Consider the following 71,601-nt stretch of genomic DNA (forward strand, 5'->3'; position numbering starts at 1 on the left):
ACAGGAAATCCAGAGCTGAAGGTTGAAAATCTGACCTCAGCTCACCCCTGCATTGTGTCCGGCCAGGAATGAAAGAATGGGCTGCACAAAGGCCTCTAAAGAAAGTGATTAGGGCCTGGCCCCCCGTGGCGAGGCAGAGAGAGAGACACCAGCCCAGCCCCATGCCCCAGCGCAACAGGCCAGAGGGACCTGCCTGCAGCTCCCAGGATGGGAATCACCCATCCCCGCCACCCCCAAACCCTGGGAAGGGGGCACCTAGGGCTCCTCAGAAAGCCAGCCCCTGGGACTGCTTCTAACAAACCAGGCTCCTGGAGCACAAAGGACAGACCATCCCTCAAACCCAGGAGGGGCAAGGCTCCAAGAGCCAGAGGGGCTGAAGACCTGCATCTTGTCCCCAGCTCTGCCCCTGCGGCCTCTCCCCAACTCTGCAAGCCCCTTTACTGGCCTTGACCTCAGTTTCTGCACAGGCAAAGTGGGAATAACCACCTCCCTGCTCAGGGGTGATTAGGCAAATTGATTGAGCTCCTGGGTAACAATAACCCCTTCCATTCACGTGGTGTGTTATGGTTTGCATCACCCTGAGGCCCTTTATTCCAGTGAATCCTCCTTGCAACCTGTGGGGTGGGAATTAACGCTGCCTATTACAGATGAGGTCATGACTGCAGAAAAGTCAAATTCACCCACAGCTCAGAGGAGAGGGACAGGGAGCTACACGCATGCCCCTCACACACCTGCTCCAGAGGCTCTGAGCTTGATGCTCCCCGCCCTCCCCTACCCCACCCTCAACACCACCCCCCCCACCCCCCGCACTCCCATCACACTTTGCCAAGATGGCAGGTAGACCCGGCAACGCTGACACAGGTGAAGCTGGGGGATGGGAGAGGATCCCGAAGAATGGGCCAGGTTTGCTTAGGTTTATCCTGGGATCTCTTACCTAAATTGACTAGATTTGTTTTGTAATTTTGTAATTTTTTGTAACACAGGCCTTGTCACCATATTAACTCATTTACTCCTCACAGCAAACCAAAGTACTAGGTACTTTATCTGTATTTTTCCAACGTGGAAACTGAGACTTGCTGAGATGGCTAAGGGGCATAGCACTAAGAAGAGGATTTGGAATATGCACCCAGGCTTTTCATCAAGGGCCTGTGCTTTCAACCTGTGACACTAAAAAGATGTCATGTGAAGGGGACCAGGGTCATGGTCACATCCTCTGATTATAGCTATAAAGGCTATTGCACCAAGAAATCTGTCATAGAGCCACTAAGCAGAGGCAACATGGCTAAAACTTGGAAGGAACAGAATTTCATTTCAGTCCAGCAAATGACAGTCAGTATGACAGGACATGCTTCCTCAGTTCAAGGAACTCACAGTCCCTTGGGAAGAAGTGCAAACAGAATGACAAAGCTGTGTGATAACAGACATTCCCCCAGGGGGCACTGAGCGAGCCCAGTGCAGGAAGAAGGGCAGAACGGCAAGGGGGTTTGTGAGCCAAGCTTGAGGGAAGCTGATGACCAATCAGGTGGGGTATGGAGATGGAGAAGAGGCTCCACGGAGAGGTGATGACACCTCCCTACGGCCCTTGACCATTGACAGGATGACCAGCCATGCAGTGGAAGCACTAGCTGTCTGTGGGCTCCGTGTGAAAGACCAGAGAGCTGATGAAAGCTTCCTGTGTGCTTGGTCAGAACCACTTCTGCCTTGTACCACCTTTAGAGCCAGGCACCTAGCCCTCCCCTAGTCACACTCCTCCTCACAGGGCCAAGGCACATGCCCACTAGGAAAGAGCAGGAAGGAGCTGGTGCTAGGAGGACAAAAGGGTAGACCAAGGTGGGGGCCCCAATTGTGCTCTCGCTCTTGCCCCACAAATGCTAGGATGGCTTTCTTTTCCCTAACAACACTACAACATATTTGAGAAGACAGGAAGAGGCAGTTCATTTTCCTGAGGCCGTGGCCTACGTCTCTGTGAATTTCTTCTTTTATGGCTGGTAGCACTTGCCTTATAGATTGTGGTGTTCCTGTGCTAGGTGCATGTATATTTACGATTGTTATATCTTGTTCTTGGACTGATCCCTTGGTCATTATGTACCATCCTTTGTTGTCTGTTGTAAGAGTCTTTATTTCAAAGTTTATTTTTTCTGATATAGGTAGTGCTAGTCCAGCTTTCTTTTGATTCCCATTTGCATGGAATACTTTTTATACCCTGTCACTTTCAATCTGTATGTGTCTCTAGGTCTGAAGTGAGTCTTTTATAGACAGTATATATGGATCTTTTTTTGTATCCACTCAGCTAGTTTATATTTCGGTTGGAGCGTATAATTCATTTACATTTAAGGTAATTATTGATATGTATATTCTTATTGTCATTCTCTTAATTGCTTTGGATTTGTTTTTGTACCAGGTCACTAATCTAAGTGGCCATAGATAAATGGTGAGGCCTAGAAATAGGTGAATAATTGAGGAAGAGCTGGTTTGGGGACAGAGATGTTGAGTTCAGTTTGGACAAGCTGAGTGGAGACTTTGGAACATCTAGGAAGTAAATAATAAAGAGCTGAAAATATGGAACCTTTTGCTTAAATATCAAGAATAGTAAAAGTCATTGTCTCCTGTCTTAGTTACACATAGGAACCACTTGAGGAATTTGGAAAACTATTAATGCTTCAGTCCCATCCACAGAAAATCTGATTTAATTGGTCATGGTGTGGCTTGGGCATTAGAATTATTTTTCTATCATTTTGACCATATCTAAGCATACAATTTAATGGTATTAAGTACATTCACAATATTGTGCAACCATCACCAGTATTCACCACCAGAACTTTCTGTCGTCTCAAACTGAAACTCTGTACCCATTAAGCAATAAATCCCTAATATTCCCTTTCCCCCAGCCCCTGGTAAACTCTATTATACTTTGTCTATATGAATTTACCTATTCTAGGCAGCTCTATCCACCCCATATAAATGGAATCATACAGTACTTGTCTTTTGGTATCTGGCTTATTTCACTTAGCATAATGTTTTCAATGTTCATACACATTGGAACATGTGTCAGTATTTCCTTCCTTTTTCAGGCTGAAGAATATTTCATTGCATGTGTATTCTACATTTTGGCAAACATATACAATGCATATACTGCTTTCAATTCTTTGGGGTATCTACCTTAAGTGGAATTGCTGGATCGTGAGATAATTCTGTATTTCAACTTTTTCAGGGTCAGTCATACAGTTTTCAACAGCAGCTGTACCATTTTACATTCTCATCAGCAATGCATGAGGGTTCCAATTTCTCTACATCCTCACCAACACATGTTCTGTTTCTTTGCTTGTTTTTATAAGATTCATCCTATTAGGTGTGAAGTGATACCTCACTGTGATTTCAATTTGCATTTCCTTAATCTCGAGCATCTTCTGTGCTTATTGGCCATTTATAGGTCTTCTTTCAGGAAATGTTTATTCAAGACTTTTGTCTGTTTTTAATTGGGTTGTTTGGTTTGGGGGGGGCATTGCAATTTTTAAATCCCAGGTGTTTCTAATGTCCAGCAAGGTATGAGAACCTCTGTAAGATAACAAAGCCTAGGCTGCAGGGATGGGAACCACCAGCCCCTTCACTAGAGCAGAGTTTAGGACATGAATGGGGGAACGCATGCAGAGCCCTAAGGCTGAACCCATTAGGAAGTCTCAAGTAGGAGTTCCCGTCATGGAGCAGTGGTTAACGAATCTGACTAGGAACCATGAGGTTGCAGGTTTGATCCCTGCCCTAGCTCAGTGGGTTAAGGATCTGGTGTTGAGCTGTGGTGTGGGATGCAGACGTGGCTTGGATCCCACATTGCTATGGCTCTGGCGTAGGCCGGTGGCTACAGCTCCAGTTAGACCCTCCAGCCTGGGAACCTCTATATGCCACGGGAGTAGCCCTAGAAAAGGCAAAAAGACAAAAAAAAAAAGTCTTGAGGAGTTTTCAGGAGTTCACAGCAACTTTGGGGATGGCTGAGGGCAGAGTATGGGAGTCTTCCCTTTGCCCTCCTTCCTTGAATAGTTATGTGCTCCTCTCCCAAAAAATTTGTGTCTGAAAACCTTGCTACCCTCCAATCATCTAGGCCATTTAGACCCAATCAATGAGTTCTAGGCTGGACACCTTTAGGAAATACAGGCCAGCTGCTCATTTCCATTTTGAGGAATCCTACATGAAAGGAGGTCCATCATATCAACAGCAATCAACTTGTAATGGTAGTGGCTATGCGTTGTATGTATATCTTTTAAGTATGTAAGGCCAGAAACTGGTAGCAATTCTTCTCTAGGGATGTATTTTTCTTTGAATGAGTAGAAAATAGAATCGTGGAGGTGGGAAGGAAATGTGGTTTAATTTCATCTGTTTACCTTGACAGTATTTTCCTGGCTATGAAGGACAAAACTTCACACACTTTGGGAAAAAAAGGAGTGGACTCACCACTCTTCCAAGGGTACATCAAATTCAGGCTCAGTAATAATACAGACAAATGGCTCAAGTCTAGCAGGTTTTTGCAAAGACTTAACTTTCCATCAGTGCTATGAGTATGAAACACTGAACCGTGAAACAGAAGTCTGATATTCAAACCCCACTTCCACCACTTTTGAGGTGCATACATTTAAGCTTTAGTTTCTTTTCATTATGTGGAGATAATAATGCTTTCTCCATTACTGTAAAACATTGGAAACCAGGAAGAGCTACAGAAATACAAAGGGCCAAGGGAAGAAGGGATAAAATTACACCTAACACAGTGGATTTATAGAGAAGGTAGAGAGAATTTATGTACAAGATGTTTTGGGGGCTACCCTTTAAGGGTTTTCAAATTGTTTCAAATACATTCTATGAACCCCAAGCACCATATCTTTGGCATCATGTGGATATAGTGGGTTCAGAGATCAAAGAAGACTGTGTCTCTTCTCCAGGAGTTCACACATAATAAAAGAGACGTAATTGTAATGTTAGTAATACGTATTGAGGAGCCTGGGAAATCTCATCTATCATCTCTGTTTTATTTTTTGGCCATGCCTACAGCACGTTCGAGGGCCAGGGATAGAACCTGAGTCACAGCAGCGACTCGAGCCGCTGCAGTGACAAGGCCAGATCTTTAATCCACTGCACCACAGGAGAACTCCAATCATCTCTGTTTTAATGATGATGAACTTGAGACTCAGGAGGGTGCATGACTTTTAGGTAAACAAATCGCCAAACTCTCAAAGTAAACCGTGAGATGGTCAGTAGAAGAGGGTAGAGTATGGATTAAGAAAGCACACGAGAAGTTTCAATGAATTTTAACAAGATGGGTCACGGGAGGCTTTGTGGAAGGGACACCCTGTGAGCTGAGCCATAAAATATGGGTAGGAGAGAAAGGAATGGTTGGGGACAGAGCAGCTTCCAGACAGAGGGATCAGCAGGAGGAAAGGCACAGGGTGGGAGCATCTGCATCCTTCTACTGAACTGTATTGTTATGTGAACTCACAAATGCTGTGCTTTCTGGTATTTATAGCATCTTGCTTGTTTCCTTAAAGAAGGATCTGGAACGTAAATATCAACATCTAGCTGGCATTTTCAGTTCTTTGAGGTCATCTCCACCAGGGCTGCTTCTACAATGGTTCAGGTTGTGTCCTGCCCAAGAGGTGCCCTACTGGGGCCCCAGGGGGCTGATATCCAGCTGCGTCCCATTCCCCAAGCCCCGCTGGGCTGCCTCTGCCTGGAGAAGAGAGGAAGCCTTTCCTCTAATGCATGCAGAGGTGCCACAGAGGCTATTGGTAACACCGCAGATCAGAAGAACTGAGGAATCCACAGGATTCAAAACCATTTGCCTTTCTCAGATTCTAAATGTCAACTGATAACCCAAGACGGGCCCCCTTTGGGTAAGATAAAAAAAAAAAAGATAACCACCCCCATAAAACCAGGTGGTTCTTATTTCGTATGGACACAGTGTGAGTGCATGAAGTCATTGTTTGATCTCCTTTTGGTTTGGGGACATAATGCTAGCACTGAAGAAGACATAGCCAGTCACCAGGTTTGTTGGAAGACTCTTTCTTCCATCCACATCAGAGACAGAGTGACCAGAAGTCTACAACTATTGGAACCAGGAAAGATCTCAGACTTGACACAATCCAAAATTCTCATTTTACAAAGATATGGTACAGAGAAACCCATTCAATAATCCATCACTTTCTTCTTGCCTCCTCTGTGCAAAACCCATTCTAGAAGGTGTGGAACACACAAAGACAAGAGAGTCCCTTACTCCTAGCAAAAGAGATAAGACCCACGTACCCTTACTTACAGCACATAATAAAAAGTAATTAAGACCTAGCAAATGTTCAAAACAAACAGACCTCTTCATATGAATTTATGTGTATAGGGAAAAATTTAGAAAGATGTATGCCAGCATTTTAATAGTGCTTCTTTTTGAAGAGTGGGTTACTAATGATGTTTTTCTTTCTTTTTATATACTGTATGGTCTATTTTTTTCAGAGTGACCGTGGAGGGAGGAAGGCAGTTATCTTCATTTTTCAAATCCGAAAGAATATGGGGAAAGCCCTGGGTGAGGTGGTGGGGGGGGGGGGGGGAGAAAACTCCGCAGAGGAGAGTGTGAAGGTTTTGTGGTGGTCCCTAGAGATCCATGAGCTCTGGACTTGGGGAGCTGAGGGGAGGGAAGAGAAAAAGCATGGGGTCAGCAAGCCTTGAGGTGAAGAAACTCTAAGTGGTGGCCTTGCCAAGCCAAGATCCAGGTCCTCAAAGGCCCAGGTCTGGACTCTCCCCACCACGTTCAGGAGTGCTGGGGAGGCCCCCACGGGAAGCAGATACAATAGTTACCAGTTACCGAGGTTGACGAGCACCATCCAGGACAACTGTGCATGGGTTATAAATGTTCATATAAGAGCAAATTCTTCCGAAGTCACATGGAACCCAATCATGTCCCTGTCCTCAGACCCCCTGGCAGGCTCCCCATTGCCTGGAGTTGGTCCTACCCAGCCCATCCACCTCACCTGCTGCTCCAGGATGCACGTGTGCCCTGAACACACTCCGTGCCTCCATGGGCTTCCATGCAGGCTTTCCCTCAACCCGCAACGCTCCTCTTGTCTTTCCCCACCAATCACCCATCCTTTAAGGCCACCCTGTGTTTCCTCTCCTTTATGGAAAGATGTTCCTGTACTTCCCACAGCCCCTTCTCTGAAAATGATGTCTTCACATCTCACCTCCCTTCCTTAGGGGATGGTCAGAGCCCTCTGCAGTGGGGATGCTTCTCCCCACTTGCCCACCTCATTCTCCCACACACGCTCCCCACTCCCCTGGAAGGGCCGAATGGAATGGCGGCGAGTTTTACATTTTGCAGTTAAGCCCTAGTTAAGGAAGGGCAAGTGTTACACAGGAGACTGGGGATCCTGGCATTCTGTACTTCGAAGAAGTCAAAACAAAATTGCGTTTCAACTCCAGAATGCAATCGGTGATCATGCGGCATGGTATCATTTTATGGGGCAGGGGGAATGGTGCTCAGCTGTGCATCTGTCGGGGGGACCCCCAAACTGCAGCCATTTTCCATCAGGATAGCTTTCAGGGCTCACTCTCCCAGGGCCTTCCCCACATCAGATTGATAATAAGAGTACCATCTGCATATTGAAGACTCTCATTCCCAAGCTCCGGGCCCTTTGTCCCTTCTCTTAATAATATGCAGATGTCATTAACATGACAGACCCTCTCCTCTTCAGGGGGCCTGGGACCGAGGAGGGGCTTCAGCTGGGCACTTGCGCCCCTTGAATGAGGATGTTCAGACTATAGAAACTGTTGCTCCCTGGGAGTCAACTGGGGGTTACCCCCAAAAGCTAAATCTATGTAATCACCTCTCCTAAAGATCCACTTGACCTGCCCCTGTTCCTTTTGTGAAAGAACACACCTTCCAATCCTGAGAGATGTCATCCATCTGTTCCCAACAGACTTGGCCAAGATGGCTTCACAACTGCCAATAAAAGGGAAACTCCACCATGGGAGTAGGGCATCTCACAAGACGTGTTAACGGCAGTATCATCACAGGGTCCTCAGCCCAGGGAACAAAGGTCCAAGTTCAGTTCTAGATGCCTGAACTTGCAGCTTCTCTAACGGAACAGAGGCTGCCTCCCCACAGAATCTTGGGGAGGATTTGATACCCCGTGTCCCCAGCTGTCTTGGGGACCAGCTCATCCCCAGGGATCTCCAAGAATGCCATTCCTTCACACCATGGGATTGTCTGGTCATCTAAAAATTACTCCCGGAGTTCCCATCATGGCACAGTGGTTAACGAATCCGACTAGGAACCATGAGGTTGCGGGTTCGATCCCTGCCCTTGCTCAGTGGGTTGACGATCTGGCGTTGCCGTGAGCTGTGGTGTAGGTCACCGACGTGGCTCAGATCCCGCATTGCTGTGGCTCTGGCATAGGCTGGCAGCTACAGCTCCGATTCAACCCCTAGCCTGGGAACCTCCATATGCCGCGGGAGTGGCCCCCCCAAAAAATGGCAAAAAAAAAAAAATTAAAAAAAGACAAAAAATAAAAATTGCTCCCTATGAATAGATAAACAAAGTCCTGCTGGACAGCACAGGCAACCCTATTCAATGCCCTGCAATAAACCATGATGAAAAGGCATAGGAAAAAGGAGTTATATACATGTACAACTGAATCACTTTGTTGTACAGCACAAGTTAGCACAACCTTGTAAATCAACCACACTTTAGTAAAATAATTTTATTTAAAAAATTGCTTCTTTTGGCTCCTTGCAAGGACATGAGGAATGAAGGAGACTCAAGAAGGCCAAAGACCAAAGCCAGCATCATGGTCACGCCTACAAAGCACTATCATTATTCCCGTTTCTACTGCCATTATTATGATCCTCCTTATTTAGAAGGAACCCCAGAGCGTGAGAGAGTAGAGCGGGCAGGCCAGTGGAATGTTGGTCCCTGGCCTTTGTATGGGCCCCACCACTTCACACTCACAGGCAACAGCATCCCAAAGGGAAAACAGATTTCTCAGGATACAGCCCCAAGATGACTTGCTCCTGGTCATTTAGCAGTGGTTCCAGAGCTCACATCCATGTGCCTTGACTCCAAGACAATGCTCTTTCCAGATTCTCCTTGCCTGCCAGGCCCTTTAAGTCTGCAGGGCTGGCGGAGCCCTTGGGGGTATGCTGTGGGGATCCCAGCCTCCACCTCCAGGCCTATACAGGTAGCCTTGGCAACTGGTCTGGTCACTTTCCAGTGAGAAAAAGCAAGCACTGAAGGGAGGGGTGCATAGGGGGACCCTCCACCCCAATTTGCCAGAGACCGAGTGTTTACCAGGCTGCGGGACTTTCAGTTTTAAATGTGGAACAGGCCAACTGGGTTGAGTCAGTCAGCCCAGGTAAAGAGGGAAAAAGAAACCACGTCCTCACAAAAGAACGTCTCCCCGTCAAGTGAAAATACTGTGAAGGGCAGTGAATATCCCCATAAGCATTTTCTGGTGGTTCCTACTCCAATTACCCAGCCTTCAGCACCCATGCCTCCGATGAAGCTGGGGCTTAATTTGTACCTGAGTTAAATGCTGTTTCTCGGCTCCAACGTCTTCATGTTGTGGTTCATCACAGGGGCAAGAAGAAAGTCCTTGTGAGGTTACCCGGCCAGTAGAACTCGCAGCCACGCATGACCCAGCAGCCTCCACACAGTCAGCCAAACGTAATGGAGGCTGGGACCGCAGTGACACACGGACACGTGCACATATATCACCCAGAGGGATTTCCAAGTAAGTCACACACCAGGAGCAACCACCTCCTAGAGGTGTCACGTGAGATGCATTCACCACCCTCCCAGAAGTCTACCTTACAGACATCCCAGCAAACCTCCAACTTCATTATTTTAATGAGATGTGTGGGGAACAGGGTGTCCAAGAGAAAGATGGATTTTCCTTAAGACAGGCTATAAAATATGAGTTTAGGGATTTCAGACAAAGGACCGACGTGGGATGAAAAGGATTTACTTGCACACCCAAATGCACAGAGATCATTTACAACAGTGAACTCTGGTCTCAGCTCTGCCCTCTTCCTCAACAAAAATGCATCCAACTCTAGCTTGAGCATCTTCAAATCTCTAGCCTCAGCATCCCTTCCCTGTTTTTCTTGGCTGTGTCCCAAAGTGGCTACACCAGCCCAAGCGAAAATTCAATGAGTCCGTTGTCTGTTATCATTGTCTGTTTTCATTTGAGTAGCCCATTTCAATATCAGATTGCTCATCATTTTCTCTAGTTCCAAATGAGACCAGCCTGTGTAGACCCTCTAGCTGTCTTTGAACAATGAGTCCAGGCTTTTCATTGGTAATAATGATATAACGAACCTTTTGAGGCAGCCACCCATTCAAGGTACCGTGGATCAATCATGCGTACCATCTTTAAAGGCATTTTCCTACCTGGGAGAAACCTACTTAGAGATGAATCCAGAAAGCCAACAGTGAGGTGGGAGGCGCCCGCCAGTCAAGAGCTGACTGCGGCAGTCAGAGCTCACAGAAGCTTCTCGAACTTCCATCCCTTGAATACTCTATGACCTTCCTTCCTTATAAGAAACTTATGGGGTAGTGATTACTGTTGTTGTTTGAGAGCTGAAGAAAAGGAGGTTCAAAGGGAGGGGACCTGCCCTCAGCCACAGCGCTAAGGAAGGGCAGAGCCAGGATGTGCCACGCACCAGAGCTTCCTGGGGACTGGAGAATGTTCCCAAGCACTGCCAATATTTGTAAGGATTCACGGCTCCAACCATCCCTAAGGACCATGACTCTCCATCCTCAGAACTGAAAGGAGGCCTTGGCGATCACCAGCTCCTGTCCATCCTGCTTCCAGGTGAGACAAATCAGCAGCAGGTGCTTTCCTCCTGCGCCAAGGCTGCAGACACTGAAGAACTAAGCTAAGATCCAAGCCCAGGACTTCTGCCTCCAAACCAAGTAGTTTGATTCCCCAGGGCTGCCTCCCCGTCAACTAGGAGCATCATTTCATAGGGTGAAGGGGCTCCTCTTATGCTCCCCTCCAGGAAAGCGGTGGACAGGGGTCTGAGACACAAAATTCAACTGAGGCTTTGTGAAGGAAGATTCATCTCCTCCACGCCACCTCCCAGAAGCCTGCAAAAATTCTTGGGGCTGCCCGAAGGCAGAAGAAAGGCGATTTTTGCCTTGCCTCCTCAGACCACCTCTCACAGCAGCTCACCTGTGTTTATCCCAGGAGTACGTGCTGTGTGTGTTCTAACCGGCACCCACCAGGTGATAGATCTGTCTGCTTCAACCATAAAAAGGCTCTGTTACTTCTCCTGGTCAAAGGTTTCAGGATGAATGTCTCGTAGCATGATCCGCCAATATCAAAAGACATCAGGTAACCCTGGTCAGTGGCCTATGAAGAGATTTCCTTTACAAGTAAGGAAAACTAATAAACCATTGTGGAAGGCGTCGAGGTTCTGTGGCACTCGCATTCCTAGGCTCCGTCTGAAAATAGGCTTCAAAGCTCACATTCATTTGTTTCCAAGGTACCCGTTTTCAGGTTAAGCAGAGGCTTGTGAATTTGTTCTACCAGTAAATGTTTTTGAAAAATTCTTTGCCCTAGTAACACACTGAGGAGATGGAGAAAAGAAGGAGTCTGTCAACTAGAAATCAGATCATTTGACTGACTTAAATCGTACCCGCTATGCACCAGGCCAGGCGCTCTTCCTCATGCTGTAGGTTCGTTAGTTTCTGAAATTCCCCCACAAGCCCCCCGCCACCCCCACCCCCCGACGTGAATGGTGCCAGCATCCCCACTGCACGCGTGGAGAAACTGAACAACCCAGAGCTTGTGAGTGGGGGGATCGGCAGATTCAAACCAGGCTGTCTAACTTTAGAGCTGCACTCTTTTTTGTTGTTGTTGGTTTTTTTGGTTTTTTTTAGGGCCACACCCAAGGTGTATGGAGGTTCCCAGGCTAGCGGTCACATCAGAACTACAGCTGCCAGCCTGCACCACAGCCACAGCAACGTCAGATCCAAGCCACATCTGCGACCTACACCACAGCTCACAGAGACGCTGGATTCTTAACCCACTGAGTGAGGCCAGGCATCGAACCCGCGTCCTCATGGATGCTCTTTGGGTTCGTTACCCCTGAGCCATGACGGGAACTCCCAGATCTGCACTCTTAACTATTACATCCCCTGGCCGCCCTTCAAGAGAGTAAATAAGGAGGTGGTGGGGGACATTCGCCAATGTCCAGAGGGAGGTGAAGGAGGAAGAGCCTTAAATTGGGAAGACTCAGTGCCCAGGGCTCTTTCCACAGGCCCCGCCCCTACCAGCTCCCGGCAACCTTCCAGGCCATTCTACTCAAAATTGCAACCCTCTTCCCTCCTACTGGACCTCCCTGGATTCCTCCATCCTGTTCTACTTAACCTTCATAGCATTCACCACCTTAGTCAAGGCTCGTTAATTTCGTCGCTTATTATGTTTCCTTTTATTGTTGTCACTCTTTCCTAACCAATAAACTCCCTAAAGCACAGCTTTGGGGGAGTCTCATCTCTCTCTTTTTTTTTTTTTTTTTGGTCTTTTTGCCTTTTCTAGGGCCGCACCCACGGCATATGGTGGTTCCCAGGCTAGGGGTCTAATCGGAGCTGTAGACACCCGCCTACACCAGAGCCACAGCAACGTAGGATCTGAGCTTTGTCTGCCACCTAAACCACAGCCCACGGCAACGCCGGATCCTTAACCACCAGCCTACGCCAGAGCCATAGCAACGCGGGATCCGAGCCGCGTCTGCAACCTACACCACAGCTCACGGCAATGCCAGACCCCTAACCCACTGAGCAAGGCCAGGGATCGAACCCGCAACCTCATGGTTCCTAGTTGGATTTGTTAACCACTGCGCCATGATGGGAACTCCCGAGTCTCTTGTCTCTTGTTCACTGATGTCTCCCAAGCACCTGGAACTGAGCTTGGCACATGGTAGATGGAAAGAAAATATTGGTTGTGAGAGAGAAAAGGAGAGGAAGGGAGGGAGGAAGCGAGAGAGGGAAAGGAAGGAAGAAAAACGTAGTTGAGCATCAGGCTGCTGTGCCTCTCCTACCTGGTGCTCCACCTCTGAAATGGAACACGGCGCTCCATGGCTTCTAAGCCTCTTCCCAATCTCAGAACCTCTGATGCTAAAAACCACCCAAATGTGAGAGTTCCCTGGTGGCCTAGTGGTTAGGAGTCAGCACTTTCAACTGCTGCGGTCCAGGTCTGAGAATTAAGATCCCAGATTAAGCCACTGCACACCACAGGCAAAAAAAAAAAAAAAAAAAAAAAATCCAAATTAGGATTTTCCAAAGCTAGCCACCATGGGGGTGATGAATGAAAGTCAAACCCAGAAGACCCATCTCCCAAAATGGGCAAAGGATGAACTGGCCGGCACTCCTGGAGGATTGGGTGACTCAGGTGTAAGAACTGGGGAGACCTTGCCAGGGCCACAGAGAGGCGAAAGGATTGTAACCACTGTCACTACAGGGCAGGTGACCTGTGGCCTCAGCCAAGTGGACAAGCCTCCTTAGCCCTGCAGTAGACCAGCAAACCACCCTCCTCCAGCAGCTAGCTCCAAACTGGAGCCTGGAGGAACCTGACTCAGCCCGGGGACCCCGACACCTGTCTCCCCTCCTTCTACACAGCTCCCCCACTGCCCCCGACAAACTTAACTCCCAGGCATTTTATCTTCACGTCCAGCCACCAGTTCCAGATGCTCACTGCTGCCTAGTGCATGTTGTTTCCCCGGCTTGTATTAGCCTGAGGCCTCAGAAAGCGGGTTGGTCGGAGGCCCCCATGTCACCATGCTCACCACGTTCCTTCCTCTGCTGCCTGCTCAGCCCCCAGCCATTCTGCCAGCCTCTGCCAAGTCCCTGTCCTCTGTCCACCACCAGACTTGGGCTTAGAATCAGAGGTGAACGGGAAGCTGTACCTGCTTGAGGGGCCCTCACGGTCAAGGTCAAGGAGGTCCAGGAGGGTGAATAGGATAGTTCTTCTCTTTCCAGAGGCTGGAAAGGGGTCCCCCAGGATAGGACAAAAGCGTATGAGAAGGAGATGACATTGGGTTTGCCATTCCAGGTTGAAAAGGATTTCAATAAACAGAAACTGTGTGACTCAGGAGGAGGGGCTAAGGCAGGACAAGTCAGAGGTGACGTCCCTGTGTCCGGTGTGGCTGGATGGAGGCCTGGGGTTGGCAGAGGGTGACGGAGCTGGTAAGCCAGGGCGGAGACAGCCTCGCAGGCTGGACCAAGGGATTTGGACTTTATCCCATAAGTGGTGGGGAACTGTTGAAAGTTTTCCTGCAGGGAGGCTATTTAGAAGGATTAATATGGAAGCACGCTGTAGACAGATGGATGAGCAGGGGAAAAGTCAACACCACGGAAAGAGCAACGGGCTGATCATCAGCAAACTCCAGGCCCAGGTCTGGCCGTATTGAATCCCACGACCCCATTCAAGAAAGTGAAGCCATTCAGTGAGATGATCTCTAAGCTCCATCCAAGTCCTATGATTTATTGGTCTAATACAGAGCAGTTTCTCCGTCTAAAACTGTTCTTGGAACGCAGAGGAGATCTCTCATGTTATTGAAAGGAGTGGCTCGATTCTTCTTTGACTTCAGCAATGACTTTATAGATAATGGCAGAGCTAAACTGGGTGACACATGCCCTTGAACCAGGGAAGGCAAATAAGAGGTATTTTACTTTAGTTTTAATATTTTAATGCATATTAATGATCCACCTAAGCAAAAGCTTCTCTTTCATGTAAGGTAAAGAACATAAAAAGGTCATTTAACTAGCAGTGAAAAACAAAAGATCATACATACTCAGAGAATAGGCACCAAGTGTGTGGAATGAGAGCATGCACATAAGCTCTGAGCTTCCCAGCAGCCAGAGCAAAAATGGAGCCTGGTCGAAAGTGAGTTTAGGTCCTCATTCATTTCAAGTTTAACCTCCTCCATGACTAGAGTTCCATCTCTTTGAAACACCTAGGTAGGCCCTTTATGGGGACCACAATAAAAGAACCGGGACGTTGAGGTGGGTTTCAATAATCTCAATTACTTTGAGGCCCCTTAATTTTCTTTTGGCTCCCAAATACACAAGGTGCAGAGGCTACTCGGGGATTGGGGGCTTGTAAAATGCAAATGGACAGGAAGTCTTTTTGAATGACAATTCCAAAAGGACTTTCAAAGAGGTTTATCTTCTAGTGTGGGGATGGGGTCAAGTAGGGAGATCAAGGGGCAAAGAGAATTTTACCTGAATTTCAGCAGGCTGATCATGGGTACTGTCCATGGCGATGGCAGCAACCTCACAGCTCAGGAATTGTGGCTGTCAACCGGAGGACCTCAAACTCTAAACCCCACTGGCCTTGGTAAAATGGTCAAAGCAGTCAGGGACCCACAAGGCTGAGACAGGCAAAGCCCTTTGTCATCACCCCTGGTCCCTGTTTTCTTCTGAGCAAAGCAAAAGGGCTTTTCAGTTCAAAGCGACCCTCGGAGATGAATGACACCTCAGAGAAAGGGCCGGGAATACCACTTTGCACCTGAGAGAAGTACTTATACACTCTCAGTTCTGAGAAGCTGAATGCCTCCCAGACAAGGGTTCCCCCCTCCCAACAGGGAAACTCTGAAATGTCCTAATGCTATCTCGGCCCCCTTTCCCCACCCCCTTCCCCTCTCCCCTCCCCCCAATCTGCTGACCTGGCTGTCCTCCAGAACCAGCAAAGGTTAATCCTGCTTCCACCGGGCAGCCCAAGCAACCACAATAACCAGAGAGCCAAGTGCACGGAGCCACAGGAACACGCCAGGGCCTCTTCTAAAGGGCCGAGGAACTGGATCTGGGCCACACAGCTGTCACTCCCCGAGTTACTTCTGAGAATCAGATGGTGAGCTTTTTGAGAAGGGACCAAGCCTCCTCTTTATTTTGCCACCCTTGCACAGGTCCTAGTAAGTTTTAAGAACAACTGTCTTCTGGGAGATGAACTACACTCGATGCCAAAACATAAAGCCATCTGCTGATGGGACAAAGATTACCAACACCGAACATAGCCAATTTGCAGAGTTCCGTGTCTCCCTTTTACTTGTAAAGGATCTGATGGCCCAGCTTAGTTTGGTTAAATGGCCAACATATAGGCAAGTGTTTTGGCGAAGCATCACGTGCCATGGCCTCCACGTGCAATCACTAATCACCTTTGTGTGTAATCTGAGAAAATGCCAGTCTTCCTAAGCAGCTCTCTCCACTCCAGGGGACAATGACCCCTCCCCAACCAGGACTGTACAAATGACTGAAAACCAAGTTCCCAGAGTTCCTATTGTGGTGCAGAAGAAATGAATCTGACTAGCGTCCATGAGGATGCAGGTTTGATCCCTGGCCTTGCTCTGCGGGTTGAGCATCTGGTGTTGCTGAGAGCTGTGATGTAGGTTGCAGATGTGGCATGGATCTGGCGTTGCTGTGGCTGTTGTGTAGGCCAGCAGCTACAGCTCTGATTCTACCCCTAACCTGGCAACCTCCTTATGCCACGGGGGCGGCCCTAAAAAGACCAAAAAAAAAAAAGGAAAGAAAAAAGAAAAAAAAAACAAATTCCCCTCTCCAGGTCCTGCGCTATTTACAACTGCTTCTTAAGGGATAGCTGTTTAACGACTGCTCTCGAGGAAAAGAAAAGTTGCATCATTTAATTGCTATTTATTTTCATAAACATGAGGTATTTCAAAGTGCTATAAGATGCAGCACTAAATATATACATTTTGAAGAAATTAAACACAGAACTTTGCATTTACCCAGTTCTATGCACCAAACATGAACAAATACATTAACCGGAAGAAACAGGCTAGGAAAAAGGCATATATATATAGTAAATTTCTTTACAAAAGTTTCTTAGTTCAAAAAGTGATAAAGTAATATCTACTCAAAACTTTCACAACTCATTTTCATACGAAAATATAAGTATCAAATTTAGTTATGTATCAGCATCATACTAAAGTATACAGGCAGTGTAAGAATTAGTACAGTACATAACAGAGATTAACAATATATTTGTATACAAAACATGCTCCTCAAACATTGAGGTATTACAGTACTTAGGTATGAACTTCCAGTCTAATACTGGCCGCAAAAGCCACCTCTCAATACCCAGGACGTATACAAAAGGCAAGTGTGTCAATGGTATTTACAGAAATGTTCCCCAGGGGTTTCAGTGGCAAACCCCAACGTGGCCTCTGCTGGAAATTAAGCACCATTTTAAAAAGAAGGAATGATTTTCTCTCGTCGGGAAACTTGGAACAAACAAGGTGACTTCCACAGCCCCAGAAGGCTCCCAACTGTCGCAAACTTGGGACCGCCGTCTCGGAGGTGTGACGGAGGAACACACTGCCAGGGCCACCCAGCACCCCTTCCCGCAGGCCCTCTCCGAGGTCCTGGAAGAAGAACCCCAAGTGTCCTGCTCCCCACTCAGATCCAAACTCGACGGGGGGGGACCGATTTGAAAGTAAACCAACATTCTTAATGTCAACACAATGTTTGTTTAAAAAAAAAAAAAATGTGCAAAGCGGCAGTGACTGTCCAGTTCTGAGAAACGTTTAGCAAGTCCGAGCGTGTTCAATTTTCTTGAGCAACTGCTGCTGCCTCGCCTGCAGCTTCTCTTTCTCCAGCAAAAGCTGATGCTCCTCGGCCTGGAGAGAGTGGACGTACTCGGTGGCCTTTTTCAAAATGACCACCTTGGCGGCCTTCTCGTTTTTCACCAGCTCTGGCACGTGGTCCCTGAGGGTGAGGAAGCTGGACCGCAGGTCGTTGCGGCGCTGGCGCTCCAGGATGTTGTGGTTCCGGCGCCGCTCACTGTCCTCCGAGTCAGAGTTGCGGGGGCTCAAGCTCTTGGCCTTGGGGGGGACGACGCTCTTGAGGGGACGTGGGGAGGTTTCACTCTTCATCTTCTTCTGAGGCGGTGCGTCCTCGCTCTCCACGTAGGGAGATGGGGCGGCGTAGTTGTGCTGCTGGTGGATGGGGACACAGCGCTTGAGGATCAGCTCCCCCGCCGGGGCCCGCCCAGGGCCCAGGGCTGCGCTCTTGGGACGCACAGTGATGGTGAAGGTGGTGACAGCTTTGCTGTTGGAGGAGGACCGCCGCTTCTCCACAGTCACCACGTCAATTTCCTCCTCCTCGTCCTCCTCCTCGTCATCTTCGTCATCTTGGAGAACAAGAGGCAGCGTTAGTCTCATGGCGGGACACAACTGAACTCACAGACACACAGGCAACCTGGTTTGCTCATACCGTGACCCCATCAGCACAGGTCTGCAGCGGCACCCGCTTTTTCCTTCCCCCGACTCCTAGCCGTCCAAGCCGTCCATTCAAGCTTGAGCAGGTGGCAGAAGCAGAAAGAGCCTGGGCTTTGGGGCCAGGCAGAATCCTGGCTCCATCACACTAGCTGCCTGACCCTGAGCAAGTTGCTTCATCTTTCTAAGCCTCAGTTTCTCCAGCTATTTACATGGGGGAGAACACCAGAGGTGGACTTGAACAGATTATCTGTAGACAGAGGTTCGGTCGACAGGAAGCTTTCATCCTTGCTAGTCTGCCCCAGACCCGCTTATTTATCTCCATCTCCACACTTGAGAATGGATGCTCCTCATTTTAGGAGCCTCATTTAGCAATTTACACATGGTTGAGGTTGATTTTAAGTCAAACAAACTTAAAGAACAACTTAATTAACTAAGGAAGAAAAATAACCTCGTCTTCCAGGAACCTGAGTTCTATATAGTAAGCGATTTTCACCTAACAAAGATCAAACCTTAACTACAAAGTCCTAATCCACTGGAATCTAAACCCCCAAATCGGGGGTGGGGGGGCACCTCTTCTCAAAGTCACCACCAGCAGCAGCAGCAACAAAGACGTGTAGCTTCATGTGTGCATGTTCGCCTCTCTCCTCATTTATTACCAGGCTCGGATCGAAAATTATTGTTTAAAATGCAAGCATGAAAATCAAAACACTTCTTCTGCTTGATCTGAAGGGGACCGGAAAGCTGAACAATTGTGGGATTTGTTCTAAAGCCGAAATGTGAGGCTGTTCCAGTCTGTGGGTCCCTTTAAGCCAATGTTTTGGTTTTCTGCCAAGAAGACAGCTGTTGGAAGGAAGTGCTTCCTCACCGAAAGCTGTCAAGGCACAGACATTAAAGGGACAGACCCGTTCAAACTGGAGGCTTAGCACCAAGTTTCCTCCCAGGAGCCTCCGAAGACTCCGTCCTCAGGCCCCCAAAGGAAATTTAGGCTTTTTATTCACCTGCATTCTGAAAACACTGGTTTTCAAGGTCCAAAGCTCCCAGCTCCAAGGACAGGGGCTATTCCAGTATTTGGGTAGAGTTCTTCACCTCCAGGCAAAGTCCTGGGATTAACCCTACCCTTCAGTTTCAGCAGAAGGCACACAATAGAACCAATCAATGAGTGCTTCAGGGTGTGTGCATTCCTGGAGGGCCTGCGAAGTGCCCGCCCTCACCTTGAAGGGCTCTGGGTTACAAAACAGGACTCCCCTCTGAAATTAGCCCTGGAATTCTGGCTAGAAGACAAAACCGGGCTGGTTCTCACCGCACACTGTAAAGAGGCGGCGGCCCCCTGAGAATGTACACAACCACTGTTGTACTTGCCGCCAGCTGCTGAATGAAAGGAGGGAGGGGTGGCCTCACCACCCTCAGCCTTTCAGGTCCTCCGCCCGCCGGCTGGCCAGCATATCGCCGCCTGCTGGCCGCAGACCAGGAGCAAATAGCCCACCGCCCACTGAGGAAGGGGGGGGGAGCCCCCAGGTTTAAAAACATAAAATAAATTCGGGGCTCGCCATCCGTGCAATCCCTCCGAACTTTCTGCTTCCTAAATAGGATTTTGCACAAGTATGTCCTTCTCGGGGTGTCTCCCCATCCTTGGCCAGGGCGCGGACTGCCTATTCACCCCTGCGCTAACAGGTCCTGCCCAGGCAATGTGGGCAGCCAGCCTCTGAACCCCAACCCGGCTTTAGTTACTCAACTTTTCCTGTGTTCCCTCTTCCGAGGGCGCTGCAGAGAGAAATGGGGCTCTGGATGGGGACCAGTGATGGAATCAGGTTCCTGGAGGGGGCTGAGGGACCCTCAGTGGAGGTGGGGCACGGGGGAAAACCCTCTTACAGCGTTCACGCCCCCTCTCCTGCTTACCCTGGGGATCGGCTTGGAGAGCACATCCCAGCCACCGGCGCCACCTCCAAAATACTCTCCCCTAAAGCTAAACCCCACGGACAACAAACGGAGCGCCACCCCGAGCCCCTGGACCTCAGGGAGGCAGCCGGACCCCGGCTCGCTCTTTACCTGAGTCGCTCAGGGTGTCCTCTCCGGAGGTGCTGAGGGCCTTGTGGTCACTGCCGCTGGCCGGGCGGCCGCCGGGGCGGGGAAGGGCGGCCACCGGGGCTCCCGCCGGGGCTGCGGCACTCGCCCCCGAGACGATCACGGTGCCCGCCGCCGGGGCAACGGCCGGGGCAGCGGGCGCGGGCGCGGGCTCGCGCTTGTTCACCGGGAATGGGAAGACCACGGCAGGATCCACGCACTCGGCGGCCGGGTGGGCGAGCTCGGTGGGCAGGGCGGCCCCCGCGCGGCCCGGCCCCGCAGCCGCCGCGCTGTGCCCGCGGCCCCCCGGGCTGGTGGCGCCCGCGCCCGGGACCGGAGCTGCAGGGCCCGCGGCGGGCGGCCGGCCGTGCTGCAACTTCTCGCTCACGGCGCGCTCCAGCTTCTCGCGGGCGGAGAAGCCGCTCCACATGCAGTCCTGGAGGATGACCGGGTTGGGGGTGAGGCCGCCCAGGCCCCCCAGGCCGAACGCGTCCTCCTCCGCCGGGTTGCCCCACAGGTCGGCCTCGGGCAGCAGCATCTCGGTGGCCCAGTTCGGGGGCTCCGGGCTGTGCTCCGGGAAGGCACGGCTGGGCGACAGCGGGGGCGTGGGCAACAGCTCAAACTTCTTCCAGATGTCCTCCCCCGGGGGGGTCGAGTCGGGGCCGCCGAAGTAGAAGTCATCTTCGTCTGGGTAGAAGCAGGGCTGCAGCGAGTCAAACTCGAGGTCGGGGTTCTTGCAGATCATCCCTGGCATGGTGGACGCGGTGCAGCTCGGCATCGGCTCGCCTCCTGGCCGCCGAATGAGGGCTTCTTTCCGCTTCGCTCTTTTTAGTTCGGGGGGTGCTTCCTTCCCGTGGGGGGCGCGGAGGGCGGGGGCCCGCGCCAACCTCCGACACTGCAACCGACAGACACACCAGGAGAGGGTTGGCAAGCGGAGCCGGATGGGGGGGGGCGGCAGTGGTCACCCCCTCTCACCCGGTTCCTCAATCTCCCCTCCAAGCCCCCCACTCTGCCCAGGGCTCCCGAAGGTGGAGGAAGTTGTGTCTCTCGCTCTCTCCCTCCCTCCTTTTGTGTACAAGCTGTCTACGACAGGGGGTGGGAGGGGGCATGCAGATGCGGGGGGTGGTGGCATGGCTCTGCAACTTTGGAAACTGCCATTTCATTCACACAAGGCAACGCCTGGGGGAGGGGGCTGTTCAAGGCTGCAGAATTCTAGCTCCCACCAGCTCGCCGACAATCCCGGTTGCACCCAAGTAGGGCCAGCTGCTCCAAGGAAGCCCCAGGCTCCAACCCAGGTACCGGGCACCGGCTTTGGAGTGCCCTCGGTCCCCGCTTTGTAAAATTGCAACCTGGGGAGCGCAAGCGATAGTGGGGGATTGAGGAAACTTTGCAAATGGAAAAATCCTTTCTCTAGACCGAGACCAACAACAGGCACCCAAATCCAGACACCCCCCCCCAACTGAGCAGACGCCCCCGGCATCCACCCGCTGCAGGGGGAGTACTGCCAATAGCTGGTTTTGAACCCCTCTAACCCACTCCCCCACTGTTTCAAACCCCCAACAACGTCCTCTTCCTGGGAGAGAGGAGCGCCTGGACCCCAGTTCCCGGCAATGATTTAGGGGCACCAGCGCGGGGAGGGTCGCCGGGAGAACCGCGTCTCCTCCAAGCTGGAGCAGCCTGGAGCAGCCGTGACCCAGATTACCACCGTGACGGCCTCGCCCTGCTTAACCCTCCCTTCTTCCTCTGGGGGCGACCTTTGGAGAAGAACCCAGCTTTGGAGTGGGGGCGCACCGGCTCCCCGTCAGCTCAATTGCAGACAAATGTTCTAGAGAAGGGTGAATTTCTTTTCGACGAAGCCATTACAACCCCCTGGCAAGGGCAGTAAAAGGATTAGGGCGGGTCTCTCCCAGCCCGGGAGGCTTCGGGACTGGAACTGGCTTTTCAGGGGAACCCCCGAGATGGTTTTGTTTCCGAAGCAGAAACAGTCCCCCGGGCATATTCGGGCGCCCTGTGCGCCAGCCGCGATCCTGTCCAGGGTTTGCCTTCCCGCCGCGCTATAGCCGCTCCGGGGGCGCCGGGCTGTTTGCAACCCCCGCTTCTTACCTCCCGCCGACTGCCGGGGATCCAGAGGCGATTCTTTGCGGGGGGTCCCGGGGTGGCCAGGGGGCGGGGGGTGGTCCTCGGGTGACTGCAGTCTGTGCGCGCTTGCGCCTGGCTAGCGCTCGCTCGGCTCCAACCCAGTTCCCAGGAGCCCCCCGCATCCACCCTGCGCGTCCAGACAGATGACTGTCACTGGCTGCGCTTTGAAGCTCGGGGGATATTATTAACTGAAAAATCTGACACACCCGGGGGGCGGGGAGAGAAGGGGGCTGCGGCACAGACAAGGGGGAGGGAGAACGGCAGAGGAAAGCGGCTTTACCCCGCCCTCTTGATTTCCATAAAAATCAGGGGAGGCGCCAAGGCTTTCGCGCCAAAAGCCACTTGCTTTTCTTCTTTGCAGAGAGGAGGCTGCAAAGCTGGGAAGCCCGGGGCGTGCTCCTCCCGCCCTTTTAGGCCCCCGAGCTTGCACCCGGTGCACTCTGCGGACCAGCTGCGCGCCGAGTGGTGCAATGCAGCACCCACCCGGCGGGCCTGGCAATTGCTTAGCATTAAAAAAAAATTTTTTCCGGAGGGTTCCGGGGGTGTTGTTGGGATTGGGGGAGTGGTTCCGAGCCTCCTAACCCAGCCTCCACCTCGACTGCGTTAGTGTGCTGCTGAGCGCCAGGCCAAGGTCCAGCCGGCCCGTGCGGGGGGTTGGGGGCTGCTTAAGAGCTGTCTCTATCTGCTTAAAGCTGGACCCAGGGAACGAGGTGGGAGGGAGAGGACGCGCCCATTTAGGAGCGAGACCGCAGAAGATTTCTAGTTTTAAATTGAAAGGAGAGGGGCGCCCCCTTGTTTGAAAATAAATAAATAACTGCGGGCTAGGAGGGTGGCGTCGCGGTGTTTTCTCCGGCCGAAGGCGACACCTCGCGGAGACCGAGCAGAAAGCGGAGCTGCCGGGCCGGTCTCGGGGGTCCGAGCGGGGCCACCCGCCGCCCCTGCCGCCCTGTCAACCTGTCATCACCGCCGCACGGGAGGTGGCGGCTCGGTTCGGCTCGGCTTCCGAAGGGAATGGGTGGCCGCCGTTCCCCAGGGTTCCCAAGTCAGCCTTTCAAAGCCAGCGATTTCCCGAATTCCAGGGGGACGGATCAGGTTCTCGGAGGAATTGCCAGGCACACCTCCTGGAGCCCAAACCTCGACATGGAAACCTTGGCTTCAAATTGCTGGAAGCAAAAAGGCCAGCGGCTAGCGCTACTGGGCCTCTTTGTGCCTGGGTCTCTTCAGTTGTGAAATGGAGTTAGTACTGGTGTTTACCTCATAGGGTGGTTGTGAGAACTAATTTCGAAAGCGCTCGGAACGGTGCCCAGCGCGGGACAAGTGTTGAGTGTCAGCTATTGTTATTGACAGATCCTGATAGATCCTTCTGGGGAAATTAACACCCACCCCACCGCTGCTATCAAATCCTCACGTCGCTCAGGTCTAGCTTTCCTGCAGGTGTGTGTGCGTTGGGGGGGGGGGGTGTTCCACCATCCTAGCCCCTGTCCCCAAACTCCCCAGGAACAGCTGGAGCCTCCCCAGCAGCCCCCTTCGCCACCAAATACACAACGGAAGTGGAATTTCCTCTGGAAAAATGTTCCTCCCGGGGTGAAGGGTTGCTCTCCTAGCCCCCCAGATGGGGGTGGGAGAGCTTCTCCCACCTCCTTTTTCCCCAAGCTGGAATGCCACTCCTCCTGGTCATTCGCCTCTGCATTCAAACCAGTCACGGAGGAGGCTGTGGAGGGTCGGGGGCAGCCTGTAAGACGCTCCCCTATTAGCATTTGTGAAGGCTCTTCCAGCCTTTACCCTGGGTGCCTACATAATTCTGGGGAGAAAGTCAGGTTCCCAGAGTTCTAGGAAGTGGCCCATGAATGAGGATGAGCGGCTCTCCCAAACGCCTTTCTTATTATTATTTCCTTCCCATATGGAAAGCTCTAAACCTTTGCAAAAGCCTTTCAGCACCCCCCGACTTTTGCCTTTCCCTAACCCCTTAATCTAAACCTAGCCCTCCCGCTGCATTCATCCCAAGGATCCTGGATTTCCCTACACAACGCTTACCTTCTTTTGTAATTATATTTGCCTGAGAAGTTTCCTTTCAGGACCGTTTCCCCCGCACCCCCCATCCCCGACCTGTGGGGAAAGAGGCTGGGTCTTCCTCGCCGTCTTCAGGCCTGCTGTGTCTGTTTTGCTCAGGGAGGTGTCCTCAGAGCAAAGCAGCTGGTTATCCATACACGGTACGTTGTCCTGGAATAAGTCCTTCTGAAGAAGCCAAAGAAGCTTCAAAGAGTTTCTGCTTATCGGCCACAGAGGGAAAGACATGAATGCCGACCCTCAGATCCTCAGCAGCCCCAGGAAAGGCCCTCCGAATTGCCTGCCCCACTTTTTTTTTTACCAAAACAGCAGGAGGACTGTTACATTCACGGGCCCTGTAGCTACATGGAAAAGTCCTACCATGGGAGTTCCCATTGTGGCTCAGTGGTTAACGAACCCGACTAGGAACCATGGGGTTGCAGGTTCGATCCCTGGCCTTGCTCAGTGGGTTAAGGATCTGGCGTTGCCATGAGCTGTGGTGCAGGTTGCAGACGAAGCTTGGACCCTGTGTTGCTGTGGCGTGGGCCGGTGGCTACAGCTCCAATTAGACCCCTAGCCTGGAACCTCCATATGCCACGAGAGCAGCCCAAGAAATGGCAAAAAAAAAAAAAAAAGGACAAAATAATAATAATAATAATAAAAGTCCTACCTTGTCCTTTCTCTCTAGACCCATGCCCTTCACCACTTGGTCAAGGGACAAAGTGCAGCAGAAAAAGAAAAGACAAGGCCTGGTGCCTGTGCCTCCGAGCAAATCCTGTATCCTTCCTCCGGACCTCAATCTCTAATCTCCTCCTTTTCGGGCAAACCAGTAATTACTGACAAGTCTGAATTTGAAGTTTAACAGAATGATAAAATTCAACAAGTATTTATGGGCACCTCCATTTGCAAAAGGAAAGATAAAAGACTTGGTCCATGGAGAAAGCCTTGCTGCTGTTGGTTCCTGGTCTACTTGTAGAGAAAACCTGCAAATTCCACTTAAAGCTGTTGAAACACCCTCAGACGATGTGGACACCCACGAAAGACATCTTTAGACGACTTAGAACACGGGCTCAGCCGGCATGGACTGTCCCAATTCAGGACAGAGATGAATGAAGTGAGATACCTAAAATGGACCAGCAGATAGGACAGTTATACACAGGATTTGGTTTATAAATCAGGAGATTTTTGAGGGAGGAGAATGTTTTAGTCTACAAATCCCTTCTTTATTAAAATAAAAACAAACCACACACACACACACACACACACACACACACACACACTCAGAAGGGTTCAACACAGGACTGGCTAGCAGATCAAAACCCTCTAAGGGGTTTTCCCAGATCATGAGTCAAAGATGCAGCTTCAGGGACCACGGTTTCTCCTGGGAACCTTACTGGGCCCCTCTCTGAAATGTGTGCATTTTTTGCTGATTAAATACTTTTTAAATCCCTGGCTCTTTTTTTGCTCTTTAGGGCCACACCCCACAGCAGACAGAAGTTTCCAGGCTAGGGGTCCAATAGGAGCTGTAGCCGCCGGCTTACACCACACTACAGCCACAGGAACGCAGGATCCGAGCCTCGTCTGCGACCTACATCACAGCTCACTGCAATGCCGGATCCTTTTAACCCAGTGAGCGAGGCCAGGGATCGAACCGGCCTCTTCAGGGATACTGGTCAGGTTCCTTACTGCTGAGTCACAACAGGAACTTCTGACTCTTCATTTAGAATAAAGTAAAGCTAGCTCCCTGACTTACCCAGTTACCAATGGATTTCATTTTTAAAAACCTAAATTTTTTAAACCTAAAAAAGATTTAAATAGGAAAAGTAAGAGTATAAAAGTAAAGAAAATATTTATTGGAGCTCTTTCGAAGACTGATAGTCCAAAAACACAGAAGGAAAAATTTAACCTATTTGACGACGATAAAAATGTTAAATTACAGTTAAAGCACATCCTATACTAAGTCAAAAAGCAACAGAGTGATAGATAAATTCTTGCCTCATCTATAGGCGACAAAGCGTATATCTCTCACACACACAAAGAGCTCCTACACATTGAAGAGAAAAACAGCCCAATCGAAATAAGGGTCCACGATGAGAGTAGGTAATTCACTGAATAGGAAATGCAAATTGTCCATAAACATATGAAAAGATGCTCAGCTTCACTAGTAGTCAGGGAAATGCAAATTAAATCTGAAGGAGATTAACATTTTTTGGTCTAGCAGATTGGCCCAAGTGTTGGCAGTGCTGGGGAGGGGGTTGGGGACCCTCTCTTACACGGTTGGTGTTCCAGCCCCAAGAGGAAAGGCAATCCCTGTCTCCTAAATCCATCCTACGGGAAATAATAAAAAATACGTAAAACAACATAAACAAGGAACTGTGTCACAACATCGTCCTCGATAACAAAAATACAAAAATATTATCAATAATCATAGGAAAAGGGTTGAATCTGCCATCATATATCCAAGCAGTGAAATAATGTGAAGCTATTAAAAATGTGTTAGAGCTGTAGGCACTGATTTGGAAATATCCACGTGTGAAGGGTTAGTCAGCCAGGCCTGGGTGAGCGGTCTGCCATCTTGGTTATATGTGTACTTAGCTATGTCTGCGTAAACCCAGCCACACATTGGGTGGAAGGCATTTGTTAGGAGGGTTTACTTAGAAGAAAGGAAACGGGGGCGGGGGGGCTGCGAAACGTTGCTCTTCAGGTAGTATTTTTGAATCTGTGGGATTATGAGCAAATTTAAATTTTTGATGGGTTTTTTTTTTCAAAACAATACTTGTATTACTCTCCAAGGAGGCTCATCAGGAAGCGGATCATTTGGGGAGGTAAAGGATCCCTTTGTGAAGCCTCAACTCTTCCCCAAAGTTCTTTGTCTCCCAGGCGGGTTGGCATGCTTTCTGCCCAAATGGGGGCTGAACTACATCAGCTGAGAGTGGGGTCAAAGAAATAAAATGGCCTGGTTTAATTAGGATTAGACTCCAGCCACCCGAAGCCATTGAAAATAGATGATGTTGGGTGGGCCCAAAGCAAGACTTAGATTTTTTTGACTTCTGAGCCCAGAGGAAAATTTGCGATCCGGCATTGAGAGTTTTGGGGGTGGGGAGTTTTACTGGGAACTGCAACGGTTTTGTCTAAAACAAAGTTTATTCTCGTTGAATGCCAGTAATTTAATCACAGATTCAGAAAATGAGATGTGTCCAACAGGCCCTGTACTCCCTTCAGAGACTGATTTCGCATCTTTTGAGGCAGCTTAAGCACCCTTCCCCCACTGGGAAGCCTTCTTTCAAGCTTAGCACATAACAGAGTCTTTGAGAAGCACGAAGATGGAGTGAGAGTAAAAATGGCTTGAAAACTGCAAAGAGCTCTGTGGGAGATTGTTGCTATAGCCTTGGAACTCCCATTTATCTGCTTTTCTTGATGCGAAAAGGCAAGACCAGGAAAACTGTCCTGGGAGAAAGGGAAGCTGCTTAGGGTCAGGCGCCAAGGGGCAGGGTGGGGTGGGGCAAAGAGGGCTTCACTCTGTAGACCTCAGATTTGAATCCTCTGCGCCAGGGGGGTTTGCACAGAGGGGACGCCAGTCTTAATGGGCACCTGTAAGGGCCACAAGGAATTTTGACTAAAGATCTGGTCTTCAGATTCATTTGAAACTGCCTCTTAGAAAGAACAGCAGGTGTTCCTGACATGGCTCAGTGGTTAGCAAAGCTGACTAGCATCCATGAGGATGCGGGTTGGTTCGATCCCTGGTCTCGCTCAGTGGATTAAGGATCTGGCGTTGCTGTGAGCTGTGGTGTAGGTTGCAGATGAAGCTTGGACCCTGTGTTGCTGTGGCGTGGGCCGGTGGCTACAGGTCTAGTAGCCTGGGAACCTCCATATGCCATGGGTTCAGCCTTAAAAACACACACACACACACACACACACACACACACACACACACACACGGCAAAAAAGAAAGAGAGAGAGCGAAAGCAAGCAAGCAAGATGGGAAGGAAGGGAGAAAGAAAGAAAGAAAGAACAGCCATTATACACCAGGCACTTTACGGATGCTCCCACCCATCGCCTCCTAATCCTCAGGGAGTACAATTTAATTTAAAGATGCCGAAATTGGAGTTGCCATGGTGGCACAGCAGAAACGAATCCCACTAGGGACCATGAGATTTCAGGTTCGATCCCTGCAATCCTTTTCACATGGAATCTTCTTTGCCTAGGACTACTTTCCAGTCTCAATGATTTAATTTGGTTGAGTGTGTCCATATTTCTTCAGTGGAGGTGTTCGGATCTTTTCTTCTGGTGGTGACCTCTCAACATCCTTGAGTGCAGGAGACATTCCTTAGAGCCCAGACCCACCCGCATATCTGCCTTGGAGGGGGGATGGGGGGTTCCTTGTGTTTAAATGGTGACAAGTGACCGGCCCACTGCTGCTTCTGGCCTAGAAAATCCTTTTCTGTTCCAAATCCTGTCCTCAGAGATCAGCTGGAGACCCTCCAGGAAGTGATGCCGATCTTTCCCCAGACCCCACTCTTCCCTCCAAATCTCCATCAATTGTTGACTGCCGGCAGCATAATCCAGCCGTGCTCTTTATCAGATTCATGTGTAGGTGTGGCTCGTCTAACACGATTAGCCGTTCCTGAGTGGAAGGAACCTTCCCCACCACTGACTGGGGGCCAGAGAGATCTGCCAGATGAGCCAATCCAGACAGCTACTCCCAGCCTTAATTTCGGCATCTTGATTTATTTATTTGTCTTTTTAGGGCTGCCCCCGCAGCATATGGAGGCTCCCAGGCTAGCCAATCGGAGCTACAGGAACACCAGATCTGAGCCGAATCTTCAGCCTACACCACAGCTCATGGCAATGCCAGATCCTTAGCCCACTGAGCGAGACCAGGGATCGAACCTGCAACCTCATGGTTCCTAGTCAGATTCATTTCCACTGTGCCACAACAGGAACTCCAATTCCAACATCTTTAAATTCAATTAGCATTCCCTGAGGATTAAGGGGCGGGAAGCCATGGAGCAGTCATAAAGCCCCTAGTTTATAATGATGAGCACTGAGTTAGTTCTCTCTTGTCCTGGAGGCAACCTGCCTACCAGGGCTCAGTGACGCTAACTTGGGTTCCAGACAGCACTTGGGTTCCAGGTTAAGACTTCTTTTTTTTTTTTTTTGTCTTTTTGCCATTTCTTGGGCCGCTCCCGCAGCATATGGAGGTTCCTGGTCGAATCGGAGCTGCAGCTGCCAGCCTACGCCAGAGCCACAGCAACGCAGGACCCGAGCCACGTCTACGACCTACACCACAGCTCACGGCAACGCCGGAACCCTGACCCACTGAGCAAGGGCAGGGATCGAACCTGCAACCCCATGGTTCCTAGTCGGGTTCGTTAACCACTGCGCCACGACGGGAACTCCCAGGTTAAGACTTCTGAAGCTGGACCTCTGGTTCTCTGGGACTCGTTAGTAATCCTTTCTCCAACTAGAATTTCCCCTGGATGGCTTCGCCTCCCTTTTAGCTTGTCCATGACCCAGGGAACTTTGGACGTGGAGGAATGTGGTACAAAGTCAAGGTAGCGTAAGGTAGTGGGAGTGAGAGGACAGGCCCCCGGGGGTGGGGGGGGGAGGGGAGGGAGTTCTTCAAGCCTGGAGTTGTGAATCCATTGTCGAGGTGTCTTTCGTTGGTCATTTAACTTCTTTTGGCCTCAGTTTCTTGGTTCATTAAATGGGAATAAGGAATCTCATTCCTGCCACTATTCCACAAGGTACAAATGATGTCTGTAGAGCAGTGGGTTTATTATTTTGTTTTGTTTTGTTTTATTTTATTTTATTTTATTTTATTTTATTTGCTTTTTAGGGCTGCACCCTCAGCATATGGAAGTTCCCAGGCTCATGGTCGAATCAGAGCTACAGCTGTCAACCTACACCACAGCTCACAGCAACCCCGGATCTTTAACCCACTGAGTGAGGCCAGGGATTGAACCCGCAGCCTCATGGGCACCAGTTGGATTCGTTTCCCCTGCACCACAATGGGAACTCCCAAAAAAGGGGGTTTAGATTCAGAAATTAAGTCTAATGTCCTAGGGTTATATTGTTTCCACATCTTTGACAAGTCTACTTCCAGAGCCTCGGTGTTCACATCTGCGAACCCTTATAATAATCCCCTTTATACTGCAACAGAGCAGAGAGAAGATTTGGCATCAAAATAAGGCCATGTACCCCACATCATATTATGGACTCCTAGAAACGGTGGAGGTGAAGCTGTGCTTGAAAAATGGTAAAACACGTAGCCAGGGCTGTTTGGGATGGACACTTGAGAATCATCTTATGAAGATGGTCATATTTCCTGATAAGTGGTATCAAATCCAAAAACCTGTCAAAGAGACAGATGGCATTCTTAGCACAAAAGAGGAAACCAATTAGAAGTTAAAATACAGAAAATGGGAACTTGTAAATGCTAACAAATTGTTTCAGTGCGGAAGACAGCTCTATTCCCTGCCACTTGCTGTGGAAGGTTTCTGTCTGTCTGGTTCGGCAGTGTTCACAGGCACTGGCTGTTTGAGTCTAAAGAAACCTTACAGACCCTGTCTTCTCACCCGCTTGATTTCCAGCTTGAATACCTAACCTGAGTTCTTGGGCAGATGCTGACAGGTGTACCTTGCCACTCACATAGCGACAGATTGTTTCTTTGAAGCTCAAAAATGAACAAGAAACACCAGGCTTTAAGAAGCAATTTTCGGAGTTCCCGTCGTGGCGCAGTGGTTAATGAATCCGACTAGGAACCATGAGTTTGCAGGTTCCATCTCTGCCGTTGCTCAGTGGGTTAACCATCCGGCGTTGCCGTGAGCTGTGGTGTAGGTTGCAGACGCAGCTTGGATCTGGTGTTGCTGTGGTTCTGGTGTAGGCTGGCGGCTACAGCTGCTATTAGACCCCTAGCCTGGGAACCTCCATATGCCGCTGGAGCGGCCCAAGAAATGGCAAAAAGACAGAAAAAAAAAAAAAAGGAGCAATATTCAAATACTATACTTGTATTCATTCAACCTATCAGTAAACACACATACATATGTAACTTCTGCTCTCAGGGTGCACAAGCCAGTGGGGATGATAGACAAAAGGAAAAGTTCATTAAACTTATTGTATTTTAGAATATATTGTGAGCACAGAAGAAAGACCCTCCCCCTCCATCTGAGGGAGTAGAGCACGGCTTAGACTGGGAGATATTTAAGCTATGGGATGAGAAACAAGTTTGCCCAGGATATAGCAGTAGGTAAGTTGTGCTAGTCAGGATGGGTGAGGTTATGCTGGAGCAACAAAAACAACAACGACAAAACCCCTAAATCTCAGTGACTTAATGTAACAAAAGCTTCTGGGTTTGGGGTTTTTGCGTTTTTGTTTTTTGTTTTTTCTCTCTTTACATGTTATAGCATCCTTATTGAAGAAGCAACCCCCCCCCATGGAAAAGAAGAAGAGGAGAAAGAAGAAGGAGGAGGAGAAAAAGGAGGAGGCGGCAAGAAATAAATCAAGAGTGATTTAGATGATCCCTAGTTGGACAAAATGGTTTGGGAAAAAGAAACTCAGATGTGGTTGTTCCAAAGAAGCCTCATAAGCTAAAGATACAGACAATAAATCTAGAGAGAAAGATGTTTTGAAGACCACTGTGTGGCTCCAGCTTTTAGGACTCAGCTCACTCAAGGATGGAACCCCAGGCTGCCTCCCACCCTACACTCTTTCTGCTCCTCTGACCCACCTGCCATGGCTTGTAACCTGTACCATTCAGTACATTCTCAAGGGCAAGGGCGGGGGGGTTATTAGAGCTTTTTGTTTTTCATGGTACATGGTCATACCTGACACAAGGGATGTGCTCACGGAATATTTGTGGAATGAGTGAATGAATTTCTCTGTTCTCCCCCCAAAAGACTCATCTCTCTGTAGTCTAGAATGTCAGAACCAGCATCCCATAGAAAAGGGAGGCAGTGGACATGTAGTTTTTAGATTTGGTTTTGGTACCCCCAGCCCTTATTTAAAAAACAATAATTAGGGAGCTCAGTGGTAATGAACCTGACTAGTATCCATGAGGATGCGGGTTCGATCCCTGGCCTCCGTCAGTGGGTTATTCAGCATTGCTGTGAGCTGTGGTGTAGGTTGCAGATGCATCCTGGATCCCGTGTTGCTGTGGCTGTGGTGTAGGCCAGCAGCTACAGCTCTGATCCAACCCCTAGCCTGAGAACTTCCATATTCCACAGATACAGCACTTAAGAAAAACACAAAAAATAAATAAAAATAAAAAATAATAACTGTTTTACACTAAACCCAGAATTTTTACAAAATGAGATAAAAGTGGGATGGCTCTGGTTGATAGTTTAGTGGGGGACCCTGAACCCCACTTTCTCAGCTGTCTTCTAGCTCCCTCTAAAGGAAATTCTGGGCATCTTTAGGATTTTCCAATTCAGACTGAAAGTTGAGAAAGCAAAGCCCAGAAATCAGAAACCCTCGCACTTTCTCACGTTTCCAGCTTTCATCGCCTCCTGCTGTTGAAACCTTCATTGCCATGAGCTGTAGTGTAGGTCACAGACAAGCCTCAGATCTGGCATTACTGTGGCTGTGGTGTAGGCTGGCAGCTGCAGCTCCAATTCGACCCCTAGCCTGGAAACTTCCATATGCCGTGGTTGTGGCCCTAAAAAAGCCCCCCAAAAAACCCAAAGTCAGCCTTAGATGATCCCAGGCTCTCCATTCACCTTTGAAACCATAAAGATAGATGCAGGAAGTTTTCACTTTGGGAACCTGGGAGTGAGTGGGGTCCCCTTCCCCATCTCCATCCTCGTGGAGGCCCAGGAACCCCAGTGCCAAGCCCGGAGACCCTCCTCTAAGCTACTCTTCAGGTAGTTGGGGCCACGGCACCCCAAGAGGGGTGGATGTGCCCAGGTTGGGGCAGAAGCCAGCTGGCCCAACAAGTACAGGCTCCACTGTCTTGCCTTTGGTGATTTCTTGCATGAGGCAAGCACGTCAGGATGCTCAGCAAGCCCTGTGGACCACTGACAACTGCGATTAGACAAAGAGGAGCCCATCCTTGAAGCCACATGTCCCAGAACACCATTCCTCCAAAAGGGAGGAATAGCCTCAGTTCTGCATGTTCCATGAGGTCAGATGCCAAGGGGTCACTGTGCTCCTTTTCAGGTCCCTCTGCTGGCTGAGGACCTTGATGAGTCAGATCAGGGAAAAGCAGGTTTGCGAAGTAGCCCGACACACCCCCTTTCCTCCACCTCCCTGCCCACGCCCGGCCTCCTGGCCGGCCGCTTGGACGCCTCTTTGAACCTCAGTCTCCTCAGGCTTCCAATGGGAATGATCACCGGTCCCTCCATCCTGGCAGGACTGCTGTCACTGTCACCTGTGACCAAGTGCGCCATGCAACTGGAGTGATGGTCAATATTACAAAAATAATCTCCACTCATTCAGAATTCCCTGATTGTCTTATCTGGATTATTTCCCCACCTGCTGTCTGGATCTATGCCATATTTTAGAGATGAGATAATCAGATGTTAGCTTGAGTGTTTCTGTTTTCCGCCAACTGTTTAGAATCATGGACTCGAAACATCACTTTCCACTGGCATTATTTCTGCTAAAACCCTTCTTTAAAAACCCATCAGAATAATATATGGCTAAGAATAACATATAGCTTCTTTCAAAGCCCATCAGAATAATATATAGCTACTGTGTTAGAGGAAAAAAGAAGCTGTAGAGCAATATAGAGCATGAGCTCATTTTTGAAGGGAAAACATCGTTATGTGCTTATTTATGCAGATCTGAAATGTTATACACCAAACTGTTTAGTGGAATCCTCGGGGTCTGAGATTATTTAAGGATTGAGGCGGGATGGTAAGGGAATTTTCATTTATTTGTCTAATATTTGAATTTTTTAAAACCATAATTGGCTATTACTTATTTAAACTTTTAAAATTAAAAATATAGTATTTTTAAAATTCATAAAATTTTAAACATTAGCAGATGCGTTAAACATATGGCCCTGAAATATATCTTAATAGACGGTTATATCTGTTTTTACTGTTTAATTTTCTAAATAAGTTACATGAACATTCTCTGACACATTTGAAATTGGAACTTACACTCCTAATCACTGCATTTATTGAACACCTGCTGTATCCCAGGCTGAATGCCAGGTACTTGGTAGGCATCTTCTCACTTGATCCTCATGCCAACCTTGCAAAGTTAATTATTTTCATATCCATTTTCTGTCTGAGGAAGCTAAGGCCTAAGGTCACAGTGTTAATTAGTGGCAGAGCTAGGGAGTTCCCTGGGGCCCTAGTGGGTTAAGGATCTGGCATTGTTACTGCTGTGGCATGGGTTCAATCCCTGGCTTGGGAACTTCCACATACTGAGGGTGTGGCCGAAAAACAAAATCAGTGACAGAGCTGAACTTCTCATCCGGCACAATCTGACCAAAGTACATATTCATTTATCAAGGTACCTCTCTGTAGGTTTGCTGATGCAATCTTAAAGATTGCAGTAACGCTCACAAACAGTATTTTACATTTTGCACCTACAATCTGATGTCCACCCATTCAGTACAGAATGTTGATGTTTCTGTCCAAACACGGACATCCATCTCCCCCAAATGACAACGGCATCGGTAGATTTTAGGATGCACAGTCCTTCGTGCGAATGACATCCAACTCAAGCCACAGAAACTCACAAATGTGTTCAGAAGTCCTTCTCAAAGGTTTCTCAGCTCCCAGAAGTCTGCGCACCACCATGTCTCATGAGGTCTACCGCAGACTCCCAGCAGCCTCATCCTCGTGAATCACTGCGGGGCATGGGATGCCGTCTCCTGAGTCTCTTTGTTCGTCCATCCACAGGGACTCAGTTCTCAAAGGAATCTTCAGATTGGAAATGGGATTTGTCTGCATTGCTCTGAAGAAGTGGAAGGTACAAGTGACAGGAGGCAGTGTCTGGGAATAGGGTTCCCAGTCTTTGAACCTTTTTTAGGAGAAAGAATGTGCTAACAACTGGAACAAGTCAGCAGTGGATGGGGTTGTCTCACCTCCCGTACTTTGTGGTACCAAGAAGATGCTTGCTGGATTCATAGAGGTGAGCGAAGCATCGGTCTTGCTCTAGAAGGGATTCCTGCATAAAAATAAGTTCTGTAATTCATATACATATATATATATAACACTGAATCACTTTACTGTACACTTAACACTAACACAACACTGTAAATCAACCATACTTCAATAAAATGTTTAAGAGAAAAAAATTGATTCATTCATCGTTTTCTACCATCTGGTAGGTGTTTTCACTGGGGTATCAGAGAGTGACCTTAAGTTCAGCATTTCTTTCTTTTCCGTTTTTTTTTTTTTTTTTTTTTGGCCATACCCATAGCATACGGAAGTTCCCCAGCCAGGGAAGGGATTGAACCCACGCTGCCACAGAGACAAAGCCGGATCCTTAACCCGCTGCTCACCAAGTTCAGCATTTCTAAAGCGGAAACTTTCATCACCATACTTAGAACAAAGTAAAATTACTGCCCCCACTCACTGCCCCCAAACATACCAGATCCCATATTTGTTCATTCCCCAAGTCTTTGTTGAGTGCCTGTTGTTAAGTTAATAAACTAGACAAATATCCTGAAAAAAATGTTCTGTGAGTCTCTCTCTCTTTTTTTTTTTGTCTTTTCTAGGGCTGCACCTGCAGCATATGGAGGCTCCCAGGCTAGGGGTCGAATCAGAACTGCAGCCGCCGGCCTAACCCACAGCCACAGCAACACGGGATCTGAGCCCTGTCTGAGACCTACACCACAGCTCATGGCAACGCCGGGTCCTCAACCCACTGAGCAAGGCCAGGATCGAACCCACAACCTCATGGTTTCTAGTCGGATTCCTTAACCACTGAGCCACAACAGGATCTCCCTGTTCTGTGATTTTTAACTGTATATTTTGCAATTGCCTTTATTGGTAAATAATATTTTATCTTCTTATAAATTAATTAATATTATAACTTATTATTGATTAGACTAAGGTGTGGCCTTAGGGGGAAACATCCTTGAAGTGCTAAATTCTATTATCTAAATTCACTGTGCATTGATGGTGTTGGGTTAGGAAATTGGTCCCCTTCCGAAGGTTTAAATTTTAAAGACTATCAATCAATTGTTTGGTCTTAATTAACTTTGCTTGGAGATGTCTGACAATGTTAACAGAAGTAGCAATTAAAATTGAATGGTGGCGTAATCACCATCTCAAATATTTAAACAATGTGATTACATAATATCTATCAACAGAGTGCAGAAAAAAATACTCGTAGGCAAATAAATGTGAAGAGAAAATAAGATTTGCTTCAGGGGTTGGAAAATGCAATTTCTTCTCCTTATGCCTCCCACATCTTCAAGGTATAAGACAACAAGACAAGCTCTTCCTGGCTCCTCCTGCTGACTTCTGACAGCAGGAAGGCCCCACAGGCCCCACACCTTGGGTACCTGGAGCCGTGATATGCCCTCCGGTGGTCTGCTTCGATCCTAATCAGACAAAAGATGTTGTGTGCTTCCCCTTAAAGTCAGTCTGTGTGGGGTCCTTCTAAGCAGCCCTTGGGCCCGGGGCTGAAGTGTTTGTGGGAGGTTCTTTGTCAGCCCTGGAGACATTTATTGAGGGGCTACTATGTGCCCACAAAAACTTCCAGGTGGCCATTTGCATCCTTACCTGATGTCCTAGAAACCAACAACTATCCATTCAGCACTGACAGACGTTGCCTCCCAGAAATCCCAGGCATCCATCATGTTCCTGTGTCCCCAGCTGAACTCAGCATCTTCCCTTCAAGCTACTCCTCCTGCCAAATTCTCTCCTTCAGCCATAATACCACCTGTTACCCAGATCAGAACCCTGGCATTCAGGCCAACCTCCTCCTTTTGCTTCATCTTGCATCTTTGCAGTGACCATATCTTTGTATTTCTACCTCCATCCAGGGCTTAGAGAAGGTGCCAGAATGTCTACGCCCATTTTTCTTTTCTTTTCTTTCTTTTTTTTTTTTAAATTTTAGGGCCACACTCGTGGCATATGGAGGTTCCCAGGGTAGGGGTCCAATAAGAGCCGTAGCCACCGTCTATGCCACAGCCACAGCAACGCTGGATCTGAGCTGCATATGCAACCTACACCACATCTCATGGCAACGCAAGATCTTTAACCCACTGAGCGAGGCCAGGGGTCAAACCCTCATCCTCATGGATGCTAGTCGGATTCGTTAACCACTGAGCCAGGACAGGAACTCCTCTTTTATTTTTGTTTTCTTCTTAGGGCCACACCAGACGCACATGGAAGTTCCCAGACCAGGGGATGAATTGGGGCCGCAGCTGCTGGCCTATGCCACAGCCGCAGCAACAGCAGTGCTAGATCTGAGCCTCGTCTTCAACATATGCCGCAACTTGCAGCGATGCTGGATCCCCAACCCACTGAGCAAGTGAGGGATGGAACCCACATCCCCGAGGACATGATGTTGGGCCCCCAACCCGCTAAACCACAATGTGAATGCCCTATTCATGCCCATTTTTCAAAGGTGGAACTCTTTCCATACCAGTTGGGAAAGTCACAGGGCCACATTCTTGGTCCACCGTGATTGGCTTACTGCTTAAAGCCCAGTAAATGCAGTGCCTAGACCCTCACAAAAACATCCTAAGTTAAAGTTCTATTAACAATAGAAGAAAGGAGTTCCCTTGTGGTGCATTGGGTTAAGGATCTGGCATTGTCCCTGCAGCGGCTCAGATCGATGCTGTGGAACAGGTTCAATCCCTGGCCTGGGAACTTCCACATGCCATAGGGCTCTATGCTACCCCCCAAAAAAATCAGAAGAAAAAGTGAATATAGTAATAATAATGAATATCTAGTTAATGAATCCTGCCTGGATTTACTTCGATATCCCCACAGCCACAAAGTGTGATTTTGCAGTGTTTATAGTGGATGAGGCCAACTCAGAATACAGCCCCGATCCTGTTCTCCTGCATCCTTCTCATCTCCAGGAACCCGTGATGGTATTTACACAGGCCTTCCTTCACCCACTACCTTGCTCGCTTTCCGTCTGCCTTCACAGACCGCCGCCTGGGTACCAGTTCTGAGCATCCAGAAATGAGGGAGCCACACTGCCTGCCCTAGGGTTGGTCACAGTCCGGAGGCAATGGAGATACAGAAACGGCCACCTGGGACACCAAGCAGCAGATGGTCAGAAGGAGATCAGGAGCTCAGAGGAGAGGGATGCCCCCCACCCAAGCGGGGTGGTAAAGGATGACATCTGAGCTCAGGAGATGAGCGCTCCAGCATCCCCATAGGACTTCCCTCTCACCTCAGACAGGAGGGCACAGAACCAGGGACCATTTGAGGGTTTGAAGGTTTCTCCCTGTCCCTGGTCTGCGCATCTGTCGAACAAGCTCTTAGAGGGCTGGCGTGGATGAGCTGGGGGTTTATCCACCCGGGACGTGGAGTGTGTTGGGTCTGGATGGAGGCCAGCTCCCTGGTGAATCATCATTCTGGAGAACCACTACCACCCATGGCGGAGAAGGGAGTCCATGCCACCGAGAAAGGGCCGGCCTTCAGGGGGAGGGGAGGGAGGATGAACTGACAGCCGAGCCAGAGGCCAAGTCATCCACCTGGCTTCTCACTGCCCTCGCATCTCCCCAGACCGTCAGCGCCCTGGCATTTAGACCTTGGCCAGAGGGAAGGCAGGGAGGTGGGTGGTTGGCCAGGTGCAAGGGTGGCCTGTATCCCAGCATCGCTTGTTGCATCTGAACCTGGCTCCCTGATTTGCTGCTCCCCACCCCCCTGGCCAGCCCTAAAGTCTGGCCCATGCCTCGTACTGCCTGCATATCCTTTCTCTAGCTCTGAAGCTTTCCTTGGCCATCCGAATCCTGGAACTTCTGTAGTGAAAGTCAGTTTTATTCCTCCAGTTAGAAGTCCTCCCTGTGTCTCCAAACTATATGGCAAACTTATTCATTGTGTGACATCCTTAGATGTTGGGCATGACTTAAAGATTGTTGCATGCATGGGTCTTTCTCACTAGCTGAACTTCTTTGAGAAAAGTGACCAGGTGGGATCTCCGCCTCCCCCGAAACCATCACAGACCCATCAGTGCAGCTTGTCTCAGCAAATGCTTATCAACCACTCACTCCCACTGGGACCCAGAAGTGCGGTGGATCCTGGATTAAGCTGCCCACACCTCACTTGCCAAATTCTGCCTGTATTTTGGCTGTTCTTCCTTAGAACAAACCAGAAGATCAGAAGTAGGACTGAACCAAGGCATCCCGGACAAGTGTGCCCTTCCCATGATAGCCCACAATTTAACCCAAAGTAGTGCTAGCATCAGACGAGCTCTCGAAGGTTCTGGGGAGATAACATGAATCTCCATGAGCAGCAGGTGAGCAGGGAGCCCTGCTCACCCTCCATCTTGGGTCCTAAGACACCATCACTTTTTTTTTTTTCTTTTTAGGGCCACACCGGTGGCATATGGAAGTTCCCAGGCTAGGGGTTGAATCAGAGCTGCAGCTGCTGGTCTACACCACAGCTCACAGCAACGCCGGATCCTTAACCCACTGAGTGAGGCCGGGATTGAACCCCCATCCTCATGGTTACTAGTCGGATTCATTTCCGCTGTGCCACTAAGGGAACCTCCACTATGTTGGGTTCTTAACCAGCCGAGCCATAAGGGAAACTCCTGCCCGTCACTTTTTTGATGGAAAACTCCACTCACCCGGAAAGACCCTTTGCAGGTATCAGCTCCTCTCTGCAGCCTTCCCCAACTTTCTCAGAAAGAGTTCATCATTCTTCCTTGGGGTTCCCATGACACCTCCCTCTCGCCTCTGTTAAGCTGTTTGGCTCACTTATGAAAATGACCTCCTTGCCTCTTTGGTGTTTTCCCCGGTACCAGACGCACATGGTTAGTTACTTCTGGGAGCAGTGATTTCAAAGGGGACAGACTACAAAACATCCAGAAGAGGAGTTCCCGCTAGGGGTTAACAACCTGGGATGCAGGTTCAATCCCTGGCCAGGCACAGTGGGGAAGGATCTGTCATTGCCACAGCCATGGCCTAGGTTGCAACTGTGGCTCAGATCTGATCCCTGGCCGGGGAAGTCTATATGTTGCTGGGTAGCCAAAAATGAAAAAATAGACAAAGAGGAAAAAAAAAAAAAATCCAGAAGAGAGTAGCTGGGGTGAGAAAGGCCCTGGAAATCTGTGTCCCATGAGGTGACCACAGAGTACCGTGGGCCTGGGACATGTCTGCTTAAGCCTATTGTCTTAGCGTCATTATGAATAGCATCCACTCTCACTCCCCAAGCTGTCCTCGTTTGATTCATAAGATATATAGTCACCCTCCTTGAGGAATAAGCAAAGAAACCAAAGGTGTTCAACGCAAGAGAGACTTGGGGAGCCCACAGCTGTCCTCAGACGCCTGAAGAACCACATTCAGGGGGGCCCGAGGTGTTAACACGTGGCCTCAGGTGGAACCTGGGACCTGTGGGCAAAGAAGATGCCACGTTAGCCTTCCCACCACCTGTTTCGTCTACTGCTGGGCACCCAGGACTTGGCACCTTTCCTGGACTGTATTAATCCCTTGAAGATTATCTGTGGGAGAGAGGAAGGAGAGGGAAGTTTCCAGTGGGAGAGCTTCCCGCACTGAGGGCCGTGTGGGCCCACCAGCGGGAGCACCGGGTCAGAGGCTGAAAGACCCCTTCCAGTGGTTGCTGGGACGGCGTGGAAGGTGATGGGGGTCGAACGGTGCCTCCCCTCCCCCACCCAGAAAAAGGACAGGTTGACGTTCTAACCCCCAGAGTGTGACCTTCTTGGGAGGCAGGGTCATTGCAGATGTAATTAGTTAAGATGATTAGATAGTTTAGATTAATTAGATAAGATGTGTGACCTTTGTTAGATGGTCGGGCAGGACCTGAAGCAGGGGGCGGGTGGGCCCCAATCCAGCAGGACTGGTGTCCGTCTAAGAAGACAGCCCTGTGACGACAGAGGCAAAGACCGGGATTGCGGCGGGGGTGTAAACCAAGGAATCCCAAACAGGGCCGGAAAAGCGCCGGAAGCTAGAAGAGGCAGGGAAGGCCTTTCCCCTACTGCTTTCAGAGGGAGGTGACGGCCAGGCTCCAGAGTGTGAGAGCATCCATTTCTGTTGCTTTAAGCCACTGGCTGTGGCCCTTTGTGATGGCAGCCTGGGAAACTGAGGCAGAAGGAGCTGTGCCCTGGTGGGGTGGATACGTGTGATGGGCGGTCCCCGGGGTGTCTCTCAGAGTGGACCAGCTGACTTCCTTCCATCTCTGAGCTGGGCTGGCAGTGATGGGTTTGTCTGACTCCATGGGGAGGCCTGCTGTGTGTCCATCTAGCTCTGGACAGGCAGCCTGGGCTGCCTGACTACAGCATCCTTGTCCTCACAACCTCCCCCTCTCTGTCCGGCTGGCCTCAGGCCCATGGCTCTTTAACTCCTAGAATGGCAGAGCATGAGGAAACTCAGAAAGGCAATCAAAACCACCCCCTCATCTGGCAACCCAGATTCCAGGTGCAGCAAAGGGGGGGACACCTGGGTAGACCCCTATTCCCTTCTTTCTGTCCGCACACCAAGCTTATTCTCACCAAGGATTTGGTATCTTTTTTTTCTTTCTTTCTTTTTCTTTTGTCTTTTTAGGGCTGTACCTGTGGCATATGGAGGCTCCTGGGCTAAGCTGTAGCCACAGACCCACTCCACAGCCACAGCAACACCAGATCTGAGCAACACCGCATCTGCAACTTACACCACAGCTTTTGGCAGATCCTTAACCCACTGAGTGAGGCAGGGATCAAACTCACATCCTCACGGACACGAGTCAGGTTGGCAACCTGCTAAGCCGCAGCCGGAAATCCTGTGTGCTTTTTCCTTGACTGTCTCCCCACGGGAATGTCCCAGCCCACCGTTTAGGGTGCAGCGAGCCCTTAGGAAGCATGGAGTGGATGAACGAGTGAGTGAAGTGACATTCAGGCTGAGTCAGCCAGATGGAGAGTGGTCCTGGCAGAGGCAAGAGGGTCAAAAATGCTCAGACTGCACGGTCAAGAAAAAGTTGGAGAGAAAAGAAGAGAAAGACTGAGAAAGAGTCCTGGAGAGAAAAGCAGGGCTCCCATAGGCCAGGCACAGCTATATCCTCAGCATGGGACAGTGCCTGTTAAAGGAATGCCTTGTACTTCTGTTTCCTGCATTTCAAGATGACATATCCACCTGCGCTGACACTTGGAGATCAAGGATTAAAGGGAACAAAGATCAGAGTTCCCCTGGTGACTCAGCGGTTAACAAGACGACTAGTATCCATGAGAACACGGGTTTGATCCCTGGCCACGCTCAGTGGGTTAAGGATCCGGCATTGCCGTGAGCTGCAGTGCAGGTTGCAGACACCACTCAGATCTGGCATTGCTGTGGCTGTGGTGTAGGCTGGCGGCTACAACTCCGATTCGACCCCTCACCTTGGAACCTCCATATGTCACAGGTGTGGCCCTAAAAACATCAAAACAGAAAAAAAGGGAAAGAAGATCCTTCTACTTTGGGCTTATCATTGCATCAACTGCCTCAAATTATTCTTGGAGTAAGACAGCTAAATATAAATGTGTAATAAAATCACAGTCTGGGAGTTCCCATTGTGGCTCAGCAGAAACAAACCTGACTAGTATCCATGAGGACAAGGGTTTGATCCTTGGCCCCACTTAGTGGGTTAAAGATCTGGAGTGGCTGTGAGCTGTGGTGTAGGTCACAGACGTGGTTTGGATCTGGCATTATCATGGCTGTGCTGTAGGCCAGCGGCTGAAGCTCTGATTCAACCCCTAGCCTGGGAACTTCCACATGCTGAGGGTGGGGCCCTAAAAAGAAAAAAAAAAAAATCACAGCCTATGGTGGAATAATTGTACATATTTGAGAAGGGGAAAAGAGAAATAAGATTTATTTCAACAATGAGGGACAGCTTCTTTAGAGCTATGATATCTTTTCACCCTCAGGACAATCTCTCTGACGCAAGAATTCATCACTCCATTTCACAGATGGGAAAACCGAGGCCGGAAGGAGCTGAGTAACTTACCCAAGGTCACCCAGATAGTGACCCGGGATTCAAACTCAGATCTTCTGACTCCAAAGCTTGTCCTCCCTCTACTAGAATACACTGTCCCCTCCCAGATTTCTGGCTTCGACACCATGGGGGTAGGGGACAAAAAGAGCAATGGACTGTAAGGAAAATTTCATCTTGATGCTTGAGGGTGGCCCTGGGCTAGTCAGGTAGCTTTTCTGTCCCACTTCCTATACAAAATGGGACTGGTGATCCCAGCCCTGCCAACTTCACTGAGAGGAAAAATATCTCTGAAAAATCTTTGCAGACTAAGCGACTACATCCAGGATTTGACATCAAACTCTGCCCAAAAAAGAGATGGTATTTAGGGAATTCCCGTCGTGGCTCAGTGGTAATGAACCCGACTAGGATCCATGAGGATTCAGGTTCAATCCCGGCCCCAATCAGTGGGTTAAGGATCTGGTGTTGCTGTGCACTGTGGTGTAGGTCGCAGATGAGGCTTGGCGCTAGCGTTGCGGTAGCTGTGATGTAGGCTGGCAGCTGTAGCTCTGATTCGACCCCTAGCCTGGAAACTTCCATATGCCATGAGTATGACCCTAAAAAAGCAAACACCCCCCCCCCAACACACACACCACAGAGATGGTATTTATTCCCTGCACTCCGTTGCATCCTTTGAGATTCTGTGATGAAGGCGGCTCTACAACCCTCCCTTTGGCCCCCGTCCTACCCAATCCTTGGCTCTGTCCCAGCCCTAAAGGAAAGCCCCTGAGGGCAGGGCTGGAGGAACTGAGCCCAGAGATGGCTGGGCCGCCTGCTTCTGAGAGGATGGGAAACCTACCAGCCCTGCATAGCTTTCTTGGAGCAGAGAGCAGAGGCTCAGGGCCACGAGGCAGCCCTGCTTCCAAGCACCATGAACCGTCTGTCCTGCCAGTGAGCTTCTGCCTGAGTCTGGGCTGCTGTGGCAGCTCTTGAGAGTTCCAGGGTTCTAGAAGGGTACCAGGACCTTCCTGAGAAACAGATCTGTTTGTTGTGCTGTAGACCACACACGCTATGGAAGCAGCAACAGGCTGTCAGGGAGAGGCAGCCTCCGCGGCACCCGGTTCACCTAATAATTCACTCATTCCTTCTAACGCATGTGTCGAGTTTCTTCACTTTGCTAGAATTCATGATGGACGGAAAGCCCTTGAACTCGCAAATTGAAAGCCAGTATCCCTGGCTTGGTTCCACCACCCCCTTGATAAGGTGGCTTAATCTAGCCAAGCCTCCATCTCCCCTTCTAGACAACTGGGATAATTCTAGCATCCTTCTACCTCCTGCAGACATAACCAGTACGCCAAGTCTACAGGTACCTGGCCCCTAACAGGCAGTGAAGGGCAGTTGTTACTATTAATAACTACCACCACATTGGCCGCCGAGTAGGTCCTCAATAAAATTGTAAGGAATGAGAAACAGGCTCCAAGGACCCCTTACAAGTCCCATTTGAATTCCACCCAAAGCCGGGGGTGGCGAGAAATCCAAATATCGTGGTGTTTAGAAACGTGACATCCGCAAATGTCTGTTTTCAAGTCACATTTCTTTCTTTCCTGCAGCTGGCGGAGACTAGACTTTCTTAGCAACTGTGGCCAGCTTTTTGGGAGGTGGGTCTGTGGGGGAGAGACCTGCTTCAGATGAGAAAGATAACACAGACCACGAGGGGCCCCAGCCAGGGATTATGTCATCTGGCACAGCGGCCCCGGTGAGGAGGAATTTCCCTTGTACCTGACAATAACATTTTTTTCAAAATAAAATATGTTGAGGTTGAGAAGTTTATCTTGGCGGAGCATTGTACCATTAACTCAAGATTAAATGCATCCTGTCCAAATTCTTTTGCTACTTGTAATGAGCCTCAGGCTCTCAGCCTCCAGATGTCGACTCTCTGGAAGCCTCAGGAAAGGAAGCTAATTGTTCTTTGCATTAGAAGTGTCCCAACTGGACAGGGGTGGCCGTCCCCATGTCCCCTCCCCCAGAACCCCTTTGAGGACCCAAACGCTCATTCTTCCCCAACCTCCCCTCCCCACCACCACCGCTGGCACTACCCTTGGCTGAAGGCCACTGCCACATGCAGAGTTATGGCCCCATCCCAGGAGGCAGGCAGCTGAATCTGATTGGTTGAGGTGGAGTACAAATGAGAGCCCCCTGCTTCCACCTGAGACCACTCTGAAGAGCCACCCCAGTTCCATATCCCCCGGTGAGACTGGCTGAGGTTTGTGGCAAAGACATTGGAGTTCAACTCCTTCTGGCTGCTTGTACTTTTGCCCGATCCCCTCAGGGGTTGATTCGCAGAGCATATCTTCCAACATGTTCACGGCACACGTGTCTCCACCTCAGAGATGCTGGTGCCAGGAATGGTTTGAGGAAGCCTACTTGACTTGGGATCTCGCAATTAGATCACTTGCCAGCCAGGTGACCGTGAGGACGGCATCAGTTGCGGTGGAGCCCTGATGGCCCCAGGCATGGTGCCAGCTTCGTTAAAATTTCCTCGATGAACTTGGATGAAGTATCCATGGAGAGAAATGCACTGGGGTGGGGAGATATGATATCTCAGATATATGAAAGGCTGTCAGGAGTCGGATTGCTGTTACTGAGAACTACTGATGCATGTGAGACAGACAATGGAAGGTTGAGAGTGATTGATCAATAAGCTCAAGGGTGAAAGCCAGAAGATCTTTCGGGTAGCAAATAAACAGACAACCTGAAACCTGCAGGCAGAAGAGGCTGAGTGTTAGGTCCAGGACTTAGTTATTAGGTAGTGGAGCTCCAGAGATGGCTGAATTCTTAACCTTAGCAGGTGTGTTATGTCAAGGTCGGGGTTCTTGTGCAAAGTGCCATGAAGGTTCAATTCCTCCCTCTGCCCAGTCCTGCTGCATTCACTTTTCATATGAGTGGTTCCTAAGAGCACTCCCCAGTAATCTTCCTGGACTGTCATCTCATTTTCAGAGTCAGATTCCCTGGGAAGCCCATGCCAGACAGGGCAGAGGTCACATCGGTAAGGAGTGTCCAGACCCTGCCAGTGGGGTTCTCTGTGGGATTTAGACTTGGCTGATATTTTTCCCCCCAACTTTCATCTCATGGTCTTTACCCTCACTCTTCTTCTTTTTTTTTTTTTTCTTTTTTCCATTTTTGGCCACCCCACGGCACTTGGATCTCCCAGGCCGGGGATCAGATCCAAGCCAGAGTCTTGACCTAAGCCACAGAGGCAGCAATGCTGGATCTTTAACCCCCTGTGCCAGGCCGGGGATGGAACCCAAGTTCCAGTGCTCCCAAGACTCTGCTGATCCCATTGTGCCCCAGAGGGAGCTCCCCTCACTCTTCTCTGTATTTGAAACACTCTGATCCTAGATCTTTCTACCGCTTGTCGTTCAGGGTTCAACCCAAATATTGCTTCCTCGGAGGCCTTCCCTGACCACTGACTCTGAAGCACCCACAACCAAACTTGCCAAGTTACTATAATACCACCATGTTTTTCTTGCTTTACAGCCCCAATAAGTATCTGAAATTGTTCTGTTCACTTATTTATTCTGGATCTCTTACTGGAGTATAATTTCCATGAAGACCCAGACCCATGTTTCGTGTCCTGCCTGGGTGCCATACAAATATTTTTGAAAGGAAAAAAAGGGAGATGAAGGAAGAATGGAAAGAAGAAAGACAGCAAAGAAAGCAAGGAAAGAAGGAGGTGTCTGCATTCAAATTCTGATGTTGTTGAACTTGAAAATGTTCTTTGACCTCTTTCAGCTTTTGATTCCTTTTCTGTCAAAAGGGGATATGAATTTTTTTTTGGAATTCCATGAGATCATTTGTGCAAAGGACCCATTTTTTTCCTAGCCTTTTCCCCTGGAAACTTTAGGAAGTTCTCTTTAGAATAGCACTCAACTCCTTTCCACTTCCCTTCTCACTCACAATGAAAGGTCCCCCTTTAACCTCTCACTTCCCTTAGGAAGGAGAGAGGTCTGGAAACCAAAGTTTCCAAATGGAAGGTTAAGGTTAATTTGAAGGCATGGGAAGGCAGCCTGTTAGCGATGGTAGGAATCTTCTGTTAACCCTTGTGTGTGTGTGTGTGTGTGTGTGTGTGTGTGTGTGTGTGTGTGTGTGTGTGTGTGTGTGTGTTGCTGATGGTGTGGTGTGGAGGTGGCGGTGGCGATGGGTGGCTGCCTCAGAGGTCTAACCCTTACAGTAGGTAGCAGTGAGCATCAGGCTGTCCGGAAGCGTGGCTTCCATCCTGGAATGGTCCCGAGGTGATTTCCCTGGGAAGGCTGCTCCCGGGCACTGCGGATCAGGAGCCTTGCCAGCTGCTCTGACTCTGGGATTTTCCATCTCGGTTTCTACTTTCTTTTCAAAGCCTTTTCCTTTACCTTATTGAGCATTGTAAACAGGATACGGTTTTGTTCACTTGCATTTATTGACTCCTTTATTTTGTGCTTTTATGATAGTAAGAGACTGGGAAAAACTCTGGACAAGTGCAAGTACGCAGGGGAAAATAGAGTCAAGACCACTGTGTTCATCGTCATCAATGTTCTCCCAGTTGTTTTTACACACATTTCTTAAAATGTTGCTTGGTCATAGAGATGCATGTCTATATGGTTTTAAAAGATAGAAAGCATTGGAATTTGATGACAACTGGCAGTCTACTGCCTCAATCATCTTCCCTGCCCTAATTCCCATTCCCTAGAGGCAACCATTTTTACTTCCTGCAGTAGGGCTCGCCTATTAACTCCCCAACTGTCTACATCGTATGCCTCTATTACTACTTTTTTCCCAGCTCAATTGAGATAGAATTCACATATAACATTGTGTCACTCTAAGGTGTACATGCGATGATTTGACCACATATATATATATAAATTGCAATATTATTTCCATAATATGGCTAGTTAACACCTCCATCATCTCACTTGATTAGCTTCTGTATTGATGCTTTTAGAGTCTTCTCTTTTGACCTCTGGGTATGGGCCTTGAGCTTCTAGTCCTCTTACACACTCACTCTCTCCCCAGCCACTAAGCTACACACCAATTCTGACTCCTCACCCTCCATTTCTCCAAATGTAGTACATGAATTTGGCTAAATAAACAATCTTTACTTCCATGTTTATGCCACTGTAAATATATTTGGAACAGAGTGTCTTTTTGTACTACCATTGCATTTCCTGTCTTGTACAATTTTTGTCCTTTTTTTGCAATTAATAATTTTCTAGAAGTTCCCATTATGGCTCAGTGGGTTAAGGACCCTACATAGTCTCTATAAGGATGTGGGTTTGATCCCTGACCTTGCTCAGTAGTTTAAGGATCCGGTGTTGCTGAAAGCTGAGGTACAGGTCACAGATGTGGCTAGGATCCTGCATTGCTACGGCTGCGGTGTAGACCTATGATGCAGCTCCAATTCAGCTCCTTGCCTGGGAAGTCCCATATGCCACCAGTGTGGCCATGAAAAAGAAGAAAGAAAGAAAGAACAAAAGAAAGAAAGAAATCGAGAAAAAAACATTGCCTCATTTTGTTTACTTAGCTTTCCATGTATCTGTCTCTGACTCATGTCAAACTCTCCAATAAAACTGTATTGCCTTAATATTTTAATTGGTGCATTCAAGCACGCAAAGTAAGCTATGTTTTTCATTTTTGTTTCTTGGAAACATCCTTTCTGGAGCATTCCATCCTTCCGCTCCAATCTGGATTGATGGCCCTCTCATATTCAATTGAGTCCTAGGTCTTCTCTTACCAACTTCCTGGATCTTTTTTTTAAAATTTTAATTCACTCTGATAATCTCTGTCTTTAATTGGTACATTTAGACCATTGATATTCAAAGTGATGATTGATATAGTTCGATTAATATATTGTTTATATGAAAGCATATTGCTGGAGCTATGTTGCTACTCTTTTCTATTTATTGTTGTTCTTTTGTTCCTTTGTCTTCCACTGCTTTCTACCTTTTGTGGCTTCAAGCAAACATTTTATATGATTGCATTTTCTCTACTTTTAAAGGATATCAGTTACACTTTTTTTTTTTTAATTTTTCTGGTCATTGCCCTAGAGTTTGCTATACACATTTACAACTAATCCAAGTTTACTTTCGAATAACACCAGACCACATCACAGGTAGTGTGATTCTTTTATAAAAACCAAATAATCTTAATTCCTCTTTGAAGTGCCTTGTATCATTAATGTCTTTCATTCTCATTATACATATAAGCATACATATAAGTGTATATAAATACTCTTGTATATATATATAAGTATATATAGATAAGCACACATAATCAAATACATCGCTATTATTATTGTGAACAAACTGTTATCTGTTCAATCAATTAATAATAAAAATAACTTTTTTATTTTACCTTCGCTTATTACTTCTTTGCTGATGCTCTTTTTTCTCTATGTAATCCGAGTTTTGGTCCTTTTCATTTCCACACGAATTTTAGAATTTGTATGTCAATTCCTACCAAAAAAAACTGTGCCAGGATTTTTCTTGGAAGGGTGTTGAGTCTGAAGAGGTTTAATGAGGTTTAGTGAGAGATTTAATGGACATTCTTAAGAGGTCTCTTAAGAACATAGAGTCATTAGCCTGTGTATCTGTCCATGTACTTAGGTCTGTAATTTCTCTCAAACATGTTTTGTATTTTCTGTTTAAAAGTCTTGCACTTCATTTGTCAGACTTGTCCCTAAGTTATATATATTTTTTTTTCTTTTTTTTTTTTCGCTTTTTAGGGCTGCACCCGCCGCATGTGGAGGTTCCCAGAATAGGGGTCGAATTGGAGCTACAGCTACCAGCCTACACCACAGCCACAGCAACGCCAGATCTGAGCCACCTCTGTGACCTACACTACAGCTCACGGCAATGCCAGATCCTCCACCCAGTGAGCAAAGTCAGGGGTTGAATCCGAAACCTCATGGTTCCTAGTCAGATTTGTTTCTGCGGCTCCACAATGGGAAATCCCAGCAGTCAATATTTTTGATGATACTGTAAATGACATCTTAAAATTTCAATTTCTGATTCTTTGTTGCTAATCTATAGAAATACAATTGATTTCGCTATGTTGATCTTGTGTCCAACAATTTGCTAGTCTCATTTAATAGTTCTAGTTGCTTTTTTTGAGGATTCAAAAGAATTTTCTCTGTGGACCATCATGTTGTCCATAAATAGAGACAGTTCTATTCCTTCCTTTCCAATCCAGATCCCTTTAACTAGTGTTCTTGCCTTTATGGGCTAGCTCCCTCTTCTAGTGCAATGCTGCATCAAAATGGTACACAAATACATCATTGCCTTGAACCTGATCTTGGGAAAGAAGCAGTCAGTCTTTGATGTGCATTTTAGGAGTTTCGTAGGTGCCCATTATCTGATTGAAGAAGCTCCACTCCATTCTTAGTTTGCTGAGAATTTTTATCAGGAATAGAGGTGGGGTTTTGTCATTTTTTCTCTTGTCATCTAGTAGAAATAATCATATGCTTTTTTGGTCTCATTTTGGACTTAGTCTGGTAATAAGATTTTCAAATGTAAAACCAACCTTATATTTCTGTGATAAACAGCACTCGGTCTTGATATAATAATATCCTTTTTATGCACTGTGGGATTCAATTTCCTAAAATTTTTTGAACAATCATTGCATCTATGTTCATAATGGATATTGATCTAGTTTTCTTCTAATGCCTTTATCTGGTTTTGATATCAATGCAGTGCTAGTCTCACAGAATCTGCTGGGAAATATTTCCTCCTCAGTATTCTGAAAGCTTTTGAACATAGAATCAGAATAGTTTCTTACTAAAATGTTTGTTAGAATTCATCATTAAAGCCATCTGGGTCTGGAATTTCCTCTGTGGGAAAGTTGTTTATTTGTTTAAAAGACATAGTGTTATTCAGGTTATCCATTTCTTCTCAAGAAAACTTTGGTAGTTTGTCTTTCTAGGAATTTGTCCATTCATCAATTGTCAAATTTACTGGCTAGAATTGTTCATAATATTTATTACTCCTTTCCTAGCTAGAAAATCTGAAGTGATTCTCTCACTACCTTACTCTTTGCTGAAATTGGCTAATTCCGGTTTTATCTTTTTTTTTTTTTTTCTGATCAGTCTGACTAGAAGTTTATCAATTTAATTCATCTTCTCAAAGAGCCAGCAAATGATTTCACTGATTTTTCTTTAATGCTTATATGTTTTTCTCTTTCATTGATTTACACTTTTATCTCCCTTTCTTCAACTTTCTTTGCTTCACTTGCTCTTTTCTTCTTAGCTTCTTAAGGTGGAAGATAAGGTCCTCAATTTGAGTCATTTTTTGTGTTTTCTTATACAGCCTTTTAGTGCTGTACATTTCCGAGTACTGTCTTGGATGATATGTTGTGTTTTCATTTCCTTTTAGTGGAAAATATTTTTAGGTTTACCTTGAGACTTTCTCTTTGAACCACAAGTTATTCAGACATGTGTTACTTAGGATCCAAATATTTTGAATATTCTAGATACCTTTCTACTACTGATTTCTAACTTCATTTCACTGTGGTCAAAGAGCATACTTTGTAAGACTTGAATCTTTCTAAATTTATAAAGACTTCTTTGTCTTATGGCCTAAACTACAGTCTATCTTGGTAAATGTTTTGCGTGTCCTTGAAAAGAATGTACATTCTGCTCTTGGTTGTGCTCCATAAATGTCTATTAAGTCAAGCTGGTTGAGTGTTGTTCAAGTCTTTTGTATCCTTACTAGTTTTATGCTTTCTTGTTTTATAGTTATTGAGGGTTGATGAAATCTCAGGGTATAATGGTAGATGTGTCTGTTTCTCCTTGCAGTTTTATTAATTTTTGCCTCATTTATTTTGAGGCTAAATTATTAAGCACATGATGTTTAGGAAGTTGTATCTTTTTGATGCATTGATCTGCCTTGTCCCTGAGAATGTTCTTTGTCTGAAATAGGCATATTTTGTTATTAATATAGCCATTCTAGCTTTCTTTTGATTATATTAACATAGCATATCTATTTCTCTCTTTTTGCTTTCAACCTGTTTGTATCTATATATTTAGAGTTGGTTTCCTGTAGGCAGCATAGCATTAGGTCTTGCTCTTTTTCTCCACTTTTTTTTTTTTTTTAATGTGGTAAAATGTACATAAGATAAAATTTATCATTTTTCCCATTATGTAAGTAGTTCCTTTCTTTCTTCTTTCCTTCATTTCTTTTTTATTGAAATATAGTTGATTTACAATATTGCGTTACTTTCATGTGTACAGCAAAGTGATTTAATTATGCATATATATGTATATATCTATAGTTTTTTTTCAATTCTTTTCCATTATAGTTTATGACCAGATATGGGATGTAGTTCCCTGTGCTATACAGTAAGTCCTTATTGTTTACCTTATCATTTTAGCCATTTAAAAGTGTACAGTTCAGGAGTTCCCCTTGTGGCACTGTGGTTAACGAATCCGACTAGGAACCATGAGGTTGTGGGTTCGGTCCCTGGCCTTGCTCAGTGGGTTAAGGATCTGGCGTTGCCTTTAGCTGTGGTGTAGGTCGCAGGCACCGCTCGGATCCTGCGTTGCTGTGGCTCTGGTGTAGGCTGGCGGCTGCAGCTCCGATTAGACCCCTAGCCTGGGAACCTCCATATGCCGAGGGAGCGGCCCTAGAAAAGACAAAAAGACAATAAGTAAATAAATAAATAAGTAAATAAATAAATGTGTACAGTTCGGTGGCATCCAGACATTTACAGTGAGGTGCAATCATCACTGCTGTCCATTTCCAGAACTTTTTCATCATTCCAGTCACAAACTCTGTATCTGTTAAACTAAAACTCCCCATTCCCAGCCCCCAGTAGCCTCTATTCTACTTTCTGTTTCTATGACTCTTTCTACTCCAGGCACCTCATACAGGTGGACTCGCACTGTTTTTGTCCTTTTGTGTCTGACGTATTTTATTTAGCCTATCTTGTCATATGCATCCCAATTTCATTCCTTTTTAAGACTGAATAATATTTCGTTGTGTGTTTATACCTAATTTGGTTAATCCTCTCATTCTTCAATGAGCATTTGAGTTGTTCCCATCTTTTTTTTTTTTTTTTTTTTTTTTTGCCATTTCTTGGGCCACTCCCACGGCATATGGAGGTTCCCAGGCTAGGGGTCTAATCGGAGCTGTAGCCACCGGCCTACACCACAGCCACAGCAACTCGGGATCCAAGCCACGTCTGAGACCTACACCACAGCTCATGGCAACACTGGATCCTCAACCCACTGAGCAAGGGCAGGGACCGAACCTGCGACCTCATGGTTCCTAGTTGGATTCGTTAACCACTGCGCCACGACGGGAACTCTGAGTTGTTCCCATCTTTTAGCTCTTCTGAACATTGATATATAGGAATCTGAATTGCTGCTTTCAGTTCTCTTGGGGTATACTTGGAACAGGGATTGCGGTGTCATATAATAATTCTACTTTTATTTATTTATTTTTATGGCCACATCTGCAGCATATGGAAGTTCCCAGGCCACAAGATAAATCTGAGCCACAGCTGTGGCCTATGCTATAACTGCAGCAGTGGCAGATACATTAACCCACTGCACTGGATTAAACCTGCACCTCCACTGCAGCCTGAGCCAATGCAGTCAGAATCTCAACCTACTGCACTACAGCAGGAACTCCAGTTAATTCTACTTTTCTCTTTTTGAGGAACCACCATACAGAGTTCACAGTGGCTATACCATATTATATTCCCAACAGTAATGCACTAGAGTTCCAGGGCCTCTCCATTCTTGCCAATACTTGCTATTTCTGTTTGTTGTTGTTAAAATAATAGCCATCCTAATGGGCATAAAATGGTGTGTTTTACTTACTTTTTATCCAATCTGACAATATCTGTTTTTTTAATTAAAATCATAATTAGTTATCTATTTATGTAACAAATTGCCCCCAAACTTAACAGTTTATTTATTTATTTATTCTTTCTTTTTTTTTTTTTTGTCTTTTCTGGGGCCACTCCCACAGCATATGGAGGTTCCCAGGCTAGGGATCGAATTGGAGCTGTAGCCGCCAGCCTACACCAGAGTCACAGCAATGCAGGATCCGAGCCGCGTCTGCGACCTACACCACAGCTCAAGGCAACGCGGGATCCTTAACCCACTGAGCAAGGCCAGGGATGGAACCTGCAACCTCATGGTTCCTAGTCAGATTCGTTAACCACTGCGCCATGACAGGAACCCCCAAACTTAACAGTTTAAAGCACTAAACATTTTCTCCCTTTCCATTTTCTGAGGATCAGAAATCCTGAGGTAGCCCTGCTGGGCAGCTCTGACTCAAGCATCTCTCAGGAGGCAGCAGCAGACAGCTGCAGTATCTGAAGCCTGAGACTGAAGACTCTACTTTTGAGCTCACTCAGGAGGCTGCTTGCAAGAGGCAGAAGTTTCTCACCATGTGAGCTCTGCCGTGGGACTGCTCCCATCAAGGTTTCCCCATGGCCACTGCTTCTTTGGAAGGAGGGAGAGAGAGAGGGAGAGGGAGAAGGAGAGAGAGAGGGCGAGCACGATGCCACTCTGCCATATATAACCTCCAACCACACACCAGGACTTAAGCCTTATCTTGTCCTCAGTAAGTCACTAAGACCAGCCCATGCTTAGCAAGAAAGGCCTATGACAATGTGAACACCAGAAGGTATGTCTCAAAGGTGGCCTTCTTGGAGATGGTCTAAATGTCTCAAGATATTTACTTATTTATTTTTGCTTTTTAGGACCACACTCGCAGCATATGGAGGTTCCCAGGCTAGGAGTCAAATAGGAGCTACAGCTTCAGGCCACAGCCACAGCAACACAAGATCCGAGCTGTGTTTGCAAGCTACACCACAGCTGACGGCAATGCTGGACCCTTAACCCACAGAGTGAGGCCAGGGATTGAACCCAACAACCTCATGGTTACTAGTCAGATTCCTTTCCGTTGTGCACATGGGAACGCCTCAAGATATTTAGACCATTTATATTTAATGTAGTTATTGATGTGTTTGGGTTCAAATCTATCACCTCAATATTTGTTTTCTATTTCTGCCATGTGCTCTTTGTTCTACTGTCCCCCTTTTCAGCATTCTTTTGAATTCACTGAATATTTTTTATGATTCCATTCTTATCCCTTTGTTGGCTTATTAGCTACAATTCTTTGTTGTGTTATTTTAGTGGTTTTTTTTTTTTATAGCCTATAGCACACATCTTAAACTTTCTAAAGCTAACTTCAAGTGATATTATGCTACATATAACATATAACCACATATGACTATGTCTTCCCTCTAGGCCTTTGTGATATTATTCTCGTGCATTCTACTTCTTTTTTTTTTTTTTTTTTTTTTTTTTTTTTTTTTTTTTTGTCTTTTTGTTGTTGTTGTTGCTATTTCTTGGGCCGCTCCCGCGGCATATGGAGGTTCCCAGGCTAGGGGTTGAAACAGAGCTATAGCCACCGGCCTACGCCAGAGCCACAGCAACGCGGGATCCGAGCCGCGTCTGCGACCTACACCACAGCTCACGGCAACGCTGGATCGTTAACCCACTGAGCAAGGGCAGGGACCGAACCCACAACCTCATGGTTCCTAGTCGGATTCGTTAACCACTGCGCCACGACGGGAACTCCCATTCTACTTCTATATATGTTTATCATCATAACACATTAGTAATATTCTTATTGGAGTTGGTTTTATTATTTAAAGAAATTTCTTACTTAAAATTACTTAAAATAGTCTATATATTCACCCATGAATTTCATTTCCATTAGATGCTAGATAGTTTTACATTCCTAAAAATTTCTTGAATTTTGTTCTAGGTTGAAATTAAATTACATGGAAATGTTTTTTTTTTTTTTTTTTTTTTTTTTTAATCTCGTTAGCCTGGAATAAAGCAACACATAATCTAGGCCTAATTTTTCCCCAAGTCTGGGGCAAAAATACTTTTTCGTATTTAGCCTCTTGAATGATGAGATTTTGCTGTTTGACAATTAGGAACAGGCAATACTGTTTCCTCCAATCCTTTTTTTTTTTTTTTTGTCTTTTTAGGGCTGTGCCAGAGGCATATGGAGGTTCCCAGGCTAAGGGTTGAATTGGAGCTACAGCTGCCAGCCTATACCACCACCACAGCAATGTGGGGCCAAGCTGCATCTGCAACCTACACCACAGCTCATGGCAACACCACATCATTAACCCACTGAGCAAGGCCGGGGATCAAACCTGCATCCTCATGGATGCTAGTCAGATTTGTTTCCGCCGAGCCATGATGGGAACTTCCTCCAATCCTTGCAATGATTCTTTCCCTGGCTGTGGGTAGTTTTCTCACCCATGTGCACTGATAAGTACTTGAATGAATACCTGAGGGGGTCAACCCTCTTCAGCTCTCTGAGGTTCTCCTTCTGAGCAGCTCTTTCTACTCAAGTATTCCGTCCTGCGGATGCCAGCTGCCTTGGTTTTCTCAGACTTCCAGCCCCATCTCCTCAACTTTAGGACACCTCTGGGTTCTGTCTTGTTGACCCTCCTTCCAATGTACAGCTCACTTTGTCTCCTATCCCTCAGTGCTTACTGGTCTTTGTCACCTCGTGTCCAGTGTCTTGAAAGCCATTGTTCCACACGTTTGGTTTGGTTCCTTGTTTTAGGTGGGAGGGTAAGTCTTGTCCCCACGACTTCATCTTTGCCATATTCTAGGTCTTTTACTTTCTTAACTCTCTCATTTCACTGGCGTATGTTTTACACTAACTTCCTGAGGAAGAATTTTTGGAAGTAAGTTTTTGAGATCTTTCAAGTCTAAATTGTAAGTCTCAGCTTACACTTGATTGATATTTTGGATGAATACAATGTTTTATATTTGGAAAATATTTTCCCACAGAAAGTTTAAGGCACAGCTTTCATGTGCTTTTAGTTTCTTTCTGGTTGTTCCCCCCGCCCCCCAATACTTTTAGGCTATCCCCTTTATATCTACTCTTATTAAGTTTCATAACAATGTATTTTTTTAAATACATTGTATAGGTACTTGGAGTACACATTATTTTAAACAGTCATATCCTTTAACTCTGGGAAATTGTCTCATGTAGCTTCTCTGAAAATTTACTTCAGATTTTCTAAAATTCAGATAAGGGTCTTCTGATTGGTCTGGGTTTCCTTTTTGAAATTGTTTTGACTTTTCCTTCATGTTAGAGACTTGATTGAAAAGTAGGATGATTTTGTCTGTATAATCATATTTTAAAATAAAACGCTAAATAGTTTTGTATGCATGTATGAAGCTTGCTGACTGATAGGATTTATTATAACATGAATATTATGTTATAATATTCATGGGGGGGACCTGACATTTGGGTAAACGTTCAAATGTCAGTATCAGAGTTCCTGTTATGGCTCAGTGGTGTCGAACCAGTAACCATGAAGACACGTGTTCAATCCCTGACCTCGCTCAGTGGATTAAGGATCTGGCGTTGCCATGAGCTGGGTTATAGGTTGCAGATAAGGCTCAGATCTGGTGTGGCTGTGGTGTTGATGTGGTGTAGGCCAGCAGCTGCAGTTCTGATTTGACCCCAGGCCTGGGAACCTCCATATGTCATAGGTGTGGCCCTAAAAAGACCAAAAAAAAAAAAAAAAAAGTCAATGTCCACAGATTCTTTTGTTCTTGTTTTGGCCAATCAATTTCTGAAATGAGAGCATCTCTATTTTCTTGCTGAGATGTGTGTGGCGTGGTTACAAGTTGGGTACCCCCCTGTGGGGAGCCTGGGAGAGATGGGGATCTGGGGAAGGCGAAGGTGTCCTTTGTACGCGTGTTTACCTTTATTTTGTCCTCCTGCTTTCAAGACCAGACATCATCCTGTCCTCAGCTGTGCCTGGTCCCTCCAAGACGGCATCCTCTGCAAATGAATTCCTTAGAGATTAAACTTTCAGCATCCTGCCAAAACGGCATGGGGGCGTGGGAGGGTAGGTGGAAGTCTAACTGCTCCTTATGAAGACTTTTAGCGAGGTCTCCAGTCTTTAGCCCCATTCTGAATCCTCATCCCCAGAGAAATCTGAGGCTTCCAAGATGGAGCTTCTCGTAGTTCTAGGGCTGGGCACTGCTTATTTCTAGGCAGTCTCCTCAAGGAAGTTGCGTTCCCATCTCCTCTCTCTTTTCAGTTTGATACCATTAATCCATCCTTTTTTGGTGCTTTTAGAACTTGGTGGACCTCTCTTGTTTGCTACCTCCTGGAGACAGTTAGAAGATGCTTCTCTCTGCCGGGTTAGTGAACACTAATCCGGCAGTTTTCGAGCTTCTGATATTTCGCAGCTAGCTCTGTCTGCTCCCGTCTCCTCCCCTCTCCCCTTTGTCCTTGTGTTTCATGCCTTTTGCATTCCTTTACTATCATTTCAGTGGGATTCCAGGAGGGAGTGGAGATAACGCGTGTGTCCAGGGGGCATTCACCGGAGAGAGGGGGCAGGGATCCAGGCAACCCAGCTGGAGAGAGTAAAAACCAGTGTGGATGCACAGATCAGGATCCGCTCCCTGACCAGTCAGGACTAGGGCCAGGAGAAGCGAGGCGGAGACCGCCAAGGTACCACTGAAACAGTCGGATCCTATGTCACTAGACACCACTGTAGGGATTCTATCGATTTCATGCCAAATGCCCGAATGGGCACCTCCTTCAGGCAAGACCAGGCCAGCTGACTTCAGAGTCCCCGCTCTTGACCCTTTGAATAGCTCTAGACCACGTGCGATCAGGGAAACAACTCTACCCAGTATCATATCCCTCTTTTGATGTCACAGTAGCTTCTTTCCTTGGGCTGCTCAGAGCCCAGTGGCTGGAGCCCCTGCATCCTGCCAGCTGTTAACCGAGGTTTGATATTAAAGACTGAGGCGGGGGGGCGGAACTACTTGCTAATCTAGGTTTTCTGGTGGTGACTTTAGGTGAACAATGCCCCTTTGATCTTCGGAAGCAGGTCACAGAGTCCTGCCTGCTTGGGGCTTGGAGCAGGCTGTGGTCAGTCAGAGGCCCTGTAGCATCCAGCTTCCCCAACTGCAGGTTGGAATAATTTGCATTTCAAAGGCTCCAGATAAAGTGCAAAGGAACACTCTGGGGAGAGATTACTTCTCATTCCTCAAGGCCCAGACAGGCTGGGTCATCGCTGACCACCCAGCTGAAGCCTGTCCAGGAGTGTTTTAGAGTGAAGCGAAGAAAAGCAAAATGCAGCTGAGCACAAGGAAGGGGTACAGGGAGGGTGTCAGAGACGTGGGAGAGGTTGGGGGAGGGGGAAAAAGAAAGCCCAGAGAGCTAAAATCAGTTAGAAGCACCGTGTTAATATTTTACCTGCATCTCCATCCGTTTTCTTCCATTTCCTATGTGAGAGCAGGAAGGGCCCTTCATAATCATCTGAATGACTCCCTAATTTCATGAATGGGGGGATTTAGGTCCAGAAGGCTAGATAGCTTATTTTTACGGCCAAAATTGGTGAGGGCTGAGTCAGGATCAGAAGCCATGCATCCAATCTCCCAGTTGTGTGCTTAACAGTTTCACTGCAGATATTCGAACAGACTTGGCCAGTGTTGGTTTGGAACCTATGATCGCGAGATAGGAAAGAAATGGATTATGGGGAAGAAATCTAGAATTCTAAGATCGTCTCTTCAGCGTCTCTTGCTTTGTGTTTATTTTGGAAGGTTTAGGGTTTTCACAGTGATTATGAAAGCAGTACATATCAAGAGTCTTCAAACTATATATCCTTTATCCTAACAAATGCATTTCTAGAAATTAAATTTCCAAAAGTAATTTGGATAGGCATAAAATTTTGGCCAAAGAAATATTCCTCTCAATTCTTTTTTTTTTTTTTTCTTTCCCCAGCAAAAATTGGAAGGAGACACCCCACTGCAGGGATAAGTTTTAAGAAAATCTTGACACATCCGTATAGCTATTAAAGTGGTTTTATAGACTGTATTTAATGAAACAGAAAAAAACTTCGACATACGAAGGGACAAAAGGTAGTATAGAAGAAAATAAATCATGTGTACTGTTTGGGGGTAAATAATTACATCATAAGTACAAAAATAATGAAGTATATATCAATTTTAGTAGTAAGTGTCAAAGTAATGGGATTATTGTCTTGTATTTTTCACATTTTCTAGAATGCCTGTGTATTAGTTTTCAATGAAAATTTTAAAAAAGTCTTTTCAGAGTGGCATTAAATTACTGAAGAATATAATAAACAATTTTTCACTTACTCTACTTGCATAAAAGTGTGGTTCTTCCAAGCATCAACTCATAAACACCCCACAATAGTTACTCCTTTTACTCATTCTGCCTGGCCAGCCATTTTGCACATGTTGGCCCTACACTTAGATTTTCTTAAGGGAGTTCCCGTTGTGGCTCAGTGGTTAACAGACTAGTATCCATGAGGACACAGGTTCGATCCCTGGCCTCAATCAGTAGGTTAAGGATCCAGCATTGCTATGAGCAGTGCGGTATAACCTCCATATGCCGCAGTTGCAGCCCTAAAAAAACAAATACAAAAACACCACATCTGGTTAGTGAATTCGTAGGATGAGCATATCACCCTTGCGAGTACACTTTGAAAGTTTAAGGGGTGCAACTGTCATTATGTGGGGCAACAGGCAGAAACTAGGAGGGTCTGGGGCAAAATGGGACTTTAAGTCAACCTATGAATTTAGCTTCGTTTCACTTTTTATTATTTATTTATTTATTTATTTATTTATTTATTTTTTGCTTTTTAGGGCCAAACCCCCCATGGCATATGGAGGTTCCCAGGCTAGGGGTCGAATCCGAGCTACGGCTGCTGGCCTATGCCACAGCCACAGCAATATGGGCTCCAAGCTGCGTCTGTGACCTACACCACAGCTCACGGGCAACGCCAGATCCTTCATCCACCCAGGGGGGCCAGGGATCAAACCTGCGTCCTCTTGGATACTAATCAGGATCATTACTTCTGAGCCACGACAGGAACTCTCTAGCTTCTTATTGGACATGTTCTGTTTGAGGGTCTAGCAGTGTTGGAATGTGGGACGTGGACACGCCCTTGGAGGCCAGCCTCCAGATGGCCTGATGGCGAAGCTGAAATGCCGCTTGCGGAGGACCTTGCCCCAGGCCACGCTGAATTGGTACCCGGGGGCAGCTCTTACTAACCATCCAAGGCTAAACGCCTTTTCTGTAGAAGAAACAAGATCCTTTTCTCTAAGGCCATGCTGAGGGCGCTAAAGCATTCAGAGGAGAGGAAACAGCACATAGAAGGGACACCTGCCAGAAAGACCTGGTTTTAGATCCCACCTTTATTTCTGGCTTTAAGACGTTTGGGGTCGCTCAGACAACCACTCTGAAGCTCAGTTTCCTCATCTATAAAACTGGAAGGGTAATAACGACTCCATACAGTTGCATTGAGGACCATTAGGCGTTCAAAAAGGTTAATCATCATTACTATTCAGGTCCTACACTGACATTGTTTTGCAATTGTGGTAGAATATATATAGCATAAAATACAAAGGTCATTTATCATTTTAACCATTCTGGGAGGTGTGGGGGGGGCTTGCCCTCAGCATGCAGAAGTCCCTGGGCCAGGAATCAAACCTGTGACCCAAGCCACAGCTGACATGGTCAGGTCCTTAATCCTCGGAGCCACTAGGGAACTCCAACCATTTTTAAGTGTACAGGTCAATGGCTTTAAGTGCATTCACATTGTTGTGCAACTGTTACCACTATCCATCTCCAAAACTTTTTCATTATCACGATCAGAAATTTAGACCCCTTAAACATTAGTTCCGCGTTTCCAGTTCCTCCCTCCAGCCCCTAGCAACCACCCTTCTACTTTCTGTCACTATGAATTTGACTCTGTTATGTATCTCATGCAAGTACAATCACAGTATATATCTGTTTGGGTCTGGCTTATTTCACTTAGCACAAGGCCTGCAAGGTTCATCCAAGCTGTAACATGTGTGAGAACTTCTTTCCTTTTTGAAGGCTGAATGATATTCCACAGTGTGTACGTCCCCCATTTTGTTTCTCCATCCATCCCTTGATAGATATTTGGGTTGTTTCTGCCTTTGGGCTCTTACGAATGCTGCTGCTGTGAACACTGGTGTCCAAGTACCATGTTTAAGTCCTTGCTTTCAATCCGTTTGTGGGTGTACCCTAAAGCGAAATTCCTGGACTGTTAAGGGATGCTTGCATATATGACCTTGAACCAAAAAGTTACTAAACCTTGTTGAGGCTCAGGGGAAATAAAAACTCTTTCAGGTCCTGCCATCAATGTAAGTTACTATAGGTCTAGGCATGATCCATAACAATGTAGGTTAAAAAAACCCTGGTGGGTGGCTCCAGGGCTGTGAACAGGTTGGGGTGACTCAAAGCATTTGTCTTCATACGGAGGCCTAGCCGCGTGCCTCTTACACTTGCGACATCCTACGGTTGCAAAGATTTCCCTTCCCAGCCCTTACTGCCCCTCACTTCCCTGCAGCAGACTGTGATCCTGGAAAGCCGTGTTTGGTAATATTTTAAATGCTCATTATTCAAGGGGCCCTGCGGTGGTTCCTTCTGTAAAAGCCAGGCTCTGCTGGCGGAGGAAATAAGAAGCTCTAAATTACTTGTAACAAATGGGCGCTTTGGAGTTCCCGTCGTGGCGCAGTGGTTAACGAATCCGACTAGGAACCATGAGGTTGCGGGTTCGGTCCCTGCCCTTGCTCAGTGATCCGGCGTTGCCTTGAGCTGTGGTGTAGGTTGCAGACGTGGCTCAGATCCTGCGTCGCTGTGGCTCTGGCGTAGGCCGGTGGTTGCAGCTCCAATTCGACCCCTAGCCTGGGAACCTCCATATGCCGCGGCCCAAGAAATAGCAAAAAGATAAAACAAAAAAAGAAACAAAAAAAGCAAATGGGCGCTTTGAGGTAAAAAGTTCTGACCTTTGTGGAGGCCTTCACAGTTTCCAGGAGGCTTCACCTTTGCTAGTCCGAGTCATCTGGTGCTTACGGGGTGGAGCCAAATAGGGAATATTTTACACCAAGGAGGGTGGGTTGAGCATTGCAGTGGAAAATGGGACTTTGATTGATTGATTTGCTTTGGGGGCCCAAATCCGAGGTTTATGGAAGGTCCCAGACCAGGGGTTGAATCAGAGCTGCAGGTGCCGGCCTATGCCACAGCCACAGTGACACAGGATCTGAGCTGTGTCTGAGACCTACACCACAGCTCACGACAATGCCAGATCCTTAACCCACTGACCAGGGCCAGGGGCCAAACCTGCCTCCTCATGGATACTTGTTGGATTCGTTACTGCTGAGCCATGATGGAAACACTGAAAATGGGACTTTAAAGGCCCACAGTCCTGCCTTCGAGTTCCTTCTCTGCTACCAACTATGCAACCCAAGCTAAGTCATTTCTCCCTTCTGGACCTCAGTTTTCCTGGCTGGAGAATGGAGCTGGTACCTACCTCATGGGGCTATTGAGAAGAGCACATAAAAATAAATGGGGTTAGCACCAAGGAACTCATCCCTGATAAAGCATGAGACTTTCATGCATATGAATTCTCAGAAATCATGTTCTTTTTTTTTTTGCTTTTTAGAGCTGCACCCTCGGCATATGGAGGTTCCCAGGCTAGGGGTCTAATCGGAGCTGTAGTCGCCAGCCTACGCCACAGCCACAGCAACATGGGATCTGAGCCATGTCTATGACCTATACCACAGCTCACGGCAATGCCAGATCCTTAACCCACTCAGCAAGACCAGGGATTGAACCCACAACCTCATGGTTCCTAGTCGGATTCATTAACCACTGCACCACAACGGGACCTCCCAGAAATCATGTTCTAAAAGTAATGGTTTTCGTGGTGGTGGTGCGGGGGGGGGTTCCCTGATGGTCTAGTGCTTGGGATACAGCACTTTCACTACTGCGGCCCAGGTTCAGTCCCTGGTCTGGGAGCTGAGATCCCACATCAAGCTGCAGTACATCATGGCTTAAAAAAAAAAAAAAAAAAAAAAATTACATAGCTAGCTAGCTGGATAGAGAAAATCAGAGCAGTGGTTTTCATTCGAGTTTCGGCCCAGCCAAAAGAAAGTTACTTTTCCTCCAGTAAGATCAATAATAAAGGTCTTTTCACAACCATACCTTTATAGCTTTCAAACCACCTCCCAAAGCAATCCCTGTGTCTGATTACATTCAGCGCTTCCTAGCTAGAGACTTCATTTTACTGTCACCGCGGAGTGCCCTTATCCCTTTATCGCCTGCTCTTTATAACGAGAAAGTACAAAGTTCCACAAGCAACAAGATTGTTTGAAGTAGAGGCTGGGATTAGCACAACGCAATTTGTGCTCCCTGAGCAATGGCTTCACAGACCATCTCCAAGATAAAAACCGGAGGTGGTTTTCTCTAGCAGGGGGCTGGTCCTGCCCCAATCAGTGCAAAGGCAACCGTCCTGCCATCTGCTTAGTGCTTATGCAATCTTCGCATTCTCCAGATTCCTCCCAGCCCTCCCGATAGGTCTTGTCCTACCATTGTCCCCATTTACAACCCCCCAACCAAGTTCCAGAGACGTGAGGTCAGTCGCTCCGGGAGACCCAGCTGATAGGTGGATAAGGCAGTGTCTCATCTCTCCACACCGCGTCAGCAAGCCCCAGAGCTGGGAGTGGCCCCAGGTGGCCCTTCTCTCCTGCCCCTCTGTCCAGGGCCACTTTAGCAACTTCCAGTGGGGACCAGCTTCAGGCAGTGAAGTCACAGCTGTGGCTCTGATTCATTTCCTGGCCTGGGACCTTCCATATGCTGAGGGTGCAGCCATTAAAAAAGAAAAAAGAAAAAAGAAAGGAGTAACTATCCTTCTGGGGCCAATTGTACAGCGCCCGAGGAGGTAGCCAGCCTGCCCAGAGGCCTAGATGGAATTCCTTGGCGAGGGAAAGCGCCTGGGGATCAAAGCACCCTTATCTCTGGCCCGACCGCTGAGATGTCCTGGGCCCTGCTCCCGCCTCTGTACCTGGTTCTCCTCACTCTCCAGGGGCCACCCTCTGGGTGCAGCAGCCTGGACGGGTGGTCTCCTAGACTAGCTGGTCTCCCAACCTGACGCATACTTGGTGTCCCCTCCACACTTGTTGAACCAAGGTCAGGTAGGCCTCTGAGCCTCCGCCTCTCCATCTGCGAAATGAGGGTGATAATAGTCCGGTGTGTGAGCTGAGGGGCAGAAAGCAGCAAAGCAGGCTGGGCATAGGCAGTGATCATTATTTTGGCCGCGGTTAGTGGAGGAGGGGACCTCTGTCCTCCAGGTGGACCAAGAAGCCCCCCTGCCTCAGTGGGCCTGGGCCTCCACAGAGGCGAGGCCTGGGTCCGTGGAGAAGAGGGACCTGCAGCCCAGGGGGAGGGACCACGGGGGCCAAGGCAGAGCGGAAATTGGAGGCCGGGTTGGGAGGCGGGGGCTGGACTGTCGCCGTTGCTGCTTCCTCATCCTGTCTTCAGAGCTGGGGGGCAGGGGGGACCGGCCGACACTCAGCTCGTATCACACCCTCTTCAAAGTTCCCATGGGGACAGGAGTCAGAGCCACACTCCCCCGTGAGTCCCCAGGGCTCTTGGGAAGATGCACGTTCTGCTGCTGCAGGTCGAGGGTGGCCCTGAGACTCGGCCGGTCTCACAGCTCCCGTGGATGCTGGTGCCTCTGGTCCTGGCTCCTGGATCACACTTTGAGTCATTGGGGTGGGGGAGGGGGGGCTGCTAAGACCCCTGGAGCTTCTGGCTCCCAGGACCCAGACATGACTCTGCTGCCTTGTGTCTGTTAGCCCAGCTCTGGTGTGTGTGTGTGTGGGGGGGTGTGTGTGTTTCTATTCATCCCTCTCCCTCTCCCGCTCCTGCTCTTTTATTCTCTGACGCCTTTACTGGGTGTCTGTCTCCGTGGCTCTGTCGCCAGGGGCCCCTCACCTGAGAGTAGGATGCCCAGGCCCGGCTGCCGCCTGTCCCAGAGTCTGCCTGTCTGAAAGCTCTCTGGGCTCCAGCTGATGATGGGAGTTGTCACGTGGCAGGGAGCTGAGCCAAGGGCTAACAACTGGCTGACAGCTGGTCACAGCTGGTGAAGGCCTGGGCAGGCCCGGGCGTGGGAAGACCAACGCAGGCAGGAACAGCTGGGAGGGGACCACACTCAGAAGAAGGGCCCGCAGAGTGCCGCACAGTGTGCAGAGGGCAGAGCCCAAGCCCCCATGCCTGCCAGCCCCAGCCACTGTCCCCAGGAATGAGGCCAACACCCAGAACGGCCGCGGAGCTGTCCCACCCCTGACATTAATCAAGGGAGCTGTTCCGTCTCGGGCCTCACGAAGCTGCTGTGGCTCCTGTTCAAGCCGAATGTGGATTTTATTTGGGGGGTTCGTGATGGGTAAGAAGGGAACATCTGTGTATCTTCACGAGGATGCTTTCTTGGAAGTTGTGTCTGTGTGTGTCTGTGTGTGCGTGTGCGCACACAGGCTCTGGGGGTGGGGCATGCTGAGGGAGAGGGGCAATGGTGTCTGGTAGCTCCATTTCTAGAAATTGAAGGGCCTATCATGACAATCCGATGGGTGAAGAGAGTGCCTGGCAAACAGGAGACAGCAGGGCATATAAATGCGTTATTTTCGTCATTATAGATATGTCTGCTTTAAATATTAAAATCTTCTTCTAATCATTTTGAACAGAAATGACTCTAAATTATGCCAGGGGAGTTCTCATTGTGACTCAGTGCAACAAGCTGTGGTGTAGGTCACAGACACAGATCCTGAGTTGCTGTGGCTCTGGCGTAGGCCAGCTGCTGCAGCTCCAATTCGACCCCCAGCCTGGGAATCTCCATATGCCTCGGGTGCAGCCCTAAAAAGACAATAAATAAATATATATGCCACAAATGCTCTGCTTTCTTAATCCAGGGACACTGAGCTAATTAAACCAAGAGCAGGCACTGCTGCAGCGAGGCCCAGAGGACTGTGGACTGCTGGTTCCCACCGCTGTGCCTTGAAGCCTCCCCCGGGGACCCCTCCCAGCTCAACAAGCAGATAACCAGGGTTGCCGGAGCTGGGTGAAAGTAAGAGGTAGCACCCACTCAGGACTAGGAGGCTTTTGGGGACCATAAGGGGTATGGCACCCGGGTATGCCCACCTGCTGCCTGTGACTTTGATGGTTCAGAAGCTCCTTATTTCTTATGTACCTACTTCTGGCTGTTACTGTGTGAGAGAGAGAGAAACAGAGACAAAGTCACAAGGCCCCTCCCAGGAACTAAGAGCAGACTGATTCCTGTACCAGCAGCCCAGGCTGCGGTTACCGTTTCTTTCCCAGCCAGAGGCTCTCCTCTCTACGAGACCCAACTTAGCACCTTTAGACATTTATCCTCTCACTCCTGCCAAGGACTGGGGTGTGGGGAGGGGGAGGGCGTGCAGACTCACCCCAGCCCTCCCTCTCGCTCTGCTCTCTCAGGCCCAGCTGGTGCTGGAAAGTGAGACCAAGGCGGTATTAAAGCAAACGCTGGAGAATTATCCTAATGTGCTTAAGCCCTCCAACGGCTCCCCACAGCTTTTAGAGGAAAATCCAGACAGCTTTCGGTGGCCGGCCCCGTCTCACCTCTCAGGTGCCAGCCCTGCCCTGGCAAGCCAGACCCTCCACACTGGCTGCTTCCATTGCCACCAGCGTTCCAAGCTCGTTCCACTCAAGGTCTTTGCACTGGTAGTTCCACCGCCTGGACTGGTCCTCGCCCCGCCCCACCCGCCCCAGCCTTCCCAAGGCTTAGCTTTCAAAGGGACCTCCCCCCACTCCTTGCTATTCACCACTTCGCTCTTGTGTGTTTCCTTCCCCAGCATTTATCGCAATTTGGAATAGTGTTGTATCCTTTTTCTTGCTTTTTTAGGGCTGCACCCACATATGGAAGTTCCCAGGCTGGGGCCAAATCAGAGCGACAGCCACTGGCCTACGCCACAGCCACAGCAACACAGGATCTGAACCACATCTGCAACCTACGCCACAGCCACAGCAACGCCAGATCCTTAACCCACTGAGCGAGGCCAGGGATGGAACCCCTGTCCTCATGGATGCTAGTTGGGTTCGTTAACTGCTGAGCCATGAAGGGAACTCCTAACATTGTGTCCTTTTTTATTTGTAAGCTACCCCCATTCATCCCCAACTAAACTGTAAACCTCACAAGGGCTGTGGCCAGGTCTGATGGACTCACTCTCTCATCCCCAGCATCTGGCACAGCCCCTCTGACTCATTAGGCATTTAATAAATATTTGCGGACAGAATGAATGAATGAAGAACACTGCACATGTCAGGGGTCCTGGCCTCAACACAGAGTCGTTCCAAAATGACCGCAAGAGGTGTTGAGAGTCCTGAGTCCTCTGCCTGGCTTGCTAAGGATATAGCAGCTAAAGCAGCGCCCCCCTTTGGGAGATCTGGGGGGCAGCAGGGGAACGTCCCAGTCACTATGTAGGCCCCTGAAACCTAGTGGCATAAAGCAGCCCTTTACTGGGCTCCCTGGTCCTGTGGCCTGGAGTTCAGACAGGACACAGTGTGGATGGCCTCTCCCTTATGGCTCCGATGTTTGATGCTGGCTCTGGGCTGGCAACCTCAGTTCCTCTCCCTGGGCTTCTCTGTGCGGACTCTCCTTGTGGGCTAGTGTGGGCTCCCTCAGAGATCGTGGTTGATTTCAAAGACAGGCATCCCAAGAGATGCTTGTAGAGAGGATACGGCCTCTGCGAACCCACCTCAGAACTCACGCGCCATCACGTCCACCAGAGTCGGTCCAAGGCAGTCGCAGTGCCCCGTCCCGGTTCAAGGACATGCAAATCCTCCCTCTTGATAGGGAGACGCAAGGTTCTGGAAGACCGGGTGGGATGGAAAATGTGGCTGTTCTATTTTTGGAAAACACAATTGGCCACGAGAAGATAACAATCCTATAGGCTAAGAAGGGCCACGAATACTCTGTAAGACTTTGCATCATGGGGGTGGCCTGAGGATGAAGTAATAATTGTGGTAGGAACAACAGGGAGCAAGTGAAAGAAATTCTAGGTTGAACAACTGCTTACATAACATAGCATCTCATTTAACAAGATAAAATTTGGTGGCCCTTTCACAGCTTACAAGTCATTTTCACACATGATGTTTTAAAATCCTCACTACAAGAGTTCCCATTGTGGCTCAGTGGTAACAAACCTACCTAGTATCCACAACGATTTGGGTTTGATCCCTGGCCTCGCTCAGTGAGTGAAGGATCTGGTGTAGCTGTGAACTCTGGTGTAGGTTGCAGACACGGCTCGAATCCCGTGTTACTGTGGCTGTGGCTGTGGCTGCGGCCGGTAGTTGCAGCTTTGATTTGACCCTTAGCTTAAGAACTACCATATGCCAAAGGTGCGGTCCTAAAAAAAAAAAAAAAAAAAAAAAAAAAAAGCTGAAATCCTCACCACAAACCTCCCAGCCATGAGAAAACGGAGGTCCAGAGACAGCAAAGAGGCCCTGCCTTCTTCCCCAAAGTCTGGAACAGTGGAGCCTGCTTGAGTCGTAGAAGATTCTGTGCTTTGAGTCCAAACACCTCCCCCCAAAACTGCCCCCTGCCCCAAAGGCAAATCTGATGACAGACACACTCAGATAGGATTTCAGATGCTTTAGCCAGGGGACCGAAGCGGACCGGTTCATATCATTTGGCACTTGGCAGCTGGTGTGAAAACAGACGTTCTGCTCTGGGACGTTTCTGTGCTTTCCTTCCACGTCCCCCTGCTGCCCCCCAGGCGACTTCTCCTGGGCCTGTGGGTAATGCAGCCATTCCAGGTCAATCCCCAGATCAAATCGCTGTGAGGTCCCACCCCAGCTGGAGGGCGGGCCTCATGTTCTCACACTGCAGCGTGCTTTCCAGAAGGCCCACACCGAGCCCTGGGGCTCCTGGGAAAGCGTTGGAAGGAACACAACTCCGTGGCTGCCACTCTCTGGTCAAGTGAAAGGGTGAGGACATGTCCCTTCACCTCCGGGAGCTTCAGTTGCATGCTCTGCAGAGCGAGGACAGTATCAGTGGCCCTGCCTGTCCCCCTGTTACGGGGACAGTAAAAGGAGGAGGTGGGAGAAAAGGCAGGCCCTGAACCATTAAGTCCTGTGCACAGGGTCTAGTGCTGGCTGATGAAGGAACTCACGAGGAAAACCTGCTCTCTTCTCTTGGGGTTCAAGTTTTCAGAGTCTCTACCAGAAAATCTGTGTGGGTTCCTGTGGGTAGAGCTGGTACTGTAACAAAATAAACCAAAAAACGTACCATAGCTCAAACCAGGTAGAAGTGTTTGAGAGACCTTGCTCTCAACCCCGGACAGGAAGATCTGGCCAATCCCTCTCCACCGCCATTTGCAAATGGAGGGGGACCATGTGGCAATGCTTTGTCCAGCTTTGGTCCCCAAAAGGAACAAGTCTACTTTAAGGGTGATTTAGCTTTGAATTCTGGGATCTCGCTGCATCATTTCATGTCAGCTGCCTACATGCTAAGAAATTAAGCCATCTCTAGGTTCATTCTGGCTTTGTTGTCATTGATATATTTTTTAAATATTTAAAAGGGTGGATTTTTATTTTTTTTAATTATTATTATTATTTGTTTTTTAGGTCCACACCCATGGCACATGGAAGTTCCCAGGGTAGGGGTCGAATGGAAGCTAGAGCTGCTAGAGCCATAGCAATGTGGGAGCTGAGCCACATCTGTGACCTACACTACAGCTTATGGCAACTCTGGATCCTTAACCCACTGAGCGAGGCCAGGGATGGAACCCGCAGCCTCATGAGTCCTAGTCAGGTTCGTGACCACTGAGCCACAAGGGGAACTTCAAAAGGGTGAATTTTATTGCATGTAAATTATATGCCAATATATTTAGCTTTTTGAAGAATAAATAAAATCCGTATATGGTCACAGAAAAAATATCCAACATACATTCTGGGTTATAAAGAAAAATTGTACACTTCTTAAAATTAGAATAAGTAGGATTTGTTACTTTTGTTGCTTTATTTTATTTTGTTAATTTTAAAAGTGATTACTATCTATTTTTTTATTAAAGTATAGTTGACAAGTTGTGTTGTGAATATAGCTTGAAAATGCTTTTCCATAACATAAAACAACGTAAATGCATATGGTATTTTAG

At 48.0% G+C, this 71,601-nt stretch overlaps 1 protein-coding gene across 1 annotated transcript; it reads right to left on the reverse strand.

Moving 5' to 3' along the window:
• Nucleotides 1-16,655: 16,655 nt before the first annotated feature.
• MYCN (MYCN proto-oncogene, bHLH transcription factor) lies at nt 16,656-22,616 on the reverse strand. Its single transcript, XM_003125346.5, has 3 exons — nt 22,426-22,616; nt 20,308-21,217; nt 16,656-18,173 (listed from the first exon to the last, which is right to left on the reverse strand). The coding sequence occupies exons 2-3, from the start codon at nt 21,098-21,100 to the stop codon at nt 17,569-17,571; spliced, it is 1,398 nt and encodes a 465-aa protein (XP_003125394.1). The 5' UTR covers nt 21,101-21,217; nt 22,426-22,616; the 3' UTR covers nt 16,656-17,568.
• Nucleotides 22,617-71,601: the final 48,985 nt, after the last annotated feature.

This window comes from Sus scrofa, chromosome 3 (assembly GCF_054392235.1).
Source record: "Sus scrofa isolate SSC_HxYL_T2T_F1_AM1 chromosome 3, Sscrofa_HxYL_maternal_Yorkshire_Landrace_v2.0, whole genome shotgun sequence".
NCBI lineage: Eukaryota > Metazoa > Chordata > Mammalia > Artiodactyla > Suidae > Sus > Sus scrofa.

Coding starts and splice junctions, on each gene's coding strand:
- MYCN (XM_003125346.5), bottom strand. CDS start 21,100: ATGCCGAGCTGCACCGCGTCCACCATGCCAGGGATGATCTGCAAGAAC. Junction 18,174..20,307: donor GGACACCCTGAGCGACTCAG/GTAAAGAGCGAG, acceptor TTGTTCTCCAAG/ATGACGAAGATGACGAGGAG.